Genomic DNA, 69,772 nt, shown 5'->3' with positions numbered 1-69,772 from the left:
ACGGGGACGTCAGGGACCCGCTCTGGCGGCCTCAGGAAAGGCCAGTCCCCATGCGAGTTCCTCGGGGGCCTCTCGGGATTCCTCTCCCGTCGATGCCGGGGCCTAAGACCTTGTGTGGAGTCGGGGCCGGAACCTGAGGATTCCTCTCCAGTGCTGACATGGATCTTGGGGTACTTCTGGAGTCTCCCCAGGGGAGTCAGTCCTCGTCTCGAATGCGGGCATGCACTTGCGCTTTCCTCCAGAGCGGTAGCAGCAGTGTCACGCAGTCCGCCGCGTGGATCAAAGGATCTATGGTTTTCCCTCGAGTCTTTCCCACGAGGCTTTCCCACGAGGCTTTCCCACAGGGCTGTCCCACGTGCACACGTGGTGGGAGTGGATCCTCGGCTTGAACGTCAAGGCAGTGCAGGAAAAACAGGTTCCTCTGGAATGGACTGGCACATCTGGGGGACTCTTGGAATGGTGGCACGACCCTGGAGTTCCTCTCGCCTTTCCTGTGGAGAGCGCCTCCTCTTGAGATGCGACGGGAACGCCGGGAATTCTTTCCCTACGAAACAGGGAAAGGATCCCTCATCTCGAGCTAGGAGGCGGAAACGGGGCTCCCCTGGATGTGTGCGGGACCCCACGTGCTTCCTCTCGAGTGGAGACGGGTATGTCGGGGAACTTCTTGAGTTGCAGCAAGGGTGTGAAGGACCCTTTGGAAGTTCCAGTGGTTAGACGTGATTAGCCTCGAGAAGCCTCAGCGGAAATGGGCCTCATCTCGCCTGGAGGGCAAAACCTCCTGGATTTTCTCGAGTTGCGGCAGGTGCTCTCGACTTACGACGGGGACGTCAGGGACCCGCTCTGGCGGCCTCAGGAAAGGCCAGTCCCCATGCGAGTTCCTCGGGGGTCTCTCGGGATTCCTCTCCCATCGATGCCGGGGCCTAAGACCTTGTGTGGAGTCGGGGCCGGAACCTGAGGATTCCTCTCCAGTGCTGACATGGATCTTGGGGTACTTCTGGAGTCTCCCCAGGGGAGTCAGTCCTCGTCTCGAATGCGGGCATGCACTTGCGCTTTCCTCCAGAGCGGTAGCAGCAGTGTCACGCAGTCCGCCGCGTGGATCAAAGGATCTATGGTTTTCCCTCGAGTCTTTCCCACGAGGATTTCTCACTAGGCTTTCCACAGGGCTGTCCCACGTGCACAGGTGGTGGGAGTCGATCCTCGGGTTGAACGTCAAGGCAGTGCAGGGAAAACAGTTTCCTCTGTAATGGACTGACACATCTGGGCGTCTCTTGGAATGGTGGCACGACCCTGGAGTTCCTCTCGCCTTTCCTGTGGAGAGCGCCTCCTCTTGAGATGCGACGGGAACGCCGGGAATTCTTTCCCTACGAAACAGGGAAAGGATCCCTCATCTCGAGCTAGGAGGCGGAAACGGGGCTCCCCTGGATGTGTGCGGGACCCCACGTGCTTCCTCTCGAGTGGAGACGGGTATGTCGGGGAACTTCTTGAGTTGCAGCAAGGGTGTGAAGGACCCTTTGGAAGTTCCAGTGGTTAGACGTGATTAGCCTCGAGAAGCCTCAGCGGAAATGGGCCTCATCTCGCCTGGAGGGCAAAACCTCCTGGATTTTCTCGAGTTGTGGCAGGTGCTCTCGACTTACGACGGGGACCTCAGGGACCCGCTCTGGTGGCCTCAGGAAAGGCCAGTCCCCATGCGAGTTCCTCGGGGGCCTCTCGGGATTCCTCTCCCGTCGATGCCGGGGCCTAAGACCTTGTGTGGAGTCGGGGCAGGAACCTGAGGTTTCCTCTCCAGTGCTGACATGGATCTTGGGGTACTTCTGGAGTCTCCCCAGGGGAGTCAGTCCTCGTCTCGAATGCGGGCATGCACTTGCGCTTTCCTCCGGAGCGGTAGCAGCAGTGTCACGCAGTCCCCCGCGTGGATCAAAGGATCTATGGTTTTCCCTCGAGTCTTTCCCACGAGGCTTTCCCACGAGGCTTTCCCACAGGGCTGTCCCACGTGCACACGTGGTGGGAGTGGATCCTCGGCTTGAACGTCTAGGCAGTGCAGGGAAAACAGGTTCCTCTGGAATGGACTGACACATCTGGGGGACTCTTGGAATGGTGGCACGACCCTGGAGTTCCTCTCGCCTTTCCTGTGGAGAGCGCCTCCTCTTGAGATGCGACGGGAACGCCGGGAATTCTTTCCCTACGAAACAGGGAAAGGATCCCTCATCTCGAGCTAGGAGGCGGAAACGGGGCTCCCCTGGATGTGTGCGGGACCCCACGTGCTTCCTCTCGAGTGGAGACGGGTATGTCGGGGAACTTCTTGAGTTGCAGCAAGGGTGTGAAGGACCCTTTGGAAGTTCCAGTGGTTAGACGTGATTAGCCTCGAGAAGCCTCAGCGGAAATGGGCCTCATCTCGCCTGGAGGCCAAAACCTCCTGGATTTTCTCGAGTTGCGGCAGGTGCTCTCGTCTTACGACGGGGACCTCAGGGACCAACTCTGGTGGCCTCAGGAAAGGCCACTCCCCATGCGAGTTCCTCGGGGGCCTCTCGGCATTCCTCTCCCGTCGATGCCGGGGCCTAAGACCTTGTGTGGAGTCGGGGCCGGAACCTGAGGATTCCTCTCCAGTGCTGACATGGATCTTGGGGTACGTCTGGAGTCTCCCCAGGGGAGTCAGTCCTCGTCTCGAATGCGGGCATGCACTTGCGCTTTCCTCCAGAGCGGTAGCAGCAGTGTCACGCAGTCCACCACGTGGATCAAAGGATCTATGGTTTTCCCTCGAGTCTTTCCCACGAGGCTTTCCCACGAGGCTTTCCCACAGGGCTGTCCCACATGCACACGTGTTGGGAGTCGATCCTCGGCTTGAATGTCAAGGCAGTGCAGGGAAAACAGGTTCCTCTGGAATGGACTGACACATCTGGGGGTCTCTTGGAATGGTGGCAGGACCCTGGAGTTCCTCTCGCCTTTCCTGTGGAGAGCGCCTCCTCTTGAGATGCGACGGGAATGCCGGGAATTCTTTCCCTACGAAACAGGGAAAGGATCCCTCATCTCGAGCTAGGAGGCGGAAACCGGGCTCCCCTCGATTTGTGCGGGACCCCACTTGCTTCCTCTCGAGTGGAGACGGGTATGTCGCGGAACTGCTTGAGTAGCAGCAAGGGTGTGAAGGACCCTTTGGAAGTTCCAGTTGTTAGACGTGATTAGCCTCGAGAAGCCTCATCGGAAATGGGCCTCATCTCGCCTGGAGGGCAAAACCTCCTGGATTTTCTCGAGTTGCGGCAGGTGCTCTCGACTTACGACGGGGACCTCAGGGACCCGCTCTGTTGGCCTCAGGAAAGACCAGTCCCCATGCGAGTTCCACGGGGGCCTCTGGGGATTACTCTCCCGTCGATGCCGGGGCCTAAGACCTTGTGTGGAGTCGGGGCCGGAACCTGAGGATTCCTCTGCAGTGCTGACATGGATCTTGGGGTACTTCTGGAGTCTCCCCAGGGGAGTCAGTCCTCGTCTCGAATGCGGGCATGCACTTGCGCTTTCCTCCAGAGCGGTAGCAGCAGTGTCACGCTGACCGCCGTGTGGATCAAAGGATCTATGGTTTTCCCTCGAGTCTTTCCCACGAGGCTTTCCCACGAGGCTTTCCCACAGGGCTGTCCCACGAGCACACGTGGTGGGAGTCGATCCTCGGCTTGAACGTCAAGGCAGTGCAGGGAAAAAAGGTTCCTCTGTAATGGACTGACACATATGGGGTCTCTTGGAATGGTGGCACGACCCTGGAGTTCCTCTCGCCTTTCCTGTGGGAGTGCCTCCTCTTGAGATGCGACGGGAACGCCGGGAATTCTTTCCCTACGAAACAGGGAAAGGATCCCTCATCTCGAGCTAGGAGGTGGAAACGGGGCTCCCCTGGATGTGTGCGGGACCCTCGTGCTTCCTCTCGAGTGGAGACGGGTATGTCGGGGAACTTCTTTAGTTGCAGCAATGGTGTGAAGGACCCTTTGGAAGTTCCAGTGGTTAGACGTGATTAGCCTCGAGAAGCCTCAGCGGAAATGGGCCTCATCTCTCCTGGAGGGCAAAACCTCCTGGATTTTCTCGAGTTGCGGCAGGTGCTCTCGACTTACGACGGGGACCTCAGGGACCCGATCTGGTGGCCTCAGGAAAGGCCAGTACCCATGCGAGTTCCTCGGGGGCTTCTCGGGATTCCTCTCCCGTCGATGCCGGGGCCTAAGACCTTGTGTGGAGTCGGGGCCGGAACCTGAGGATTCCTCTCCAGTGCTGACATGGATCTTGGGGTACTTCTGGAGTCTCCCCAGGGGAGTCAGTCCTCGTCTCGAATGCGGGCATGCACTTGCGCTTTCCTCCAGAGCGGTAGCAGCAGTGTCACGCAGTCCGCCGCGTGGATCAAAGGATCTATGGTTTTCCCTCGAGTCTTTCCTACGAGGCTTTCCCACGAGGCTTTCCCACAGGGCTGTCCCACGTGCACACGTGGTGGGAGTCGATCCTCGGCTTGAACGTCAAGGCAGTGCAGGGAAAACAGGTTCCTCTGCAATGGACTGACACATCTGGGGGACTCTTGGAATGGTGGCACGACCCTGGAGTTCCCCTTGCCTTTCCTGTGGAGAGCGCCTCCTCTTGAGATGCGACGGGAACGCCGGGAATTCTTTCCCTACGAAACAGGGAAAGGATCCTTCATCTCGAGCTAGGAGGCGGAAACGGGGCTCCCCTGGATGTGTGCGGGACCCCACGTGCTTCCTCTCGAGTGGAGACGGGTATGTCGGGGAACTTCTTGAGTTGCAGCAAGGGTGTGAAGGACCCGTTGGAAGTTCCTGTGGTTAGACGTGATTAGCCTCGAGAAGCCTCAGCGGAAATGGGCCTCATCTCGCCTGGAGGGCAAAACCTCCTGGATTTTGTCGAGTTGCGGCAGGTGCTCTCGACTTACGACGGGGACCTCAGGGACCCGCTCTGGTGGCCTCAGGAAAGGCCAGTCCCCATGCGAGTTCCTCGGGGGCCTCTCGGGATTCCTCTCCCGTCGATGCCGGGGCCGAAGACCTTGTGTGGAGTCGGGGCCGGAACCTGAGGATTCCTCTCCAGTGCTGACATGGATCTTGGGGTACTTCTGGAGTCTCCCCAGGGGAGTCAGTCCTCGTCTCGAATGCGGGCATGCACTTGCGCTTTCCTCCAGAGCGGTAGCAGCAGTGTCACGCAGTCCGCCGCGTGGATCAAAGGATCTATGGTTTTCCCTCGAGTCTTTCCCACGAGGCTTTCCCACGAGGCTTTCCCACAGAGCTGTCCCACGTGCACACGTGGTGGGAGTGGATCCTCGGCTTGAACGTCAAGGCAGTGCAGGGAAAACAGGTTCCTCTGGAATGGACTGACACATCTGGGGGACTCTTGGAATGGTGGCACGACCCTGGAGTTCCTCTCGCCTTTCCTGTGGAGAGCGCCTCCTCTTGAGATGCGACGGGAACGCCGGGAATTCTTTCCCTACGAAACAGGGAAAGGATCTCTCATCTCGAGCTAGGAGGCGGAAACGGGGCTCCCCTGGATGTGTGCGGGACCCCACGTGCTTCCTCTCGAGTGGAGACGGGTATGTCGGGGAACTTCTTGAGTTGCAGCAAGGGTGTGAAGGACCCTTTGGAAGTTCCAGTGTTTAGACGTGATTAGCCTCGAGAAGCCTCAGCGGAAATGGGCCTCATCTCGCCTGGAGGGCAAAACCTCCTGGATTTTCTCGAGTTGCGGCAGGTGCTCTCGACTTACGACGGGGACCTCAGGGACCCGCTCTGGTGGCCTCAGGAAAGGCCAGTCCCCATGCGAGTTCCTCGGGGGCCTCTCGGGATTCCTCTCCCGTCGATGCCGGGTCCTAAGACCTTGTGTGGAGTCGGGGCCGGAACCTGAGGATTCCTCTGCAGTGCTGACATGGATCTTGGGGTACTTCTGGAGTCTCCCCAGGGGAGTCAGTCCTCGTCTCGAATGCGGGCATGCACTTGCGCTTTCCTCCAGAGCGGTAGCAGCAGTGTCACGCAGTCCGCCGCGTGGATCAAAGGATCTATGGTTTTCCCTCGAGTCTTTCCCACGAGGCTTTCTCACTAGGCTTTCCACAGGGCTGTCCCACGTGCACAGGTGGTGGGAGTCGATCCTCGGGTTGAACGTCAAGGCAGTGCAGGGAAAACAGTTTCCTCTGTAATGGACTGACACATCTGGGCGTCTCTTGGAATGGTGGCACGACCCTGGAGTTCCTCTCGCCTTTCCTGTGGAGAGCGCCTCCTCTTGAGATGCGACGGGAACGCCGGGAATTCTTTCCCTACGAAACAGGGAAAGGATCCCTCATCTCGAGCTAGGAGGCGGAAACGGGGCTCCCCTGGATGTGTGCGGGACCCCACGTGCTTCCTCTCGAGTGGAGACGGGTATGTCGGGGAACTTCTTGAGTTGCAGCAAGGGTGTGAAGGACCCTTTGGAAGTTCCAGTGGTTAGACGTGATTAGCCTCGAGAAGCCTCAGCGGAAATGGGCCTCATCTCGCCTGGAGGGCAAAACCTCCTGGATTTTCTCGAGTTGCGGCAGGTGCTCTCGACTTACGACGGGGACCTCAGGGACCCGCTCTGGTGGCCTCAGGAAAGGCCAGTCCCCATGCGAGTTCCTCGGGGGCCTCTCGGGATTCCTCTCCCGTCGATGCCGGGGCCTAAGACCTTGTGTGGAGTCGGGGCAGGAACCTGAGGTTTCCTCTCCAGTGCTGACATGGATCTTGGGGTACTTCTGGAGTCTCCCCAGGGGAGTCAGTCCTCGTCTCGAATGCGGGCATGCACTTGCGCTTTCCTCCGGAGCGGTAGCAGCAGTGTCACGCAGTCCCCCGCGTGGATCAAAGGATCTATGGTTTTCCCTCGAGTCTTTCCCACGAGGCTTTCCCACGAGGCTTTCCCACAGGGCTGTCCCACGTGCACACGTGGTGGGAGTGGATCCTCGGCTTGAACGTCTAGGCAGTGCAGGGAAAACAGGTTCCTCTGGAATGGACTGACACATCTGGGGGACTCTTGGAATGGTGGCACGACCCTGGAGTTCCTCTCGCCTTTCCTGTGGAGAGCGCCTCCTCTTGAGATGCGACGGGAACGCCGGGAATTCTTTCCCTACGAAACAGGGAAAGGATCCCTCATCTCGAGCTAGGAGGCGGAAACGGGGCTCCCCTGGATGTGTGCGGGACCCCACGTGCTTCCTCTCGAGTGGAGACGGGTATGTCGGGGAACTTCTTGAGTTGCAGCAAGGGTGTGAAGGACCCTTTGGAAGTTCCAGTGGTTAGACGTGATTAGCCTCGAGAAGCCTCAGCGGAAATGGGCCTCATCTCGCCTGGAGGCCAAAACCTCTTGGATTTTCTCGAGTTGCGGCAGGTGCTCTCGTCTTACGACGGGGACCTCAGGGACCAACTCTGGTGGCCTCAGGAAAGGCCACTCCCCATGCGAGTTCCTCGGGGGCCTCTCGGCATTCCTCTCCCGTCGATGCCGGGGCCTAAGACCTTGTGTGGAGTCGGGGCCGGAACCTGAGGATTCCTCTCCAGTGCTGACATGGATCTTGGGGTACGTCTGGAGTCTCCCCAGGGGAGTCAGTCCTCGTCTCGAATGCGGGCATGCACTTGCGCTTTCCTCCAGAGCGGTAGCAGCAGTGTCACGCAGTCCACCACGTGGATCAAAGGATCTATGGTTTTCCCTCGAGTCTTTCCCACGAGGCTTTCCCACGAGGCTTTCCCACAGGGCTGTCCCACATGCACACGTGTTGGGAGTCGATCCTCGGCTTGAATGTCAAGGCAGTGCAGGGAAAACAGGTTCCTCTGGAATGGACTGACACATCTGGGGGTCTCTTGGAATGGTGGCACGACCCTGGAGTTCCTCTCGCCTTTCCTGTGGAGAGCGCCTCCTCTTGAGATGCGACGGGAATGCCGGGAATTCTTTCCCTACGAAACAGGGAAAGGATCCCTCATCTCGAGCTAGGAGGCGGAAACCGGGCTCCCCTCGATTTGTGCGGGACCCCACTTGCTTCCTCTCGAGTGGAGACGGGTATGTCGCGGAACTGCTTGAGTAGCAGCAAGGGTGTGAAGGACCCTTTGGAAGTTCCAGTTGTTAGACGTGATTAGCCTCGAGAAGCCTCATCGGAAATGGGCCTCATCTCGCCTGGATGGCAAAACCTCCTGGATTTTCTCGAGTTGCGGCAGGTGCTCTCGACTTACGACGGGGACCTCAGGGACCCGCTCTGTTGGCCTCAGGAAAGACCAGTCCCCATGCGAGTTCCACGGGGGCCTCTGGGGATTACTCTCCCGTCGATGCCGGGGCCTAAGACCTTGTGTGGAGTCGGGGCCGGAACCTGAGGATTCCTCTGCAGTGCTGACATGGATCTTGGGGTACTTCTGGAGTCTCCCCAGGGGAGTCAGTCCTCGTCTCGAATGCGGGCATGCACTTGCGCTTTCCTCCAGAGCGGTAGCAGCAGTGTCACGCAGACCGCCGTGTGGATCAAAGGATCTATGGTTTTCCCTCGAGTCTTTCCCACGAGGCTTTCCCACGAGGCTTTCCCACAGGGCTGTCCCACGAGCACACGTGGTGGGAGTCGATCCTCGGCTTGAACGTCAAGGCAGTGCAGGGAAAAAAGGTTCCTCTGTAATGGACTGACACATATGGGGTCTCTTGGAATGGTGGCACGACCCTGGAGTTCCTCTCGCCTTTCCTGTGGGAGTGCCTCCTCTTGAGATGCGACGGGAACGCCGGGAATTCTTTCCCTACGAAACAGGGAAAGGATCCCTCATCTCGAGCTAGGAGGTGGAAACGGGGCTCCCCTGGATGTGTGCGGGACCCTCGTGCTTCCTCTCGAGTGGAGACGGGTATGTCGGGGAACTTCTTTAGTTGCAGCAAGGGTGTGAAGGACCCTTTGGAAGTTCCAGTGGTTAGACGTGATTAGCCTCGAGAAGCCTCAGCGGAAATGGGCCTCATCTCTCCTGGAGGGCAAAACCTCCTGGATTTTCTCGAGTTGCGGCAGGTGCTCTCGACTTACGACGGGGACCTCAGGGACCCGATCTGGTGGCCTCAGGAAAGGCCAGTACCCATGCGAGTTCCTCGGGGGCTTCTCGGGATTCCTCTCCCGTCGATGCCGGGGCCTAAGACCTTGTGTGGAGTCGGGGCCGGAACCTGAGGATTCCTCTCCAGTGCTGACATGGATCTTGGGGTACTTCTGGAGTCTCCCCAGGGGAGTCAGTCCTCGTCTCGAATGCGGGCATGCACTTGCGCTTTCCTCCAGAGCGGTAGCAGCAGTGTCACGCAGTCCGCCGCGTGGATCAAAGGATCTATGGTTTTCCCTCGAGTCTTTCCTACGAGGCTTTCCCACGAGGCTTTCCCACAGGGCTGTCCCACGTGCACACGTGGTGGGAGTCGATCCTCGGCTTGAACGTCAAGGCAGTGCAGGGAAAACAGGTTCCTCTGCAATGGACTGACACATCTGGGGGACTCTTGGAATGGTGGCACGACCCTGGAGTTCCCCTTGCCTTTCCTGTGGAGAGCGCCTCCTCTTGAGATGCGACGGGAACGCCGGGAATTCTTTCCCTACGAAACAGGGAAAGGATCCTTCATCTCGAGCTAGGAGGCGGAAACGGGGCTCCCCTGGATGTGTGCGGGACCCCACGTGCTTCCTCTCGAGTGGAGACGGGTATGTCGGGGAACTTCTTGAGTTGCAGCAAGGGTGTGAAGGACCCGTTGGAAGTTCCTGTGGTTAGACGTGATTAGCCTCGAGAAGCCTCAGCGGAAATGGGCCTCATCTCGCCTGGAGGGCAAAACCTCCTGGATTTTGTCGAGTTGCGGCAGGTGCTCTCGACTTACGACGGGGACCTCAGGGACCCGCTCTGGTGGCCTCAGGAAAGGCCAGTCCCCATGCGAGTTCCTCGGGGGCCTCTCGGGATTCCTCTCCCGTCGATGCCGGGGCCGAAGACCTTGTGTGGAGTCGGGGCCGGAACCTGAGGATTCCTCTCCAGTGCTGACATGGATCTTGGGGTACTTCTGGAGTCTCCCCAGGGGAGTCAGTCCTCGTCTCGAATGCGGGCATGCACTTGCGCTTTCCTCCAGAGCGGTAGCAGCAGTGTCACGCAGTCCGCCGCGTGGATCAAAGGATCTATGGTTTTCCCTCGAGTCTTTCCCACGAGGCTTTCCCACGAGGCTTTCCCACAGGGCTGTCCCACGTGCACACGTGGTGGGAGTGGATCCTCGGCTTGAACGTCAAGGCAGTGCAGGGAAAACAGGTTCCTCTGGAATGGACTGACACATCTGGGGGACTCTTGGAATGGTGGCACGACCCTGGAGTTCCTCTCGCCTTTCCTGTGGAGAGCGCCTCCTCTTGAGATGCGACGGGAACGCCGGGAATTCTTTCCCTACGAAACAGGGAAAGGATCCCTCATCTCGAGCTAGGAGGCGGAAACGGGGCTCCCCTGGATGTGTGCGGGACCCCACGTGCTTCCTCTCGAGTGGAGACGGGTATGTCGGGGAACTTCTTGAGTTGCAGCAAGGGTGTGAAGGACCCTTTGGAAGTTCCAGTGTTTAGACTTGATTAGCCTCGAGAAGCCTCAGCGGAAATGGGCCTCATCTCGCCTGGAGGGCAAAACCTCCTGGATTTTCTCGAGTTGCGGCAGGTGCTCTCGACTTACGACGGGGACCTCAGGGACCCGCTCTGGTGGCCTCAGGAAAGGCCAGTCCCCATGCGAGTTCCTCGGGGGCCTCTCGGGATTCCTCTCCCGTCGATGCCGGGTCCTAAGACCTTGTGTGGAGTCGGGGCCGGAACCTGAGGATTCCTCTGCAGTGCTGACATGGATCTTGGGGTACTTCTGGAGTCTCCCCAGGGGAGTCAGTCCTCGTCTCGAATGCGGGCATGCACTTGCGCTTTCCTCCAGAGCGGTAGCAGCAGTGTCACGCAGTCCGCCGCGTGGATCAAAGGATCTATGGTTTTCCCTCGAGTCTTTCCCACGAGGCTTTCCCACGAGGCTTTCCCACAGGGCTGTCCCACGTGCACACGTGGTGGGAGTGGATCCTCGGCTTGAACGTCTAGGCAGTGCAGGGAAAACAGGTTCCTCTGGAATGGACTGACACATCTGGGGGACTCTTGGAATGGTGGCACGACCCTGGAGTTCCTCTCGCTTTTCCTGTGGAGAGCGCCTCCTCTTGAGGTGCGACGGGAGCGCCGGGAATTCTTTCCCTACGAAACAGGGAAAGGATCCCTCATCTCGAGATAGGAGGCGGAAACGGGGCTCCCCTGGATGTGTGCGGGACCCCACGTGCTTCCTCTCGAGTGGACACGGGTATGTCGCGGAACTGCTTGAGTTGCAGCAAGGGTGTGAAGGACCCTTTGGAAGTTCCAGTGGTTAGATGTGATTAGCCTCGAGAAGCCTCAGCGGAAATGGGCCTCATCTCGCCTGGAGGGCAAAACCTCCTGGATTTTCTCGAGTTGCGGCATGTGCTCTCGACTTACGATGGGGACCTCAGGGACCCGCTCTGGTGGCCTCAGGAAAGGCCAGTCCCCATGCGAGTTCCTCGGGGGCCTCTCGGCATTCCTCTCCCGTCGATGCCGGGGCCTAAGACCTTGTGTGGAGTCGGGGCCGGAACCTGAGGATTCCTCTCCAGTGCTGACATGGATCTTGGGGTACTTCTGGAGTCTCCCCAGGGGAGTCAGTCCTCGTCTCGAATGCGGGCATGCACTTGCGCTTTCCTCCAGAGCGGTAGCAGCAGTGTCACGCAGTCCCCCGCGTGGATCAAAGGATCTATGGTTTTCCCTCGAGTCTTTCCCATGAGGCTTTCCCACGAGGCTTTCCCACAGGGCTGTCCCACGTGCACACGTGGTGGGAGTGGATCCTCGGCTTGAACGTCAAGGCAGTGCAGGGAAAACAGGTTCCTCTGGAATGGACTGACACATCTGGGGGACTCTTGGAATGGTGGCACGACCCTGGAGTTCCTCTCGCCTTTCCTGTGGAGAGCGCCTCCTCTTGAGATGCGACGGGAACGCCGGGAATTCTTTCCCTACGAAACAGGGAAAGGATCCCTCATCTCGAGCTAGGAGGCGGAAACGGGGCTCCCCTGGATGTGTGCGGGACCCCACGTGCTTCCTCTCGAGTGGAGACGGGTATGTCGGGGAACTTCTTGAGTTGCAGCAAGGGTGTGAAGGACCCTTTGGAAGTACCAGTGGTTAGATGTGATTAGCCTCGAGAAGCCTCAGCGGAAATGGGCCTCAACTCGCCTGGAGGGCAAAACCTCCTGGATTTTCTCGAGTTGCGGCAGGTGCTGTCGACTTACGACGGGGACCTCAGGGACCCGCTCTGGTGGCCTCAGGAAAGGCCAGTCCCCATGCAAATTCCTCGGCGGACTCTCGGGATTACTCTCCCGTCGATGCCGAGGCCAAGACCTTGTGTGGAGTCGGGGCCGGAACCTGAGGATTCCTCTTCAGTGCTGACATGTATCTTGGGGTACTTCTGGAGTCTCCCCAGGGGAGTCAGTCCTCGTCTCAAATGCGGGCATGCACTTGCGCTTTCCTCTAGAGCGGTAGCAGCAGTGTCACGCAGTCCGCCGCGTGGATCAAAGGATCTATGGTTTTCCCTCGAGTCTTTCCCACGAGGCTTTCCCACGAGGCTTTCCCAAAGGGCTGTCCCACGTGCACAGGTGGTGGGAGTCGATCCTCGGCTTGAACGTCAAGGCAGTGCAGGGAAAACAGGTTCCTCTGGAATGGACTGACACATCTGGGGGACTCTTGGAATGGTGGCACGACCCTGGAGTTCCTCTCGCCTTTCCTGTGGAGAGCGCCTCCTCTTGAGATGCGACGGGAACGCCGGGAATTCTTTACCTACGAAACAGGGAAAGGATCCCTCATCTCGAGCTAGGAGGCGGAAACGGGGCTCCCCTGGATGTGTGCGGGACCCCACGTGCTTCCTCTCGAGTGGAGACGGGTATGTCGGGGAACTTCTTGAGTAGCAGCAAGGGTGTGAAGGACCCTTTGGAAGTTCCAGTGGTTAGATGTGATTGGCCTCGAGAAGCCTCAGCGGAAATGGGCCTCATCTCGCCTGGAGGGCAAAACCTCCTGGATTTTCTCGAGTTACGGCAGGTGCTCTCGACTTACGACGGGGACCTCAGGGACCCGCTCTGGTGGCCTCAGGAAAGGCCAGTCCCCATGCGAGTTCCTCGGGGGCCTCTCGGGATTCCTCTCCCGTCGATGCCGGGGCCTAAGACCTTGTGTGGAGTCGGGGCCGGAACCTGAGGATTCCTCTCCAGTGCTGACATGGATCTTGGGGTACTTCTGGAGTCTCCCCAGGGGAGTCAGTCCTCGTCTCGAATGCGGACATGCACTTGCGCTTTCCTCCAGAGCGGTAGCAGCAGTGTCACGCAGTCCGCCGCGTGGATCAAAGGATCTATGGTTTTTCCCTCGAGTCTTTCCCACGAGGCCTTCCCACGAGGCTTTCCCACAGGGCTGTCCCACGTGCACACGTGGTGGGAGTCGATCCTCGGCTTGAACGTCAGGCAGTTCAGGGAAAACAGGTTCCTCTGGAATGGACTGACACATCTGGGGGTCTCTTGGAATGGTGCCACGACCCTGGAGTTCCTCTCGCCTTTCCTGTGGAGAGCGCCACCTCTTGAGATGCGACGGGAACGCCGGGAATTCTTTCCCTACGAAACAGGGAAAGGATCCCTCATCTCGAGCTAGGAGGAGGAAACGGGGCTCCCCTGGATGGGTGCGGGACCCCACGTGCTTCCTCTCGAGTGGAGACGGGTATGTCGCGGAACTTCTTGAGTTGCAGCAAGGGTGTGAAGGACCCTTTGGAAGTTCCAGTGATTAGACGTGATTAGCCTCGAGAAGCCTCAGCGGAAATGGGCCTCATCTCGCCTGGAGGGCAAAACCTCCTGGATTTTCTCGAGTTGCGGCAGGTGCTCTCGACTTACGGTGGGGACCTCAGGGACCGCTCTGGTGGCCTCAGGAAAGGCCAGTCCCCATGCGAGTTCCTCGGGGGCCTCTCGGGATTCCTCTCCCGTCGATGCCGGGGCCTAAGACCTTGTGTGGAGTCGGGGCCGGAACCTGAGGATTCCTCTCCAGTGCTGACATGGATCTTGGGGTACTTCTGGAGTCTCCCCAGGGGAGTCAGTCCTCTTCTCGAATGCGGGCTTGCACTTGCGGTTTCCTCCAGAGCGGTAGCAGCAGTGTCACGCTGTCCGCCGCGTGGATCAAAGGATCTATGGTTTTCCCTTGAGTCTTTCCCACGAGGCTTTCCCACGAGGCTTTCCCACAGGGCTGTCCCACGTGCACACGTGGTGGGAGTCGATCCTCGGCTTGGACGTCAAGGCAGTGCAGGGAAAACAGGTTCCTCTGAAATGGACTGACACATCTGGGGGACTCTTGGAATGGTGGCACGACCCTGGAGTTCCTCTCGCCTTTCCTGTGGAGAGCGCCTCCTCTTGAGATGCGACGGGAACGCCGGGAATTCTTTCCCTACGAAACAGGGAAAGGATCCCTCATCTCGAGCTAGGAGGCGGAAACGGGGCTCCCCTGGATGTGTGCGGGACCCCACGTGCTTCCTCTCGAGTGGAGACGGGTATATCGGGGAACTTCTTGAGTTGCAGCAAGGGTGTGAAGCACCCTTTGGAAGTTCCAGTGGTTAGACGTGATTAGCCTCGAGAAGCCTCAGCGGAAATGGGTCTCATCTCGCCTGGAGGGCAAAACCTCCTGGATTTTCTCGAGTTGCGGCAGGTGCTCTCGACTTACGACGGGGACCTCAGGGACCCGCTCTGGTGGCCTCAGGAAAGGCCAGTCCCCATGCGAGTTCCTCGGGGGCCTCTCGGGATTCCTCTCCCGTCGATGCCGGGGCCTAAGCCCTTGTGTGGAGTCGGGGCCGGAACCTGAGGATTCCTCTCCAGTGCTGACATGGATCTTGGGGTACTTCTGGAGTCTCTCCAGGGGAGTCAGTCCTCGTCTCGAATGCGGGCATGCACTTGCGCTTTCCTCCAGAGCGGTAGCAGCAGTGTCACGCAGTCCGCCGCGTGGATCAAAGGATCTATGGTTTTCCCTCGAGTCTTTCCCACGAGGCTTTCCCACGAGGCTTTCCCACAGGGCTGTCCCACGTGCACACGTGGTGGGAGTCGATCCTCGGCTTGAACGTCAAGGCAGTGCAGGGAAAATAGGTTCCTCTGGAATGGACTGACACATCTGGGGGACTCTTGGATTGGTGGCACGACCCTGGAGTTCCTCTCGCCTTTCCTGTGGAGAGCGCCTCCTCTTGAGATGCGACGGGAACGCCGGGAATTCTTTCCCTACGAAACAGGGAAAGGATCCCTCATCTCGAGGTAGGAGGCGGAAACGGGGCTCCCCTGGATGTGTGCGGGACCCCACGTGCTTCCTCTCGAGTGGAGACGGGTATGTCGGGGAACTTCTTGAGTTGCAGCAAGGGTGTGAAGGACCCTTTGGAAGTTCCAGTGGTTAGACGTGATTAGCCTCGAGAAGCCTCAGCGGAAATGGGCCTCATCTCGCCTGGAGGGCAAAACCTCCTGGATTTTCTCGAGTTGCGGCAGGTGCTCTCAACTTACGACGGGGACCTCAGGGACCCGCTCTGGTGGCCTCAGGAAAGGCCAGTCCCCATGCGAGTTCCTCGGGGGCCTCTCGGGATTCCTCTCCCGTCGATGCCGGGGCCTAAGACCTTGTGTGGAGTCGGGGCCGGAACCTGAGGATTCCTCTCCAGTGCTGACATGGATCTTGGGGTACTTCTGGAGTCTCCCCAGGGGAGTCAGTCCTCGTCTCGAATGCGGGCATGCACTTGCGCTTTCCTCCAGAGCGGTAGCAGCAGTGTCACGCAGTCCGCCGCGTGGATCAAAGGATCTATGGTTTTCCCTCGAGTCTTTCCCACGAGGCTTTCCCACGAGGCTTTCCCACAGGGCTGTCCCACGTGCACACGTGGTGGGAGTCGATCCTCGGCTTGAACGTCAAAGCAGTGCAGGGAAAACAGGTTCCTCTGAAATGGACTGACACATCTGGGGGACTCTTGGAATGGTGGCACGACCCTGGAGTTCCTCTCGCCTTTCCTGTGGAGGGCGCCTCCTCTTGAGATGCGACGGGAACGCCGGGAATTCTTTCCCTACGAAACAGGGAAAGGATCCCTCATCTCGAGCTAGGAGGAGGAAACGGGGCTCCCCTGGATGTGTGCGGGACCCCACGTGCTTCCTCTCGAGTGGAGTCGGGTATGTCGGGGAACTTCTTGAGTTGCAGCAAGGGTGTGAAGGACCCTTTGGAAGTTCCAGTGGTTAGGCGTGATTAGCCTCGAGAAGCCTCAGCGGAAATGGGCCTCATCTCGCCTGGAGGGCAAAACCTCCTGGATTTTCTCGAGTTGCGGCAGGTGCTCTCGACTTACGACGGGGACCTCAGGGACCCTCTCTGGTGGCCTCAGGAAAGGCCAGTCCCCATGCGAGTTCCTCGGGGGCCTCTCGGGATTCCTCTCCCGTCGATGCCGGGGCCTAAGACCTTGTGTGGAGTCGGGGCCGGAACCTGAGGATTCCTCTCCAGTGCTGACATGGATCTTGGGGTACTTCTGGAGTCTCCCCAGGGGAGTCAGTCCTCGTCTCGAATGCGGGCATGCACTTGCGCTTTCCTCCAGAGCGGTAGCAGCAGTGTCACGCAGTCCGCCGCGTGGATCAAAGGATCTATGGTTTTCCCTCGAGTCTTTCCCAGGAGGCTTTCCCACGAGGCTTTCCCACAGGGCTGTCCCACGTGCACACGTGGTGGGAGTGGATCCTCGGCTTGAACGTCAAGGCAGTGCAGGGAAAACAGGTTCCTCTGGAATGGACTGACACATCTGGGGGACTCTTGGAATGGTGGCACGACCCTGGAGTTCCTCTCGCCTTTCCTGTGGAGAGCGCCTCCTCTTGAGATGCGACGGGAACGCCGGGAATTCTTTCCCTACGAAATAGGGAAAGGATCCCTCATCTCGAGGTAGGAGGCGAAAACGGGGCTCCCCTGGATGTGTGCGGGACCCCACGTGCTTCCTCTCGAGTGGAGACGGGTATGTCGGGGAACTTCTTGAGTTGCAGCAAGGGTGTGAAGGACCCTTTGGAAGTTCCAGTGGTTAGACGTGATTAGCCTCGAGAAGCCTCAGCGGAAATGGGCCTCATCTCGCCTGGAAGGCAAAACCTCCTGGATTTTCTCGAGTTGCGGCAGGTGCTCTCGACTTACGACGGGGACCTCAGGGACCCGCTCTGGTGGCCTCAGGAAAGGCCAGTCCCCATGCGAGTTCCTCGGGGGCCTCTCGGGATTCCTCTCCCGTCGATGCCGGGGCCTAAGACCTTGTGTGGAGTCGGGGCCGGAACCTGAGGATTCCTCTCCAGTGCTGACATGGATCTTGGGGTACTTCTGGAGTCTCCCCAGGGGAGTCAGTCCTCGTCTCGAATGCGGGCATGCACTTGCGCTTTCCTCCAGAGCGGTAGCAGCAGTGTCACGCAGTCCGCCGCGTGGATCAAAGGATCTATGGTTTTCCCTCGAGTCTTTCCCACGAGGCTTTCCCACGAGGCTTTCCCACAGGGCTGTCCCACGTGCACACGTGGTGGGAGTCGATCCTCGGCTTGAACGTCAAGGCAGTGCAGGGAAAACAGGTTCCTCTGGAATGGACTGAAACACCTGGGGGACTCTTGGAATGGTGGCACGACCCTGGAGTTCCTCTCGCCTTTCCTGTGGAGAGCGCCTCCTCTTGAGATGCGACGGGAACGCCGGGAATTCATTCCCTACGAAACAGGGAAAGGATCCCTCATCTCGAGCTAGGAGGCGGAAACGGGGCTCCCCTGGATGTGTGCGGGACCCCACGTGCTTCCTCTCGAGTGGAGACGGGTATGTCGGGGAACTTCTTGAGTTGCAGCAAGGTTGTGAAGCTCCCTTTGGAAGTTCCAGTGGTTAGACGTGATTAGCCTCGAGAAGCCTCAGCGGAAATGGGCCTCATCTCGCCTGGAGGGCAAAACCTCCTGGATTTTCTCGAGTTGCGGCAGGTGCTCTCGACTTATGACGGGGACCTCAGGGACCCGCTCTGGAGGCCTCAGGAAAGGCCAGTCCCATGCGAGTTCCTCGGGGGCGTCTCGGGATTCCTCTCCCGTCGATGCCGGGGCCTAAGACCTTGTGTGGAGTCGGGGCCGGAACCTGAGGATTCCTCTCCAGTGCTGACATGGATCTTGGGGTACTTCTGGAGTCTCCCCAGGGGAGTCAGTCCTCGTCTCGAATGCGGGCATGCACTTGCGCTTTCCTCCAGAGTGGTAGCAGCAGTGTCACGCAGTCCGCCGCGTGGATCAAAGGATCTATGGTTTTCCCTCGAGTCTTTCCCACGAGGCTTTCCCACGAGGCTTTCCCACAGGGCTGTCCCACGTACACACGTGGTGGGAGTCGATCCTCGGCTTGAACGTCAAGGCAGTGCAGGGAAAACAGGTTCCTCTGGAATGGACTGACACATCTGGGGGACTCTTGGAATGGTGGCACGACCCTGGAGTTCCTCTCGCCTTTCCTGTGGAGAGCGCCTCCTCTTGAGATGCGACGGGAACGCCGGGAATTCTTTCCCTACGAAACAGGGAAAGGATCCCTCATCTCGAGCTAGGAGGCGGAAACGGGGCTACCCTGGATGTGTGCGGGACCCCACGTGCTTCCTCTCGAGTGGAGACGGGTATGTCGGGGAACTTCTTGAGTTGCAGCAAGGGTGTGAATGACCCTTTGGAAGTTCCAGTGGTTAGACGTGATTAGCCTCGAGAAGCCTCAGCGGAAATGGTCTCATCTCGCCTGGAGGGCAAAACCTCCTGGATTTTCTCGAGTTGCGGCAGGTGCTCTCGACTTACGACGGGGACCTCAGGGACCCGCTCTGGTGGCCTCAGGAAAGGCCAGTCCCCATGCGAGTTCCTCGGGGGCCTCTCGGGATTCCTCTCCCGTCGATGCCGGGGCCTAAGACCTTGTGTGGAGTCGGGGCCGGAACCTGAGGATTCCTCTCCAGTGCTGACATGGATCTTGGGGTAATTCTGGAGTCTCCCCAGGGGAGTCAGTCTTCGTCTCGAATGCAGGCATGCACTTGCGCTTTTCTCCAGAGCGGTAGCAGCAGTGTCACGCAGTCCGCCGCGTGGATCAAAGGATCTATGGTTTTCCCTCGAGTCTTTCCCACGAGGCTTTCCCACGAGGCTTTCCCACAGGGCTGTCCCACGTGCACACGTGGTGGGAGTCGATCCTCGGCTTGAACGTCAAGGCAGTGCAGGGAAAACAGGTTCCTCTGGAATGGACTGACACATCTGGGGGACTCTTGGAATGGTGGCACGACCCTGGAGTTCCTCTCGCCTTTCCTGTGGAGAGCGCCTCCTCTTGAGATGCGACGGGAACGACGGGAATTCTTTCCCTACGAAACAGGGAAAGGATCCCTCATCTCGAGTTAGGAGGCGGAAACGGGGCTCCCCTGGATGTGTGCGGGACCCCACGTGCTTCCTCTCGAGTGGAGACGGGTATGTCGGGGAACTTCTTGAGTTGCAGCAAGGTTGTGAAGCACCCTTTGGAAGTTCCAGTGGTTAGACGTGATTAGCCTCGAGAAGCCTCAGCGGAAATGGGCTTCATCTCGCCTGGAGGGCAAAACCTCCTGGATTTTCTCGAGTTGCGGCAGGTGCTCTCGACTTATGACGGGGACCTCAGGGACCCGCTCTGGAGGCCTCAGGAAAGGCCAGTCCCATGCGAGTTCCTCGGGGGCGTCTCGGGATTCCTCTCCCGTCGATGCCGGGGCCTAAGACCTTGTGTGGACTCGGGGCCGGAACCTGAGGATTCCTCTCCAGTGCTGACATGGATCTTGGGGTACTTCTGGAGTCTCCCCAGGGGAGTCAGTCCTCGTCTCGAATGCGGGCATGCACTTGCGCTTTCCTCCAGAGCGGTAGCAGCAGTGTCACGCAGTCCGCCGCGTGGATCAAAGGATCTATGGTTTTCCCTCGAGTCTTTCCCACGAGGCTTTCCCACGAGGCTTTCCCACAGGGCTGTCCCACGTGCACACGTGGTGGGAGTCGATCCTCGGCTTGAACGTCAAGGCAGTGCAGGGAAAACAGGTTCCTCTGGAATGGACTGACACATCTGGGGGACTCTTGGAATGGTGGCACGACCCTGGAGTTCCTCTCGCCTTTCCTGTGGAGAGCGCCTCCTCTTGAGATGCGACGGGAACGCCGGGAATTCTTTCCCTACGAAACAGGGAAAGGATCCCTCATCTCGAGCTAGGAGGCGGAAACGGGGCTCCCCTGGATGTGTGCGGGACCCCACGTGCTTCCTCTCGAGTGGACACGGGTATGTCGCGGAACTGCTTGAGTTGCAGCAAGGGTGTGAAGGACCCTTTGGAAGTTCCAGTGGTTAGACGTGATTAGCCTCGAGAAGCCTCAGCGGAAATGGGCCTCATCTCGCCTGGAGGGCAAAACCTCCTGGATTTTCTCGAGTTGCGGCAGGTGCTATCGCCTTACGACGGGGACCTCAGGGAGCCGCTCTGGTGGCCTCAGGAAAGGCCAGTCCCCATGCGAGTTCCTCGGGGGCCTCTCGGGATTCCTCTCCCGTCGATGCCGGGGCCTAAGACCTTGTGTGGAGTCGGGGCCGGAACCTGAGGATTCCTCTCCAGTGCTGACATGGATCTTGGGGTACTTCTGGAGTCTCCCCAGGGGAGTCAGTCCTCGTCTCGAATGCGGGCATGCACTTGCGCTTTCCTCCAGAGCGGTAGCAGCAGTGTCACGCAGTCCGCCGCGTGGATCAAAGGATCTATGGTTTTCCCTCGAGTCTTTCCCACGAGGCTTTCCCACGAGGCTTTCCCACAGGGCTGTCCCACGTGCACACGTGGTGGGAGTCGATCCTCGGCTTGAACGTCAAGGCAGTGCAGGGAAAACAGGTTCCTCTGGAATGGACTGACACATCTGGGGGACTCTTGGAATGTTGGCACGACCCTGGAGTTCCTCTCGCCTTTCCTGTGGAGAGCGCCTCCTCTTGAGATGCGACGGGAACGCCAGGAATTCTTTCCCTACGAAACAGGGAAAGGATCCCTCATCTCGAGCTAGGAGGCGGAAACGGGGCTCCCCTGGATGTGTGAGGGACCCCACGTGCTTCCTCTCGAGTGGAGACGGGTATGTCGGGGAACTTCTTGAGTTGCAGCAAGGGTGTGAAGGACCCTTTGGAAGTTCCAGTGGTTAGACGTGATTAGCCTAGAGAAGCCTCAGCGGAAATGGGCCTCATCTCGCCTGGAGGGCAAAACCTCCTGGATTTTCTCGAGTTGCGGCAGGTGCTCTCGACTTACGACGGGGACCTCAGGGACCCGCTCTGGTGGCCTCAGGAAAGGCCAGTCCCCATGCGAGTTCCTCGGGGGCCTCTCGGGATTCCTCTCCCGTCGATGCCGGGGCCTAAGACCTTGTGTGGAGTCGGGGCCGGAACCTGAGGATTCCTCTCCAGTGCTGACATGGATCTTGGGGTACTCCTGGAGTCTCCCCAGGGGAGTCAGTCCTCGTCTCGAATGCGGGCATGCACTTGCGCTTTCCTCCAGAGCGGTAGCAGCAGTGTCACGCAGTCCGCCGCGTGGATCAAAGGATCTATGGTTTTCCCTCGAGTCTTTCCCACGAGGCTTTCCCACGAGGCTTTCCCACAGGGCTGTCCCACGTGCACACGTGGTGGGAGTCGATCCTCGGCTTGAACGTCAAGGCAGTGCAGGGAAAACAGGTTCCTCTGGAATGGACTGACACATCTGGGGGACTCTTGGAATGGTGGCACGACCCTGGAGTTCTTCTCGCCTTTCCTGTGGAGAGCGCCTCCTCTTGAGATGCGACGGGAACGCCGGGAATTCTTTCCCTACGAAACAGGGAAAGGATCCCTCATCTCGAGCTAGGAGGCGGAAACGGGTCTCCCCTGGATGTGTGCGGGACCCCACGTGCTTCCTCTCGAGTGGAGACGGGTATGTCGGGGAACTTCTTGAGTTGCAGCAAGGGTGTGAAGGACCCTTTGGAAGTTCCAGTGGTTAGACGTGATTAGCCTCGAGAAGCCTCAGCGGAAATGGGCCTCATCTCGCCTGGAGGGCAAAACCTCCTGGATTTTCTCGAGTTGCGGCAGGTGCTCTCGACTTACGATGGGGACCTCAGGGACCCGCTCTGGTGGCCTCAGGAAAGGCCAGTCCCCATGCGAGTTCCTCGGGGGCCTCTCGGGATTCCTCTCCCGTCGATGCCGGGGCCTAAGACCTTGTGTGGAGTCGCGGCCGGAACCTGAGGATTCCTCTCCAGTGCTGACATGGATCTTGGGGTAATTCTGGAGTCTCCCCAGGGGAGTCAGTCCTCGTCTCGAATGCGGGCATGCACTTGCGCTTTCCTCCAGAGCGGTAGCAGTAGTGTCACGCAGTCCGCCGCGTGGATCAAAGGATCTATGGTTTTCCCTCGAGTCTTTCCCACGAGGCTTTCCCCCGAGGCTTTCCCACAGGGCTGTCCCACGTGCACACGTGGTGGGAGTCGATCCTCGGCTTGAACGTCAAGGCAGTGCAGGGAAAACAGGTTCCTCTAGAATGGACTGACACATCTGGGGGACTCTTGGAATGGTGGCACGACCCTGGAGTTCCTCTCGCCTTTCCTGTGGAGAGCGCCTCCTCTTGAGATTCGACGGGAACGCCGGGAATTCTTTCCCTACGAAACAGGGAAAGGATCCCTCATCTCGAGCTAGGAGGCGGAAACGGGGCTCCCCTGGATGTGTGCGGGACCCCACGTGCTTCCTCTCGAGTGGAGACGGGTATGTCGGGGAACTTCTTGAGTTGCAGGAAGGGTGTGAAGGACCCTTTGGAAGTTCCAGTGGTTAGACGTGATTAGCCTCGAGAAGCCTCAGCGGAAATGGGCCTTATCTCGCCTGGAGGGCAAATCCTCCTGGATTTTCTCGAGTTGCGGCAGGTGCTCTCGACTTACGACGGGGACCTCAGGGACCCGCTCTGGTGGCCTCAGGAAAGGCCAGTCCCCATGCGAGTTCCTCGGGGGCCTCTCGGGATTCCTCTCCCGTCGATGCCGGGGCCTAAGACCTTGTGTGGAGTCGGGGCCGGAACCTGAGGATTCCTCTCCAGTGCTGACATGGATCTTGGGGTACTTCTGGAGTCTCCCCAGGGGAGTCAGTCCTCGTCTCGAATGCGGGCATGCACTTGCGCTTTCCTCCAGAGCGGTAGCAGCAGTGTCACGCAGTCCGCCGCGTGGATCAAAGGATCTATGGTTTTCCCTCGAGTCTTTCCCACGAGGCTTTCCCACAGGGCTGTCCCACGTGCACACGTGGTGGGAGTCGATCCTCGGCTTGAACGTCAAGGCAGTGCAGGGAAAACAGGTTCCTCTGGAATGGACTGACACATCTGGGGGACTCTTGGAATGTTGGCACGACCCTGGAGTTCCTCTCGCCTTTCCTGTGGAGAGCGCCTCCTCTTGAGATGCGACGGGAACGCCGGGAATTCTTTCCCTACGAAACAGGGAAAGGATCCCTCATCTCGAGCTAGGAGGCGGAAACGGGGCTCCCCTGGATGTGTGCGGGACCCCACGTGCTTCCTCTCGAGTGGAGACGGGTATGTCGGGGAACTTCTTGAGTTGCAGGAAGGGTGTGAAGGACCCTTTGGAAGTTCCAGTGGTTAGACGTGATTAGCCTCGAGAAGCCTCAGCGGAAATGGGCCTCATCTCGCCTGGAGGGCAAAACCTCCTGGATTTTCTCGAGTTGCGGCAGGTGCTCTCGATTTACGACGGGGACCTCAGGGAGCCGCTCTGGTGGCCTCAGGAAAGGCCAGTCCCCATGCGAGTTCCTCGGGGGCCTCTCGGGATTCCTCTCCCGTCGATGCCGGGGCCTAAGACCTTGTGTGGAGTCGGGGCCGGAACCTGAGGATTCCTCTCCAGTGCTGACATGGATCTTGGGGTACTTCTGGAGTCTCCCCAGGGGAGTCAGTCCTCGTCTCGAATGCGGGCATGCACTTGCGCTTTCCTCCAGAGCGGTAGCAGCAGTGTCACGCAGTCCGCCGCGTGGATCAAAGGATCTATGGTTTTCCCTCGAGTCTTTCCCACGAGGCTTTCCCACGAGGCTTTCCCACAGGGCTGTCCCACGTGCACACGTGGTGGGAGTCGATCCTCGGCTTGAACGTCAAGGCAGTGCAGGGAAAACAGGTTCCTCTGGAATGGACTGACACATCTGGGGGACTCTTGGAATGTTGGCACGACCCTGGAGTTCCTCTCGCCTTTCCTGTGGAGAGCGCCTCCTCTTGAGATGCGACGGGAACGCCAGGAATTCTTTCCCTACGAAACAGGGAAAGGATCCCTCATCTCGAGCTAGGAGGCGGAAACGGGGCTCCCCTGGATGTGTGAGGGACCCCACGTGCTTCCTCTCGAGTGGAGACGGGTATGTCGGGGAACTTCTTGAGTTGCAGCAAGGGTGTGAAGGACCCTTTGGAAGTTCCAGTGGTTAGACGTGATTAGCCTAGAGAAGCCTCAGCGGAAATGGGCCTCATCTCGCCTGGAGGGCAAAACCTCCTGGATTTTCTCGAGTTGCGGCAGGTGCTCTCGACTTACGACGGGGACCTCAGGGACCCGCTCTGGTGGCCTCAGGAAAGGCCAGTCCCCATGCGAGTTCCTCGGGGGCCTCTCGGGATTCCTCTCCCGTCGATGCCGGGGCCTAAGACCTTGTGTGGAGTCGGGGCCGGAACCTGAGGATTCCTCTCCAGTGCTGACATGGATCTTGGGGTACTCCTGGAGTCTCCCCAGGGGAGTCAGTCCTCGTCTCGAATGCGGGCATGCACTTGCGCTTTCCTCCAGAGCGGTAGCAGCAGTGTCACGCAGTCCGCCGCGTGGATCAAAGGATCTATGGTTTTCCCTCGAGTCTTTCCCACGAGGCTTTCCCACGAGGCTTTCCCACAGGGCTGTCCCACGTGCACACGTGGTGGGAGTCGATCCTCGGCTTGAACGTCAAGGCAGTGTAGGGAAAACAGGTTCCTCTGGAATGGACTGACACATCTGGGGGACTCTTGGAATGGTGGCACGACCCTGGAGTTCCTCTCGCCTTTCCTGTGGAGAGCGCCTCCTCTTGAGATGCGACGGGAACGCCGGGAATTCTTTCCCTACGAAACAGGGAAAGGATCCCTCATCTCGAGCTAGGAGGCGGAAACGGGTCTCCCCTGGATGTGTGCGGGACCCCACGTGCTTCCTCTCGAGTGGAGACGGGTATGTCGGGGAACTTCTTGAGTTGCAGCAAGGGTGTGAAGGACCCTTTGGAAGTTCCTGTGGTTAGACGTGATTAGCCTCGAGAAGCCTCAGCGGAAATGGGCCTCATCTCGCCTGGAGGGCAAAACCTCCTGGATTTTCTCGAGTTGCGGCAGGTGCTCTCGACTTACGATGGGGACCTCAGGGACCCGCTCTGGTGGCCTCAGGAAAGGCCAGTCCCCATGCGAGTTCCTCGGGGGCCTCTCGGGATTCCTCTCCCGTCGATGCCGGGGCCTAAGACCTTGTGTGGAGTCGGGGCCGGAACCTGAGGATTCCTCTCCAGTGCTGACATGGATCTTGGGGTACTTCTGGAGTCTCCCCAGGGGAGTCAGTCCTCGTCTCGAATGCGGGCATGCACTTGCGCTTTCCTCCAGAGCGGTAGCAGCAGTGTCACGCAGTCCGCCGCGTGGATCAAAGGATCTATGGTTTTCCCTCGAGTCTTTCCCACGAGGCTTTCCCACGAGGCTTTCCCACAGGGCTGTCCCACGTGCACACGTGGTGGGAGTCGATCCTCGGCTTGAACGTCAAGGCAGTGCAGGGAAAACAGGTTCCTCTAGAATGGACTGACACATCTGGGGGACTCTTGGAATGGTGGCACGACCCTGGAGTTCCTCTCGCCTTTCCTGTGGAGAGCGCCTCCTCTTGAGATGCGACGGGAACGCCGGGAATTCTTTCCCTACGAAACAGGGAAAGGATCCCTCATCTCGAGCTAGGAGGCGGAAACGGGGCTCCCCTGGATGTGTGCGGGACCCCACGTGCTTCCTCTCGAGTGGAGACGGGTATGTCGGGGAACTTCTTGAGTTGCAGCAAGGGTGTGAAGGACCCTTTGGAAGTTCCAGTGGTTAGACGTGATTAGCCTCGAGAAGCCTCAGCGGAAATGGGCCTCATCTCGCCTGGAGGGCAAAACCTCCTGGATTTTCTCGAGTTGCGGCAGGTGCTATCGACTTACGACGGGGACCTCAGGGACCCGCTCTGGTGGCCTCAGGAAAGGCCAGTCCCCATGCGAGTTCCTCGGGGGCCTCTCGGGATTCCTCTCCCGTCGATGCCGGGGCCTAAGACCTTGTGTGGACTCGGGGCCGGAACCTGAGGATTCCTCTCCAGTGCTGACATGGATCTTGGGGTACTTCTGGAGTCTCCCCAGGGGAGTCAGTCCTCGTCTCGAATGCGGGCATGCACTTGCGCTTTCCTCCAGAGCGGTAGCAGCAGTGTCACGCAGTCCGCCGCGTGGATCAAAGGATCTATGGTTTTCCCTCGAGTCTTTCCCACGAGGCTTTCCCACGAGGCTTTCCCACAGGGCTGTCCCACGTGCACACGTGGTGGGAGTCGATCCTCGGCTTGAACGTCAAGGCAGTGCAGGTAAAACAGGTTCCTCTGGAATGGACTGACACATCTGGGGGACTCTTGGAATGTTGGCACGACCCTGGAGTTCCTCTCGCCTTTCCTGTGGAGAGCGCCTCCTCTTGAGATGCGACGGGAACGCCGGGAATTCTTTCCCTAAGAAACAGGGAAAGGATCCCTCATCTCGAGCTAGGAGGCGGAAACGGGGCTCCCCTGGATGTGTGCGGGACCCCACGTGCTTCCTCTCGAGTGGAGACGGGTATGTCGGGGAACTTCTTGAGTTGCAGCAAGGGTGTGAAGGACCCTTTGGAAGTTCCAGTGGTTAGACGTGATTAGCCTCGAGAAGCCTCAGCGGAAATGGGCCTCATCTCGCCTGGAGGGCAAAACCTCCTGGATTTTCTCGAGTTGCGGTAGGTGCTCTCGACTTACGACGGGGACCTCAGGGACCCGCTCTGGTGGCCTCAGGAAAGGCCAGTCCCCATGCGAGTTCCTCGGGGGCCTCTCGGGATTCCTCTCCCGTCGATGCCGGGGCCTAAGACCTTGTGTGGAGTCGCGGCCGGAACCTGAGGATTCCTCTCCAGTGCTGACATGGATCTTGGGGTAATTCTGGAGTCTCCCCAGGGGAGTCAGTCCTCGTCTCGAATGCGGGCATGCACTTGCGCTTTCCTCCAGAGCGGTAGCAGCAGTGTCACGCAGTCCGCCGCGTGGATCAAAGGATCTATGGTTTTCCCTCGAGTCTTTCCCACGAGGCTTTCCCCCGAGGCTTTCCCACAGGGCTGTCCCACGTGCACACGTGGTGGGAGTCGATCCTCGGCTTGAACGTCAAGGCAGTGCAGGGAAAACAGGTTCCTCTAGAATGGACTGACACATCTGGGGGACTCTTGGAATGGTGGCACGACCCTGGAGTTCCTCTCGCCTTTCCTGTGGAGAGCGCCTCCTCTTGAGATTCGACGGGAACGCCGGGAATTCTTTCCCTACGAAACAGGGAAAGGATCCCTCATCTCGAGCTAGGAGGCGGAAACGGGGCTCCCCTGGATGTGTGCGGGACCCCACGTGCTTCCTCTCGAGTGGAGACGGGTATGTCGGGGAACTTCTTGAGTTGCAGGAAGGGTGTGAAGGACCCTTTGGATGTTCCAGTGGTTAGACGTGATTAGCCTCGAGAAGCCTCAGTGGAAATGGGCCTTATCTCGCCTGGAGGGCAAAACCTCCTGGATTTTCTCGAGTTGCGGCAGGTGCTCTCGACTTACGACGGGGACCTCAGGGACCCGCTCTGGTGGCCTCAGGAAAGGCCAGTCCCCATGCGAGTTCCTCGGGGGCCTCTCGGGATTCCTCTCCCGTCGATGCCGGGGCCTAAGACCTTGTGTGGAGTCGGGGCCGGAACCTGAGGATTCCTCTCCAGTGCTGACATGGATCTTGGGGTACTTCTGGAGTCTCCCCAGGGGAGTCAGTCCTCGTCTCGAATGCGGGCATGCACTTGCGCTTTCCTCCAGAGCGGTAGCAGCAGTGTCACGCAGTCCGCCGCGTGGATCAAAGGATCTATGGTTTTCCCTCGAGTCTTTCCCACGAGGCTTTCCCACGAGGCTTTCCCACAGGGCTGTCCCACGTGCACACGTGGTGGGAGTCAATCCTCGGCTTGAACGTCACCGCAGTGCAGGGAAAACAGGTTCCTCTGGAATGGACTGACACATCTGGGGGACTCTTGGAATGGTGGCACGACCCTGGAGTTCCTCTCGCCTTTCCTGTGGAGAGCGCCTCCTCTTGAGATGCGACGGGAACGCCGGGAATTCTTTCCCTACGAAACAGGGAAAGGATCCCTCATCTCTAGCTAGGAGGCGGAAACGGGTCTCCCCTGGATGTGTGCGGGACCCCACGTGCTTCCTCTCGAGTGGAGACGGGTATGTCGGGGAACTTCTTGAGTTGCAGCAAGGGTGTGAAGGACCCTTTGGAAGTTCCAGTGGTTAGACGTGATTAGCCTCGAGAAGCCTCAGCGGAAATGGGCCTCATCTCGCCTGGAGGGCAAAACCTCCTGGATTTTCTCGAGTTGCGGCAGGTGCTCTCGACTTACGACGGGGACCTCAGGGACCCGCTCTGGTGGCCTCAGGAAAGGCCAGTCCCCATGCGAGTTCCTCGGGGGCCTCTCGGGATTCCTCTCCCGTCGATGCCGGGGCCTAAGACCTTGTGTGGAGTCGGGGCCGGAACCTGAGGATTCCTCTCCAGTGCTGACATGGATCTTGGGGTACTTCTGGAGTCTCCCCAGGGGAGTCAGTCCTCGTCTCGAATGCGGGCATGCACTTGCGCTTTCCTCCAGAGCGGTAGCAGCAGTGTCACGCAGTCCGCCGCGTGGATCAAAGGATCTATGGTTTTCCCTCGAGTCTTTCCCACGAGGCTTTCCCACGAGGCTTTCCCACAGGGCTGTCCCACGTGCACACGTGGTGGGAGTGGATCCTCGGCTTGAACGTCAAGGCAGTGCAGGGAAAACAGGTTCCTCTGGAATGGACTGACACATCTGGGGGACTCTTGGAATGGTGGCACGACCCTGGAGTTCCTCTCGCCTTTCCTGTGGAGAGCGCCTCCTCTTGAGATGCGACGGGAACGCCGGGAATTCTTTCCCTACGAAACAGGGAAAGGATCCCTCATCTCGAGCTAGGAGGCGGAAACGGGTCTCCCCTGGATGTGTGCGGGGCCCCACGTGCTTCCTCTCGAGTGGAGACGGGTATGTCGGGGAACTTCTTGAGTTGCAGCAAGGGTGTGAAGGACCCTTTGGAAGTTCCAGTGGTTAGACGTGATTAGCCTCGAGAAGCCTCAGCGGAAATGGGCCTCATCTCGCCTGGAGGGCAAAACCTCCTGGATTTTCTCGAGTTGCGGCAGGTGCTCTCGACTTACGACGGGGACCTCAGGGACCCGCTCTGGTGGCCTCAGGAAAGGCCAGTCCCCATGCGAGTTCCTCGGGGGCCTCTCGGGATTCCTCTCCCGTCGATGCCGGGGCCTAAGACCTTGTGTGGAGTCGGGGCCGGAACCTGAGGATTCCTCTCCAGTGCTGACATGGATCTTGGGGTACTTCTGGAGTCTCCCCAGGGGAGTCAGTCCTCGTCTCGAATGCGGGCATGCACTTGCGCTTTCCTCCAGAGCGGTAGCAGCAGTGTCACGCAGTCCGCCGCGTGGATCAAAGGATCTATGGTTTTCCCTCGAGTCTTTCCCACGAGGCTTTCCCACGAGGCTTTCCCACAGGGCTGTCCCACGTGCACACGTGGTGGGAGTCGATCCTCAGCTTGAACGTCAAGGCAGTGCAGGGAAAACAGGTTCCTCTAGAATGGACTGACACATCTGGGGGACTCTTGGAATGGTGGCACGACCCTGGAGTTCCTCTCGACTTTCCTGTGGAGAGCGCCTCCTCTTGAGATGCGACGGGAACGCCGGGAATTCTTTCCCTACCAAACAGGGAAAGGATCCCTCATCTCGAGCTAGGAGGCGGAAACGGGGCTCCCCTGGATGTGTGCGGGACCCCACGTGCTTCCTCTCGAGTGGAGACGGGTATGTCGGGGAACTTCTTGAGTTGCAGCAAGGGTGTGAAGGACCCTTTGGAAGTTCCAGTGGTTAGACGTGATTAGCCTCGAGAAGCCTCAGCGGAAATGGGCCTTATCTCGCCTGGAGGGCAAAACCTCCTGGATTTTCTCGAGTTGCGGCAGGTGCTATCGACTTACGACGGGGACCTCAGGGACCCGCTCTGGTGGCCTCAGGAAAGGCCAGTCCCCATGCGAGTTCCTCGGGGGCCTCTCGGGATTCCTCTCCCGTCGATGCCGGGGCCTAAGACCTTGTGTGGACTCGGGGCCGGAACCTGAGGATTCCTCTCCAGTGCTGACATGGATCTTGGGGTACTTCTGGAGTCTCCCCAGGGGAGTCAGTCCTCGTCTCGAATGCGGGCATGCACTTGCGCTTTCCTCCAGAGCGGTAGCAGCAGTGTCACGCAGTCCGCCGCGTGGATCAAAGGATCTATGGTTTTCCCTCGAGTCTTTCCCACGAGGCTTTCCCACGAGGCTTTCCCACAGGGCTGTCCCACGTGCACACGTGGTGGGAGTCGATCCTCGGCTTGAACGTCAAGGCAGTGCAGGGAAAACAGGTTCCTCTGGAATGGACTGACACATCTGGGGGACTCTTGGAATGTTGGCACGACCCTGGAGTTCCTCTCGCCTTTCCTGTGGAGAGCGCCTCCTCTTGAGATGCGACGGGAACGCCGGGAATTCTTTCCCTACGAAACAGGGAAAGGATCCCTCATCTCGAGCTAGGAGGCGGAAACGGGGCTCCCCTGGATGTGTGCGGGACCCCACGTGCTTCCTCTCCAGTGGAGACGGGTATGTCGGGGAACTTCTTGAGTTGCAGCAAGGGTGTGAAGGACCCTTTGGAAGTTCCAGTGGTTAGACGTGATTAGCCTCGAGAAGCCTCAGCGGAAATGGGCCTCATCTCGCCTGGAGGGCAAAACCTCCTGGATTTTCTCGAGTTGCGGTAGGTGCTCTCGACTTACGACGGGGACCTCAGGGACCCGCTTTGGTGGCCTCAGGAAAGGCCAGTCCCCATGCGAGTTCCTCGGGGGCCTCTCGGCATTCCTCTCCCGTCGATGCCGGGGCCTAAGACCTTGTGTGGAGTCGCGGCCGGAACCTGAGGATTCCTCTCCAGTGCTGACATGGATCTTGGGGTAATTCTGGAGTCTCCCCAGGGGAGTCAGTCCTCGTCTCGAATGCGGGCATGCACTTGCGCTTTCCTCCAGAGCGGTAGCAGCAGTGTCACGCAGTCCGCCGCGTGGATCAAAGGATCTATGGTTTTCCCTCGAGTCTTTCCCACGAGGCTTTCCCCCGAGGCTTTCCCACAGGGCTGTCCCACGTGCACACGTGGTGGGAGTCGATCCTCGGCTTGAACGTCAAGGCAGTGCAGGGAAAACAGGTTCCTCTAGAATGGACTGACACATCTGGGGGACTCTTGGAATGGTGGCACGACCCTGGAGTTCCTCTCGCCTTTCCTGTGGAGAGCGCCTCCTCTTGAGATTCGACGGGAACGCCGGGAATTCTTTCCCTACGAAACAGGGAAAGGATCCCTCATCTCGAGCTAGGAGGCGGAAACGGGGCTCCCCTGGATGTGTGCGGGACCCCACGTGCTTCCTCTCGAGTGGAGACGGGTATGTCGGGGAACTTCTTGAGTTGCAGGAAGGGTGTGAAGGACCCTTTGGAAGTTCCAGTGGTTAGACGTGATTAGCCTCGAGAAGCCTCAGCGGAAATGGGCCTTATCTCGCCTGGAGGGCAAAACCTCCTGGATTTTCTCGAGTTGCGGCAGGTGCTCTCGACTTACGACGGGGACCTCAGGGACCCGCTCTGGTGGCCTCAGGAAAGGCCAGTCCCCATGCGAGTTCCTCGGGGGCCTCTCGGGATTCCTCTCCCGTCGATGCCGGGGCCTAAGACCTTGTGTGGAGTCGGGGCCGGAACCTGAGGATTCCTCTCCAGTGCTGACATGGATCTTGGGGTACTTCTGGAGTCTCCCCAGGGGAGTCAGTCCTCGTCTCGAATGCGGGCATGCACTTGCGCTTTCCTCCAGAGCGGTAGCAGCAGTGTCACGCAGTCCGCCGCGTGGATCAAAGGATCTATGGTTTTCCCTCGAGTCTTTCCCACGAGGCTTTCCCACGAGGCTTTCCCACAGGGCTGTCCCACGTGCACACGTGGTGGGAGTCGATCCTCGGCTTGAACGTCAACGCAGTGCAGGGAAAACAGGTTCCTCTAGAATGGACTGACACATCTGGGGGACTCTTGGAATGGTGGCACGACCCTGGAGTTCCTCTCGCCTTTCCTGTGGAGAGCGCCTCCTCTTGAGATGCGACGGGAACGCCGGGAATTCTTTCCCTACCAAACAGGGAAAGGATCCCTCATCTCGAGCTAGGAGGCGGAAACGGGGCTCCCCTGGATGTGTGCGGGACCCCACGTGCTTCCTCTCGAGTGGAGACGGGTATGTCGGGGAACTTCTTGAGTTGCAGCAAGGGTGTGAAGGACCCTTTGGAAGTTCCAGTGGTTAGACGTGATTAGCCTCGAGAAGCCTCAGCGGAAATGGGCCTCATCTCGCCTGGAGGGCAAAACCTCCTGGATTTTCTCGAGTTGCGGCAGGTGCTATCGACTTACGACGGGGACCTCAGGGACCCGCTCTGGTGGCCTCAGGAAAGGCCAGTCCCCATGCGAGTTCCTCGGGGGCCTCTCGGCATTCCTCTCCCGTCGATGCCGGGGCCTAAGACCTTGTGTGGAGTCGCGGCCGGAACCTGAGGATTCCTCTCCAGTGCTGACATGGATCTTGGGGTACTTCTGGAGTCTCCCCAGGGGAGTCAGTCCTCGTCTCGAATGCGGGCATGCACTTGCGCTTTCCTCCAGAGCGGTAGCAGCAGTGTCACGCAGTCCGCCGCGTGGATCAAAGGATCTATGGTTTTCCCTCGAGTCTTTCCCACGAGGCTTTCCCACGAGGCTTTCCCACAGGGCTGTCCCACGTGCACACGTGGTGGGAGTCGATCCTCGGCTTGAACGTCAAGGCAGTGCAGGGAAAACAGGTTCCTCTGGAATGGACTGACACATCTGGGGGACTCTTGGAATGTTGGCACGACCCTGGAGTTCCTCTCGCCTTTCCTGTGTAGAGCGCCTCCTCTTGAGATGCGACGGGAACGCCGGGAATTCTTTCCCTACGAAACAGGGAAAGGATCCCTCATCTCGAGCTAGGAGGCGGAAACGGGGCTCCCCTGGATGTGTGCGGGACCCCACGTGATTCCTCTCGAGTGGAGACGGGTATGTCGGGGAACTTCTTGAGTTGCAGCAAGGGTGTGAAGGACCCTTTGGAAGTTCCAGTGGTTAGACGTGATTAGCCTCGAGAAGCCTCAGCGGAAATGGGCCTCATCTCGCCTGGAGGGCAAAACCTCCTGGATTTTCTCGAGTTGCGGTAGGTGCTCTCGACTTACGACGGGGACCTCAGGGACCCGCTCTGGTGGCCTCAGGAAAGGCCAGTCCCCATGCGAGTTCCTCGGGGGCCTCTCGGCATTCCTCTCCCGTCGATGCCGGGGCCTAAGACCTTGTGTGGAGTCGCGGCCGGAACCTGAGGATTCCTCTCCAGTGCTGACATGGATCTTGGGGTAATTCTGGAGTCTCCCCAGGGGAGTCAGTCCTCGTCTCGAATGCGGGCATGCACTTGCGCTTTCCTCCAGAGCGGTAGCAGCAGTGTCACGCAGTCCGCCGCGTGGATCAAAGGATCTATGGTTTTCCCTCGAGTCTTTCCCACGAGGCTTTCCCCCGAGGCTTTCCCACAGGGCTGTCCCACGTGCACACGTGGTGGGAGTCGATCCTCGGCTTGAACGTCAAGGCAGTGCAGGGAAAACAGGTTCCTCTAGAATGGACTGACACATCTGGGGGACTCTTGGAATGGTGGCACGACCCTGGAGTTCCTCTCGCCTTTCCTGTGGAGAGCGCCTCCTCTTGAGATTCGACGGGAACGCCGGGAATTCTTTCCCTACGAAACAGGGAAAGGATCCCTCATCTCGAGCTAGGAGGCGGAAACGGGGCTCCCCTGGATGTGTGCGGGACCCCACGTGCTTCCTCTCGAGTGGAGACGGGTATGTCGGGGAACTTCTTGAGTTGCAGGAAGGGTGTGAAGGACCCTTTGGAAGTTCCAGTGGTTAGACGTGATTAGCCTCGAGAAGCCTCAGCGGAAATGGGCCTTATCTCGCCTGGAGGGCAAAACCTCCTGGATTTTCTCGAGTTGCGGCAGGTGCTCTCGACTTACGACGGGGACCTCAGGGACCCGCTCTGGTGGCCTCAGGAAAGGCCAGTCCCCATGCGAGTTCCTCGGGGGCCTCTCGGGATTCCTCTCCCGTCGATGCCGGGGCCTAAGACCTTGTGTGGAGTCGGGGCCGGAACCTGAGGATTCCTCTCCAGTGCTGACATGGATCTTGGGGTACTTCTGGAGTCTGCCCAGGGGAGTCAGTCCTCGTCTCGAATGCGGGCATGCACTTGCGCTTTCCTCCAGAGCGGTAGCAGCAGTGTCACGCAGTCCGCCGCGTGGATCAAAGGATCTATGGTTTTCCCTCGAGTCTTTCCCACGAGGCTTTCCCACGAGGCTTTCCCACAGGGCTGTCCCACGTGCACACGTGGTGGGAGTGGATCCTCGGCTTGAACGTCAAGGCAGTGCAGGGAAAACAGGTTCCTCTGGAATGGACTGACACATCTGGGGGACTCTTGGAATGGTGGCACGACCCTGGAGTTCCTCTCGCCTTTCCTGTGGAGAGCGCCTCCTCTTGAGATGCGACGGGAACGCCGGGAATTCTTTCCCTACGAAACAGGGAAAGGATCCCTCATCTCGAGCTAGGAGGCGGAAACGGGTCTCCCCTGGATGTGTGCGGGGCCCCACGTGCTTCCTCTCGAGTGGAGACGGGTATGTCGGGGAACTTCTTGAGTTGCAGCAAGGATGTGAAGGACCCTTTGGAATTTCCAGTGGTTAGACGTGATTAGCCTCGAGAAGCCTCAGCGGAAATGGGCCTCATCTCGCCTGGAGGGCAAAACCTCCTGGATTTTCTCGAGTTGCGGCAGGTGCTCTCGACTTACGACGGGGACCTCAGGGACCCGCTCTGGTGGCCTCAGGAAAGGCCACTCCCCATGCGAGTTCCTCGGGGGCCTCTCGGGATTCCTCTCCCGTCGATGCCGGGGCCTAAGACCTTGTGTGGAGTCGGGGCCGGAACCTGAGGATTCCTCTCCAGTGCTGACATGGATCTTGGGGTACTTCTGGAGTCTCCCCAGGGGAGTCAGTCCTCGTCTCGAATGCGGGCATGCACTTGCGCTTTCCTCCAGAGCGGTAGCAGCAGTGTCATGCAGTCCGCCGCGTGGATCAAAGGGTCTATGGTTTTCCCTCGAGTCTTTCCCACGAGGCTTTCCCACGAGGCTTTCCCACAGGGCTGTCCCACGTGCACACGTGGTGGGAGTCGATCCTCGGCTTGAACGTCAAGGCAGTGCAGGGAAAACAGGTTCCTCTGGAATGGACTGACACATCTGGGGGACTCTTGGAATTGTGGCATGACCCTGGAGTTCCTCTCGCCTTTCCTGTGGAGAGTGCCTCCTCTGGAGATGCGACGGGAACGCCGGGAATTCTTTCCCTACGAAACAGGGAAAGGATCCCTCATCTCGAGCTAGGAGGCGGAAACGGGGCTCCCCTGGATGTGTGCGGGACCCCACGTGCTTCCTCTCGAGTGGAGACGGGTATGTCGGGGAACTTCTTGAGTTGCAGCAAGGGTGTGAAGGACCCTTTGGAAGTTCCAGTGGTTAGACGTGATTAGCCTCGAGAAGCCTCAGCGGAAATGGGCCTCATCTCGCCTGGAGGGCAAAACCTCCTGGATTTTCTCGAGTTGCGGCAGGTGCTCTCGACTTACGACGGGGACCTCAGGGACCCGCTCTGGTGGCCTCAGGAAAGGCCAGTCCCCATGCGAGTTCCTCGGGGGCCTCTCGGGATTCCTCTCCCGTCGATGCCGGGGCCTAAGACCTTGTGTGGAGTCAGGGCCGGAACCTGAGGATTCCTCTCCAGTGCTGACATGGATCTTGGGGTACTTCTGGAGTCTCCCCAGGGGAGTCAGTCCTCGTCTCGAATGCGGGCATGCACTTGCGCTTTCCTCCAGAGCGGTAGCAGCAGTGTCACGCAGTCCGCCGCGTGGATCAAAGGATCTATGGTTTTCCCTCGAGTCTTTCCCACGAGGCTTTCCCACGAGGCTTTCCCACAGGGCTGTCCCACGTGCACACGTGGTGGGAGTCGATCCTCGGCTTGAACGTCAACGCAGTGCAGGGAAAACAGGTTCCTCTAGAATGGACTGACACATCTGGGGGACTCTTGGAATGGTGGCACGACCCTGGAGTTCCTCTCGCCTTTCCTGTGGAGAGCGCCTCCTCTTGAGATGCGACGGGAACGCCGAGAATTCTTTCCCTACCAAACAGGGAAAGGATCCCTCATCTCGAGCTAGGAGGCGGAAACGGGGCTCCCCTGGATGTGTGCGGGACCCCACGTGCTTCCTCTCGAGTGGAGACGGGTATGTCGGGGAACTTCTTGAGTTGCAGCAAGGGTGTGAAGGACCCTTTGGAAGTTCCAGTGGTTAGACGTGATTAGCCTCGAGAAGCCTCAGCGGAAATGGGCCTCATCTCGCCTGGAGGGCAAAACCTCCTGGATTTTCTCGAGTTGCGGCAGGTGCTATCGACTTACGACGGGGACCTCAGGGACCCGCTCTGGTGGCCTCAGGAAAGGCCAGTCCCCATGCGAGTTCCTCGGGGGCCTCTCGGGATTCCTCTCCCGTCGATGCCGGGGCCTAAGACCTTGTGTGGACTCGGGGCCGGAACCTGAGGATTCCTCTCCAGTGCTGACATGGATCTTGGGGTACTCCTGGAGTCTCCCCAGGGGAGTCAGTCCTTGTCTAGAATGCGGGCATGCACTTGCGCTTTCCTCCAGAGCGGTAGCAGCAGTGTCACGCAGTCCGCCGCGTGGATCAAAGGATCTATGGTTTTCCCTCGAGTCTTTCCCACGAGGCTTTCCCACGAGGCTTTCCCACAGGGCTGTCCCACGTGCACACGTGGTGGGAGTCGATCCTCGGCTTGAACGTCAAGGCAGTGCAGGGAAAACAGGTTCCTCTGGAATGGACTGACACATCTGGGGGACTCTTGGAATGTTGGCACGACCCTGGAGTTCCTCTCGCCTTTCCTGTGGAGAGCGCCTCCTCTTGAGATGCGACGGGAACGCCGGGAATTCTTTCCCTACGAAACAGGGAAAGGATCCCTCATCTCGAGCTAGGAGGCGGAAACGGGGCTCCCCTGGATGTGTGCGGGACCCCACGTGCTTCCTCTCGAGTGGAGACGGGTATGTCGGGGAACTTCTAGAGTTGCAGCAAGGGTGTGAAGGACCCTTTGGAAGTTCCTGTGGTTAGACGTGATTAGCCTCGAGAAGCCTCAGCGGAAATGGGCCTCATCTCGCCTGGAGGGCAAAACCTCCTGGATTTTCTCGAGTTGCGGTAGGTGCTCTCGACTTACGACGGGGACCTCAGGGAGCCGCTCTGGTGGCCTCAGGAAAGGCCAGTCCCCATGCGAGTTCCTCGGGGGCCTCTCGGGATTCCTCTCCCGTCGATGCCGGGGCCTAAGACCTTGTGTGGAGTCGGGGCCGGAACCTGAGGATTCCTCTCCAGTGCTGACATGGATCTTGGGGTACTTCTGGAGTCTCCCCAGGGGAGTCAGTCCTCGTCTCGAATCCGGGCATGCACTTGCGCTTTCCTCCAGAGCGGTAGCAGCAGTGTCACGCAGTCCGCCGCGTGGATCAAAGGATCTATGGTTTTCCCTCGAGTCTTTCCCACGAGGCTTTCCCCCGAGGCTTTCCCACAGGGCTGTCCCACGTGCACACGTGGTGGGAGTCGATCCTCGGCTTGAACGTCAAGGCAGTGCAGGGAAAACAGGTTCCTCTAGAATGGACTGACACATCTGGGGGACTCTTGGAATGGTGGCACGACCCTGGAGTTCCTCTCGCCTTTCCTGTGGAGAGCGCCTCCTCTTGAGATTCGACGGGAACGCCGGGAATTCTTTCCCTACGAAACAGGGAAAGGATCCCTCATCTCGAGCTAGGAGGCGGAAAGGGGGCTCCCCTGGATGTGTGCGGGACCCCACGTGCTTCCTCTCGAGTGGAGACGGGTATGTCGGGGAACTTCTTGAGTTGCAGGAAGGGTGTGAAGGACCCTTTGGAAGTTCCAGTGGTTAGACGTGATTAGCCTCGAGAAGCCTCAGTGGAAATGGGCCTTATCTCGCCTGGAGGGCAAAACCTCCTGGATTTTCTCGAGTTGCGGCAGGTGCTCTCGACTTACGACGGGGACCTCAGGGACCCGCTCTGGTGGCCTCAGGAAAGGCCAGTCCCCATGCGAGTTCCTCGGGGGCCTCTCGGGATTCCTCTCCCGTCGATGCCGGGGCCTAAGACCTTGTGTGGAGTCGGGGCCGGAACCTGAGGATTCCTCTCCAGTGCTGACATGGATCTTGGGGTACTTCTGGAGTCTCCCCAGGGGAGTCAGTCCTCGTCTCGAATGCGGGCATGCACTTGCGCTTTCCTCCAGAGCGGTAGCAGCAGTGTCACGCAGTCCGCCGCGTGGATCAAAGGATCTATGGTTTTCCCTCGAGTCTTTCCCACGAGGCTTTCCCACGAGGCTTTCCCACAGGGCTGTCCCACGTGCACACGTGGTGGGAGTCGATCCTCGGCTTGAACGTCAAGGCAGTGCAGGGAAAACAGGTTCCTCTGGAATGGACTGACACATCTGGGGGACTCTTGGAATGGTGGCACGACCCTGGAGTTCCTCTCGCCTTTCCTGTGGAGAGCGCCTCCTCTTGAGATGCGACGGGAACGCCGGGAATTCTTTCCCTACGAAACAGGGAAAGGATCCCTCATCTCTAGCTAGGAGGCGGAAACGGGTCTCCCCTGGATGTGTGCGGGACCCCACGTGCTTCCTCTCGAGTGGAGACGGGTATGTCGGGGAACTTCTTGAGTTGCAGCAAGGGTGTGAAGGACCCTTTGGAAGTTCCAGTGGTTAGACGTGATTAGCCTCGAGAAGCCTCAGCGGAAAAGGGCCTCATCTCGCCTGGAGGGCAAAACCTCCTGGATTTTCTCGAGTTGCGGCAGGTGCTCTCGACTTACGACGGGGACCTCAGGGACCCGCTCTGGTGGCCTCAGGAAAGGCCAGTCCCCATGCGAGTTCCTCGGGGGCCTCTCGGGATTCCTCTCCCGTCGATGCCGGGGCCTAAGACCTTGTGTGGAGTCGGGGCCGGAACCTGAGGATTCCTCTCCAGTGCGGACATGGATCTTGGGGTACTTCTGGAGTCTCCCCAGGGGAGTCAGTCCTCGTCTCGAATGCGTGCATGCACTTGCGCTTTCCTCCAGAGCGGTAGCAGCAGTGTCACGCAGTCCGCCGCGTGGATCAAAGGATCTATGGTTTTCCCTCGAGTCTTTCCCACGAGGCTTTCCCACGAGGCTTTCCCACAGGGCTGTCCCACGTGCACACGTGGTGGGAGTGGATCCTCGGCTTGAACGTCAAGGCAGTGTAGGGAAAACAGGTTCCTCTGGAATGGACTGACACATCTGGGGGACTCTTGGAATGGTGGCACGACCCTGGAGTTCCTCTCGCCTTTCCTGTGGAGAGCGCCTCCTCTTGAGATGCGACGGGAACGCCGGGAATTCTTTCCCTACGAAACAGGGAAAGGATCCCTCATCTCGAGCTAGGAGGCGGAAACGGGTCTCCCCTGGATGTGTGCGGGGCCCCACGTGCTTCCTCTCGAGTGGAGACGGGTATGTCGGGGAACTTCTTGAGTTGCAGCAAGGATGTGAAGGACCCTTTGGAAGTTCCAGTGGTTAGACGTGATTAGCCTCGAGAAGCCTCAGCGGAAATGGGCCTCATCTCGCCTGGAGGGCAAAACCTCCTGGATTTTCTCGAGTTGCGGCAGGTGCTCTCGACTTACGACGGGGACCTCAGGGACCCGCTCTGGTGGCCTCAGGAAAGGCCACTCCCCATGCGAGTTCCTCGGGGGCCTCTCGGGATTCCTCTCCCGTCGATGCCAGGGCCTAAGACCTTGTGTGGAGTCGGGGCCGGAACCTGAGGATTCCTCTCCAGTGCTGACATGGATCTTGGGGTAATTCTGGAGTCTCCCCAGGGGAGTCAGTCCTCGTCTCGAATGCGGGCATGCACTTGCGCTTTCCTCCAGAGCGGTAGCAGCAGTGTCACGCAGTCCGCCGCGTGGATCAAAGGGTCTATGGTTTTCCCTCGAGTCTTTCCCACGAGGCTTTCCCACGAGGCTTTCCCACAGGGCTGTCCCACGTGCACACGTGGTGGGAGTCGATCCTCGGCTTGAACGTCAAGGCAGTGCAGGGAAAACAGGTTCCTCTGGAATGGACTGACACATCTGGGGGACTCTTGGAATGGTGGCACGACCCTGGAGTTCCTCTCGCCTTTCCTGTGGAGAGTGCCTCCTCTGGAGATGCGACGGGAACGCCGGGAATTCTTTCCCTACGAAACAGGGAAAGGATCCCTCATCTCGAGCTAGGAGGCGGAAACGGGGCTCCCCTGGATGTGTGCGGGACCCCACGTGCTTCCTCTCGAGTGGAGACGGGTATGTCGGGGAACTTCTTGAGTTGCAGCTAGGGTGTGAAGGACCCTTTGGAAGTTCCAGTGGTTAGACGTGATTAGCCTCAAGAAGCCTCAGCGGAAATGGGCCTCATCTCGCCTGGAGGGCAAAACCTCCTGGATTTTCTCGAGTTGCGGCAGGTGCTCTCGACTTACGACGGGGACCTCAGGGACCCGCTCTGGTGGCCTCAGGAAAGGCCAGTCCCCATGCGAGTTCCTCGGGGGCCTCTCCGGATTCCTCTCCCGTCGATGCCGGGGCCTAAGACCTTGTGTGGAGTCGGGGCCGGAACCTGAGGATTCCTCTCCAGTGCTGACATGGATCTTGGGGTACTTCTGGAGTCTCCCCAGGGGAGTCAGTCCTCGTCTCGAATGCGGGCATGCACTTGCGCTTTCCTCCAGAGCGGTAGCAGCAGTGTCACGCAGTCCGCCGCGTGGATCAAAGGATCTATGGTTTTCCCTCGAGTCTTTCCCACGAGGCTTTCCCACGAGGCTTTCCCACAGGGCTGTCCCACGTGCACACGTGGTGGGAGTCGATCCTCGGCTTGAACGTCAAGGCAGTGCAGGGAAAACAGGTTCCTCTGGAATGGACTGACACATCTGGGGGACTCTTGGAATGGTGGCACGACCCTGGAGTTCCTCTCGCCTTTCCTGTGGAGAGCGCCTCCTCTTGAGATGCGACGGGAACGCCGGGAATTCTTTCCCTACGAAACAGGGAAAGGATCCCTCATCTCGAGCTAGGAGGCGGAAACGGGGCTCCCCTGGATGTGTGCGGGACCCCACGTGCTTCCTCTCGAGTGGAGACGGGTATGTCGGGGAACTTCTTGAGTTGCAGCAAGGGTGTGAAGGACCCTTTGGAAGTTCCAGTGGTTAGACGTGATTGGCCTCGAGAAGCCTCAGCGGAAATGGGCCTCATCTCGCCTGGAGGGCAAAACCTCCTGGATTTTCTCGAGTTGCGTCAGGTGCTCTCGACTTACGACGGGGACCTCAGGGACCCGCTCTGGTGGCCTCAGGAAAGGCCAGTCCCCATGCGAGTTCCTCGGGGGCCTCTCGGGATTCCTCTCCCGTCGATGCCGGGGCCTAAGACCTTGTGTGGAGTCGGGGCCGGAACCTGAGGATTCCTCTCCAGTGCTGACATGGATCTTGGGGTACTTCTGGAGTCTCCCCAGGGGAGTCAGTCCTCGTCTCGAATCCGGGCATGCACTTGCGCTGTCCTCCAGAGCGGTAGCAGCAGTGTCACGCAGTCCACCGCGTGGATCAAAGGATCTATGGTTTTCCCTCGAGTCTTTCCCACGAGGCTTTCCCACGAGGCTTTCCCACAGGGCTGTCCCACGTGCACACGTGGTGGGAGTCGATCCTCGGCTTGAACGTCAAGGCAGTGCAGGGAAAACAGGTTCCTCTGGAATGGACTGACACATCTGGGGGACTCTTGGAATGGTGGCACGACCCTGGAGTTCCTCTCGCCTTTCCTGTGGAGAGCGCCTCCTCTTGAGATGCGACGGGAACGCCGGGAATTCTTTCCCTACCAAACAGGGAAAGGATCCCTCATCTCGAGCTAGGAGGCGGAAACGGGGCTCCCCTGGATGTGTGCGGGACCCCACGTACTTCCTCTCGAGTGGAGACGGGTATGTCGGGGAACTTCTTGAGTTGCAGCAAGGGTGTGAAGGACCCTTTGGAAGTTCCAGTGGTTAGACGTGATTAGCCTCGAGAAGCCTCAGCGGAAATGGGCCTCATCTCGCCTGGAGGGCAAAACCTCCTGGATTTTCTCGAGTTGCGGCAGGTGCTATCGCCTTACGACGGGGACCTCAGGGACCCGCTCTGGTGGCCTCAGGAAAGGCCAGTCCCCATGCGAGTTCCTCGGGGGCCTCTCGGGATTCCTCTCCCGTCGATGCCGGGGCCTAAGACATTGTGTGGACTCGGGGCCGGAACCTGAGGATTCCTCTCCAGTGCTGACATGGATCTTGGGGTACTTCTGGAGTCTCCCCAGGGGAGTCAGTCCTCGTCTCGAATGCGGGCATGCACTTGCGCTTTCCTCCAGAGCGGTAGCAGCAGTGTCACGCAGTCCGCCGCGTGGATCAAAGGATCTATGGTTTTCCCTCGAGTCTTTCCCACGAGGCTTTCCCACGAGGCTTTCCCACAGGGCTGTCCCACGTGCACACGTGGTGGGAGTCGATCCTCGGCTTGAACGTCAAGGCAGTGCAGGGAAAACAGGTTCCTCTGGAATGGACTGACACATCTGGGGGACTCTTGGAATTGTGGCACGACCCTGGAGTTCCTCTCGCCTTTCCTGTGGAGAGCGCCTCCTCTTGAGATGCGACGGGAACGCCGGGAAATCTTTCCCTACGATACAGGGAAAGGATCCCTCATCTCGAGCTAGGAGGCGGAAACGGGGCTCCCCTGGATGTGTGCGGGACCCCACGTGCTTCCTCTCGAGTGGAGACGGGTATGTCGGGGAACTTCTTGAGTTGCAGCAAGGGTGTGAAGGACCCTTTGGAAGTTCCAGTGGTTAGACGTGATTGGCCTCGAGAAGCCTCAGCGGAAATGGGCCTCATCTCGCCTGGAGGGCAAAACCTCCTGGATTTTCTCGAGTTGCGGCAGGTGCTCTCGACTTACGACGGGGACCTCAGGGACCCGCTCTGGTGGCCTCAGGAAAGGCCAGTCCCCATGCGAGTTCCTCGGGGGCCTCTCGGGATTCCTCTCCCGTCGATGCCGGGGCCTAAGACCTTGTGTGGAGTCGGGGCCGGAACCTGAGGATTCCTCTCCAGTGCTGACATGGATCTTGGGGTACTTCTGGAGTCTCCCCAGGGGAGTCAGTCCTCGTCTCGAATGCGGGCATGCACTTGCGCTTTCCTCCAGAGCGGTAGCAGCAGTGTCACGCAGTCCGCCGCGTGGATCAAAGGATCTATGGTTTTCCCTCGAGTCTTTCCCACGAGGCTTTCCCACGAGGCTTTCCCACAGGGCTGTCCCACGTGCACACGTGGTGGGAGTCGATCCTCGGCTTGAACGTCAAGGCAGTGCAGGGAAAACTGGTTCCTCTAGAATGGACTGACACATCTGGGGGACTCTTGGAATGGTGGCACGACCCTGGAGTTCCTCTCGCCTTTCCTGTGGAGAGCGCCTCCTCTTGAGATGCGACGGGAACGCCGGGAATTCTTTCCCTACGAAACAGGGAAAGGATCCCTCATCTCGAGCTAGGAGGCGGAAACGGGGCTCCCCTGTATGTGTGCGGGACCCCACGTGCTTCCTCTCGAGTGGAGACGGGTATGTCGGGGAACTTCTTGAGTTGCAACAAAGGTGTGAAGGACCCTTTGGAAGTTCCAGTGGTTAGACGTGATTAGCCTCGAGAATCCTCAGCGGAAATGGGCCTCATCTCGCCTGGAGGGCAAAACCTCCTGGATTTTCTCGAGTTGCGGCAGGTGCTCTCGACTTACGACGGGGACCTCAGGGACCCGCTCTGGTGGCCTCAGGAAAGGCCAGTCCCCATGCGAGTTCCTCGGGGGCCTCTCGGGATTCCTCTCCCGTCGATGCCGGGGCCTAAGACATTGTGTGGAGTCGGGGCCGGAACCTGAGGATTCCTCTCCAGTGCTGACATGGATCTTGGGGTACTTCTGGAGTCTCCCCAGGGGAGTCAGTCCTCGTCTCGAATGCGGGCATGCGCTTGCGCTTTCCTCCAGAGCGGTAGCAGCAGTGTCACGCAGTCCGCCGCGTGGATCAAAGGATCTATGGTTTTCCCTCGAGTCTTTCCCACGAGGTTTTCCCACGAGGCTTTCCCACAGGGCTGTCCCACGTGCACACGTGGTGGGAGTCGATCCTCGGCTTGAACGTCAAGGCAGTGCAGGGAAAACAGGTTCCTCTGGAATGGACTGACACATCTGGGGGACTCTTGGAATGGTGGCACGACCCTGGAGTTCCTCTCGCCTTTCCTGTGGAGAGCGCCTCCTCTTGAGATGCGATGGGAACGCCGGGAATTCTTTCCCTACGAAACAGGGAAAGGATCCCTCATCTCGAGCTAGGAGGCGGAAACGGGGCTCCCCTGGATGTGTGCGGGACCCCACGTGCTTCCTCTCGAGTGGAGACGGGTATGTCGGGGAACTTCTTGAGTTGCAGCAAGGGTGTGAAGGACCCTTTGGAAGTTCCAGTGGTTAGACGTGATTAGCCTCGAGAATCCTCAGCGGAAATGGGCCTCATCTCGCCTGGAGGGCAAAACCTCCTGGATTTTCTCGAGTTGCGGCAGGTGCTCTCGACTTACGACGGGGACCTCAGGGAGCCGCTCTGGTGGCCTCAGGAAAGGCCAGTCCCCATGCGAGTTCCTCGGGGGCCTCTCGGGATTCCTCTCCCGTCGATGCCGGGGCCTAAGACATTGTGTGGAGTCGGGGCCGGAACCTGAGGATTCCTCTCCAGTGCTGACATGGATCTTGGGGTACTTCTGGAGTCTCCCCAGGGGAGTCAGTCCTCGTCTCGAATGCGGGCATGCTCTTGCGCTTTCCTCCAGAGCGGTAGCAGCAGTGTCACGCATTCCGCCGCGTGGATCAAAGGATCTATGGTTTTCCCTCGAGTCTTTCCCACTAGGCTTTCCCACGAGGCTTTCCCACAGGGCTGTCCCACGTGCACACGTGGTGGGAGTCGATCCTCGGCTTGAACGTCAAGGCAGTGCAGGGAAAACAGGTTCCTCTGGAATGGACTGACACATCTGGGGGACTCTTGGAATGGTGGCACGACCCTGGAGTTCCTCTCGCCTTTCCTGTGGAGAGCGCCTCCTCTTGAGATGCGACGGGAACGCCGGGAATTCTTTCCCTACCAAACAGGGAAAGGATCCCTCATCTCGAGCTAGGAGGCGGAAACGGGGCTCCCCTGGATGTGTGAGGGACCCCACGTGCTTCCTCTCGAGTGGAGACGGGTATGTCGGGGAACTTCTTGAGTTGCAGCAAGGGTGTGAAGGACCCTTTGGAAGTTCCAGTGGTTAGACGTGATTAGCCTAGAGAAGCCTCTGCGGAAATGGGCCTCATCTCACCTGGAGGGCAAAACCTCCTGGATTTTCTCGAGTTGCGGCAGGTGCTCTCGACTTACGACGGGGACCTCAGGGACCCGCTCTGGTGGCCTCAGGAAAGGCCAGTCCCCATGCGAGTTCCTCGGGGGCCTCTCGGGATTTCTCTCCCGTCGATGCCGGGGCCTAAGACCTTGTGTGGATTCGGGGCCGGAACCTGAGGATTCCTCTCCAGTGCTGACATGGATCTTGGGGTACTCCTGGAGTCTCCCCAGGGGAGTCAGTCCTCGTCTCGAATGCGGGCATGCACTTGCGCTTTCCTCTAGAGCGGTAGCAGCAGTGTCACGCAGTCCGCCGCGTGGATCAAAGGATCTATGGTTTTCCCTCGAGTCTTTCCCACGAGGCTTTCCCACGAGGCTTTCCCACAGGGCTGTCCCACGTGCACACGTGGTGGGAGTCGATCCTCGGCTTGAACGTCAAGGCAGTGCAGGGAAAACAGGTTCCTCTGGAATGGACTGACACATCTGGGGGACTCTTGGAATGGTGGCACGACCCTGGAGTTCCTCTCGCCTTTCCTGTGGAGAGCGCCTCCTCTTGAGATGCGACGGGAACGCCGGGAATTCTTTCCCTACGAAACAGGGAAAGGATCCCTCATCTCGAGCTAGGAGGCGGAAACGGGGCTCCCCTGGATGTGTGCGGGACCCCACGTGCTTCCTCTCGAGTGGAGACGGGTATGTCGGGGAACTTCTTGAGTTGCAGCAAGGGTGTGAAGGACCCTTTGGAAGTTCCAGTGGTTAGACGTGATTAGCCTCGAGAAGCCTCAGCGGAAATGGTCTCATCTCGCCTGGAGGGCAAAACCTCCTGGATTTTCTCGAGTTGCGTCAGGTGCTCTCGACTTACGTCGGGGACCTCAGGGACCCGCTCTGGTGGCCTCAGGAAAGGCCAGTCCCCATGCGAGTTCCTCGGGGGCCTCTCGGGATTCCTCTCCCGTCGATGCCGGGGCCTAAGACCTGGTGTGGAGTCGGGGCCGGAACCTGAGGATTCCTCTCCAGTGCAGACATGGATCTTGGGGTACTTCTGGAGTCTCCCCAGGGGAGTCAGTCCTCGTCTCGAATGCGGGCATGCACTTGCGCTTTCCTCCAGAGCGGTAGCAGCAGTGTCACGCAGTCCGCCGCGTGGATCAAAGGATCTATGGTTTTCCCTCGAGTCTTTCCCACGAGGCTTTCCCACGAGGCTTTCCCACAGGGCTGTCCCACGTGCACACGTGGTGGGAGTCGATCCTCGGCTTGAACGTCAAGGCAGTGCAGGGAAAACAGGTTCCTCTAGAATGGACTGACACATCTGGGGGACTCTTGGAATGGTGGCACGACCCTGGAGTTCCTCTCGCCTTTCCTGTGGAGAGCGCCTCCTCTTGAGATGCGACGGGAACGCCGGGAATTGTTTCCCTACCAAACAGGGAAAGGATCCCTCATCTCGAGCTAGGAGGCGGAAACGGGGCTCCCCTGGATGTGTGCGGGACCCCACGTGCTTCCTCTCGAGTGGAGACGGGTATGTCGGGGAACTTCTTGAGTTGCAGCAAGGGTGTGAAGGACCCTTTGGAAGTTCCAGTGGTTAGACGTGATTAGCCTCGAGAAGCCTCAGCGGAAATGGGCCTCATCTCGCCTGGAGGGCAAAACCTCCTGGATTTTCTCGAGTTGCGGCAGGTGCTCTCGACTTACGACGGGGACCTCAGGGACCCGCTCTGGTGGCCTCAGGAAAGGCCAGTCCCCATGCGAGGTCCTCGGGGGCCTCTCGGGATTCCTCTCCCGTCGATGCCGGGGCCTAAGACATTGTGTGGAGTCGGGGCCGGAACCTGAGGATTCCTCTCCAGTGCTGACATGGATCTTGGGGTACTCCTGGAGTCTCCCCAGGGGAGTCAGTCCTCGTCTCGAATGCGGGCATGCACTTGCGCTTTCCTCTAGAGCGGTAGCAGCAGTGTCACGCAGTCCGCCGCGTGGATCAAAGGATCTATGGTTTTCCCTCGAGTCTTTCCCACGAGGCTTTCCCACGAGGCTTTCCCACAGGGCTGTCCCACGTGCACACGTGGTGGGAGTGGGTCCTCGGCTTGAACGTCAAGGCAGTGCAGGGAAAAAAGGTTCCTCTGGAATGGACTGACACATCTGGGGGACTCTTGGAATGGTGGCACGACCCTGGAGTTCCTCTCGCCTTTCCTGTGGAGAGCGCCTCCTCTTGAGATGCGACGGGAACGCCGGGAATTCTTTCCCTACGAAACAGGGAAAGGATCCCTCATCTCGAGCTAGGAGGCGGAAACGGGGCTCCCCTGGATGTGTGCTGGACCCCACATGCTTCCTCTCGAGTGTAGACGGGTATGTCGGGGAACTTCTTGAGTTGCAGCAAGGGTGTGAAGGACCCTTTGGAAGTTCCAGTGGTTAGACGTGATTGGCCTCGAGAAGCCTCAGCGGAAATGGGCCTCATCTCGCCTGGAGGGCAAAAGTCCTGGATTTTCTCGAGTTGCGGCAGGTGCTCTCGACTTACGACGGGGACCTCAGGGACCCGCTATGGTGGCCTCAGGAAAGGCCAGTCCCCATGCGACTTCCTCGGGGGCCTCTCGGGATTCCTCTCCCGTCGATGCCGGGGCCTAAGACCTTGTGTGGAGTCGGGGCCGGAACCTGAGGATTCCTCTCCAGTGCTGACATGGATCTTGGGGTACTTCTGGAGTCTCCCCAGGGGAGTCAGTCCTCGTCTCGAATGCGGGCATGCACTTGCGCTTTCCTCCAGAGCGGTAGCAGCAGTGTCACGCAGTCCGCCGCGTGGATCAAAGGATCTATGGTTTTCCCTCGAGTCTTTCCCACGAGGCTTTCCCACGAGGCTTTCCCACAGGGCTGTCCCACGTGCACACGTGGTGGGAGTCGATCCTCGGCTTGAACGTCAAGGCAGTGCAGGGAAAACAGGTTCCTCTGGAATGGACTGACACATCTGGGGGACTCTTGGAATGGTGGCACGACCCTGGAGTTCCTCTCGCCTTTCCTGTGGAGAGCGCCTCCTCTTGAGATGCGACGGGAACGCCGGGAATTCTTTCCCTACGAAACAGGGAAAGGATCCCTCATCTCGAGCTAGGAGGCGGAAACGGGGCTCCCCTGTATGTGTGCGGGACCCCACGTGCTTCCTCTCGAGTGGAGACGGGTATGTCGGGGAACTTCTTGAGTTGCAACAAGGGTGTGAAGGACCCTTTGGAAGTTCCAGTGGTTAGACGTGATTAGCCTCGAGAATCCTCAGCGGAAATGGGCCTCATCTCGCCTGGAGGGCAAAACCTCCTGGATTTTCTCGAGTTGCGGCAGGTGCTCTCGACTTACGACGGGGACCTCAGGGACCCGCTCTGGTGGCCTCAGGAAAGGCCAGTCCCCATGCGAGTTCCTCGGGGGCCTCTCGGGATTCCTCTCCCGTCGATGCCGGGGCCTAAGACATTGTGTGGAGTCGGGGCCGGAACCTGAGGATTCCTCTCCAGTGCTGACATGGATCTTGGGGTACTTCTGGAGTCTCCCCAGGGGAGTCAGTCCTCGTCTCGAATGCGGGCATGCGCTTGCGCTTTCCTCCAGAGCGGTAGCAGCAGTGTCACGCAGTCCGCCGCGTGGATCAAAGGATCTATGGTTTTCCCTCGAGTCTTTCCCACGAGGTTTTCCCACGAGGCTTTCCCACAGGGCTGTCCCACGTGCACACGTGGTGGGAGTCGATCCTCGGCTTGAACGTCAAGGCAGTGCAGGGAAAACAGGTTCCTCTGGAATGGACTGACACATCTGGGGGACTCTTGGAATGGTGGCACGACCCTGGAGTTCCTCTCGCCTTTCCTGTGGAGAGCGCCTCCTCTTGAGATGCGACGGGAACGCCGGGAATTCTTTCCCTACGAAACAGGGAAAGGATCCCTCATCTCGAGCTAGGAGGCGGAAACGGGGCTCCCCTGGATGTGTGCGGGACCCCACGTGCTTCCTCTCGAGTGGAGACGGGTATGTCGGGGAACTTCTTGAGTTGCAGCAAGGGTGTGAAGGACCCTTTGGAAGTTCCAGTGGTTAGACGTGATTAGCCTCGAGAATCCTCAGCGGAAATGGTCTCATCTCGCCTGGAGGGCAAAACCTCCTGGATTTTCTCGAGTTGCGTCAGGTGCTCTCGACTTACGACGGGGACCTCAGGGACCCGCTCTGGTGGCCTCAGGAAAGGCCAGTCCCCATGCGAGTTCCTCGGGGGCCTCTCGGGATTCCTCTCCCGTCGATGCCGGGGCCTAAGACCTGGTGTGGAGTCGGGGCCGGAACCTGAGGATTCCTCTCCAGTGCAGACATGGATCTTGGGGTACTTCTGGAGTCTCCCCAGGGGAGTCAGTCCTCGTCTCGAATGCGGGCATGCACTTGCGCTTTCCTCCAGAGCGGTAGCAGCAGTGTCACGCAGTCCGCCGCGTGGATCAAAGGATCTATGGTTTTCCCTCGAGTCTTTCCCACGAGGCTTTCCCACGAGGCTTTCCCACAGGGCTGTCCCACGTGCACACGTGGTGGGAGTCGATCCTCGGCTTGAACGTCAAGGCAGTGCAGGGAAAACAGGTTCCTCTAGAATGGACTGACACATCTGGGGGACTCTTGGAATGGTGGCACGACCCTGGAGTTCCTCTCGCCTTTCCTGTGGAGAGCGCCTCCTCTTGAGATGCGACGGGAACGCCGGGAATTGTTTCCCTACCAAACAGGGAAAGGATCCCTCATCTCGAGCTAGGAGGCGGAAACGGGGCTCCCCTGGATGTGTGCGGGACCCCACGTGCTTCCTCTCGAGTGGAGACGGGTATGTCGGGGAACTTCTTGAGTTGCAGCAAGGGTGTGAAGGACCCTTTGGAAGTTCCAGTGGTTAGACGTGATTAGCCTCGAGAAGCCTCAGCGGAAATGGGCCTCATCTCGCCTGGAGGGCAAAACCTCCTGGATTTTCTCGAGTTGCGGCAGGTGCTCTCGACTTACGACGGGGACCTCAGGGACCCGCTCTGGGGGCCTCAGGAAAGGCCAGTCCCCATGCGAGTTCCTCGGGGGCCTCTCGGGATTCCTCTCCCGTCGATGCCGGGGCCTAAGACCTTGTGTGGAGTCGGGGCCGGAACCTGAGGATTCCTCTCCAGTGCTGACATGGATCTTGGGGTACTCCTGGAGTCTCCCCAGGGGAGTCAGTCCTCGTCTCGAATGCGAGCATGCACTTGCGCTTTCCTCTAGAGCGGTAGCAGCAGTGTCACGCAGTCCGCCGCGTGGATCAAAGCATCTATGGTTTTCCCTCGAGTCTTTCCCACGAGGCTTTCCCACGAGGCTTTCCCACAGGGCTGTCCCACGTGCACACGTGGTGGGAGTGGGTCCTCGGCTTGAACGTCAAGGCAGTGCAGGGAAAACAGGTTCCTCTGGAATGGACTGACACATCTGGGGGACTCTTGGAATGGTGGCACGACCCTGGAGTTCCTCTCGCCTTTCCTGTGGAGAGCGCCTCCTCTTGAGATGCGACGGGAACGCCGGGAATTCTTTCCCTACGAAACAGGGAAAGGATCCCTCATCTCGAGCTAGGAGGCGGAAACGGGGCTCCCCTGGATGTGTGCTGGACCCCACATGCTTCCTCTCGAGTGGAGACGAGTATGTCGGGGAACTTCTTGAGTTGCAGCAAGGGTGTGAAGGACCCTTTGGAAGTTCCAGTGGTTAGACGTGATTGGCCTCGAGAAGCCTCAGCGGAAATGGGCCTCATCTCGCCTGGAGGGCAAAAGTCCTGGATTTTCTCGAGTTGCGGCAGGTGCTCTCGACTTACGACGGGGACCTCAGGGACCCGCTATGGTGGCCTCAGGAAAGGCCAGTCCCCATGCGAGTTCCTCGGGGGCCTCTCCGGATTCCTCTCCCGTCGATGCCGGGGCCTAAGACCTTGTGTAGAGTCGGGGCCGGAACCTGAGGATTCCTCTCCAGTGCTGACATGGATCTTGGGGTACTTCTGGAGTCTCCCCAGGGGAGTCAGTCCTCGTCTCGAATGCGGGCATGCACTTGCGCTTTCCTCCAGAGCGGTAGCAGCAGTGTCACGCAGTCCGCCGCGTGGATCAAAGGATCTATGGTTTTCCCTCGAGTCTTTCCCACGAGGCTTTCCAACGAGGCTTTCCCACAGGGCTGTCCACGTGCACACGTGGTGGGAGTCGATCCTCGGCTTGAACGTCAAGGCAGTGCAGGGAAAACCGGTTCCTCTGGAATGGACTGACACATCTGGGGGACTCTTGGAATGGTGGCACGACCCTGGAGTTCCTCTCGCCTTTCCTGTGGAGAGCGCCTCCTCTTGAGATGCGACGGGAACGCCGGGAATTCTTTCCCTACGAAACAGGGAAATGATCCCTCATCTCGAGCTAGGAGGCGGAAACGGGGCTCCCCTGTATGTGTGCGGGACCCCACGTGCTTCCTCTCGAGTGGAGACGGGTATGTCGGAGAACTTCTTGAGTTGCAACAAGGGTGTGAAGGACCCTTTGGAAGTTCCAGTGGTTAGACGTGATTAGCCTCGAGAAGCCTCAGCGGAAATGGGCCTCATCTCGCCTGGAGGGCAAAACCTCCTGGATTTTCTCGAGTTGCGGCAGGTGCTCTCGACTTACGACGGGGACCTCAGGGACCCGCTCTGGTGGCCTCAGGAAAGGCCAGTCCCCATGCGAGTTCCTCGGGGGCCTCTCGGGATTCCTCTCCCGTCGATGCCGGGGCCTAAGACATTGTGTGGAGTCGGGGCCGGAACCTGAGGATTCCTCTCCAGTGCTGACATGGATCTTGGGGTACTTCTGGAGTCTCCCCAGGGGAGTCAGTCCTCGTCTCGAATGCGGGCATGCACTTGCGCTTTCCTCCAGAGCGGTAGCAGCAGTGTCACGCAGTCCGCCGCGTGGATCAAAGGATCTATGGTTTTCCCTCGAGTCTTTCCCACGAGGTTTTCCCACGAGGCTTTCCCACAGGGCTGTCCCACGTGCACACGTGGTGGGAGTCGATCCTCGGCTTGAACGTCAAGGCAGTGCAGGGAAAACAGGTTCCTCTGGAATGGACTGACACATCTGGGGGACTCTTGGAATGGTGGCACGACCCTGGAGTTCCTCTCGCCTTTCCTGTGGAGAGCGCCTCCTCTTGAGATGCGACGGGAACGCCGGGAATTCTTTCCCTACGAAACAGGGAAAGGATCCCTCATCTCGATCTAGGAGGCGGAAACGGGGCTCCCCTGGATGTGTGCGGGACCCCACGTGCTTCCTCTCGAGTGGAGACGGGTATGTCGGGGAACTTCTTGAGTTGCAGCAAGGGTGTGAAGGACCCTTTGGAAGTTCCAGTGGTTAGACGTGATTAGCCTCGAGAAGCCTCAGCGGAAATGGGCCTCATTTCGCCTGGAGGGCAAAACCTCCTGGATTTTCTCGAGTTGCGGCAGGTGCTCTCGACTTACGACGGGGACCTCAGGGACCCGCTCTGGTGGCCTCAGGAAAGGCCAGTCCCCATGCGAGTTCCTCGGGGGCCTCTCGGGATTCCTCTCCCGTCGATGCCGGGGCCTAAGACCTTGTGTGGAGTCGGGGCCGGAACCTGAGGATTCCTCTCCAGTGCTGACATGGATCTTGGGGTACTTCTGGAGTCTCCCCAGGGGAGTCAGTCCTCGTCTCGAATGCGGGCATGCACTTGCGCTTTCCTCCAGAGCGGTAGCAGCAGTGTCACGCAGTCCGCCGCGTGGATCAAAGGATCTATGGTTTTCCCTCGAGTCTTTCCCACGAGGCTTTCCCACGAGGCTTTCCCACAGGGCTGTCCCACGTGCACACGTGGTGGGAGTCGATCCTCGGCTTGAACGTCAATGCAGTGCAGGGAAAACAGGTTCCTCTGGAATGGACTGACACATCTGGGGGACTCTTGGAATGGTGGCACGACCCTGGAGTTCCTCTCGCCTTTCCTGTGGAGAGCGCCTCCTCTTGAGATGCGACGGGAACGCCGGGAATTCTTTCCCTACGAAACAGGGAAAGGATCCCTCATCTCGAGCTAGGAGGCGGAAACGGGTCTCCCCTGGATGTGTGCGGGACCCCACGTGCTTCCTCTCGAGTGGAGACGGGTATGTCGGGGAACTTCTTGAGTTGCAGCAAGGGTGTGAAGGACCCTTTGGAAGTTCCAGTGGTTAGACGTGATTAGCCTCGAGAAGCCTCAGCGGAAATGGGCCTCATCTCGCCTGGAGGGCAAAACCTCCTGGATTTTCTCGAGTTGCGGCAGGTGCTCTCGACTTACGACGGGGACCTCAGGGACCCGCTCTGGTGGCCTCAGGAAAGGCCAGTCCCCATGCGAGTTCCTCGGGGGCCTCTCGGGATTCCTCTCCCGTCGATGCCGGGGCCTAAGACCTTGTGTGGAGTCGGGGCCGGAACCTGAGGATTCCTCTCCAGTGCTGACATGGATCTTGGGGTATTTCTGGAGTCTCCCCAGGGGAGTCAGTCCTCGTCTCGAATGCGGGCATGCACTTGCGCTTTCCTCCAGAGCGGTAGCAGCAGTGTCACGCAGTCCGCCGCGTGGATCAAAGGATCTATGGTTTTCCCTCGAGTCTTTCCCACGAGGCTTTCCCACAGGGCTGTCCCACGTGCACACGTGGTGGGAGTCGATACTCGGCTTGAACGTCAAGGCAGTGCAGGGAAAACCGGTTCCTCTGGAATGGACTGACACATCTGGGGACTCTTGGAATGGTGGCACGACCCTGGAGTTCCTCTCGCCTTTCCTGTGGAGAGCGCCTCCTCTTGAGATGCGACGGGAACGCCGGGAATTCTTTCCCTAAGAAACAGGGAAAGGATCCCTCATCTCGAGCTAGGAGGCAGAAAAGGGGCTCCCCTGGATGTGTGCGGGACCCCACGTGCTTCCTCTCGAGTGGAGACGGGTATTTCGGGGAACTTCTTGAGTTGCAGCAAGGGTGTGAAGGACCGTTTGGAAGTTCCAGTGGTTAGACGTGATTAGCCTCGAGAAGCCTCAGCGGAAATGGGCCTCATCTCGCCTGGAGGGCAAAACCTCCTGGATTTTCTCGAGTTGCGGCAGGTGCTCTCGACTTACGACGGGGACGTCAGGGACCCGCTCTGGTGGCCTCAGGAAAGGCCAGTCCCCATGCGAGTTCCTCTGGGGCCTCTCGGGATTCCTCTCCCGTCGATGCCGGGGCCTAAGACCTTGTGTGGAGTCGGGGCCGGAACCTGAGGATTCCTCTCCAGTGCTGACATGGATCTTGGGGTACTTCTGGAGTCTCCCCAGGGGAGTCAGTCCTCGTCTCGAATACGGGCATGCACTTGCGCTTTCCTCTAGAGCGGTAGCAGCAGTGTCACGCAGTCCGCCGCGTGGATCAAAGGATCTATGGTTTTCCCTCGAGTCTTTCCCACGAGGCTTTCCCACGAGGCTTTCCCACAGGGCTATCCCACGTGCACACGTGGTGGGAGTCGATCCTCGGCTTGAACGTCAAGGCAGTGCAGGGAAAACACGTTCCTCTGGAATGGACTGACACATCTGGGGGACTCTTGGAATGGTGGCACGACCCTGGAGTTCCTCTCGCCTTTCCTGTGGAGAGCGCCTCCTCTTGAGATGCGACGGGAACGCCGGGAATTCTTTCCCTACGAAACAGGGAAAGGATCCCTCATCTCGAGCTAGGAGGCGGAAACGGGGCTCCCCTGGATGTGTGCGGGACCCCACGTGCTTCCTCTCGAGTGGAGACGGGTATGTCGGGGAACTTCTTGAGTTGCAGGAAGGGTGTGAAGGACCCTTTGGAAGTTCCAGTGGTTAGACGTGATTAGCCTCGAGAAGCCTCAGCGGAAATGGGCCTCATCTCGCCTGGAGGGCAAAACCTCCTGGATTTTCTCGAGTTGCGGCAGGTGCTCTCGACTTACTACGGGGACCTCAGGGACCCGCTCTGGTGGCCTCAGGAAAGGCCAGTCCCCATGCGAGTTCCTCGGGGGCCTCTCGGGATTCCTCTCCCGTCGATGCCGGGGCCTAAGACCTTGTGTGGAGTCGGGGCCGGAACCTGAGGATTCCTCTCCAGTGCTGACATGGATCTTGGGGTACTTCTGGAGTCTCCCCAGGGGAGTCAGTCCTCGTCTAGAATGCGGGCATGCACTTGCGCTTTCCTCCAGAGCGGTAGCAGCAGTGTCACGCATTCCGCCGCGTGGATCAAAGGATCTATGGTTTTCCCTCGAGTCTTTCCCAAGAAGCTTTCCCACGAGGCTTTCCCACAGGGCTGTCCCACGTGCACACGTGGTGGGAGTGGATCCTCGGCTTGAACGTCAAGGCAGTGCAGGGAAAAAAGGTTCCTCTGGAATGGACTGACACATCTGGGGACTCTTGGAATGGTGGCACGACCCTGGAGTTCCTCTCGCCTTTCCTGTGGAGAGCGCCTCCTCTTGAGATGCGACGGGAACGCCGGGAATTCTTTCCCTACGAAACAGGGAAAGGATCCCTCATCTCGAGCTAAGAGGCGGAAACGGGGCTCCCCTGGATGTGTGCGGGACCCCACGTGCTTCCTCTCCAGTGGAGACGGGTATGTCGGGGAACTTCTTGAGTTGCAGCAAGGGTGTGAAGGACCCTTTGGAAGTTCCAGTGGTTAGACGTGATTAGCCTCGAGAAGCCTCAGCAGAAATGGGCCTCATCTCGCCTGGAGGGCAAAACCTCCTGGATTTTCTCGAGTTGCGGCAGGTGCTCTCGACTTACGACGGGGACCTCAGGGACCCGCTCTGGTGGCCTCAGGAAAGGTCAGTCCCCATGCGAGTTCCTCGGGGGCCACTCGGGATTCCTCTCCCGTCGATGCCGGGGCCTAAGACCTTGTGTGGAGTCTGGGCCGGTACCTGAGGATTCCTCTCCAGTGCTGACATGGATCTTGGGGTACTTCTGGAGTCTCCCCAGGGGAGTCAGTCCTCGTCTCGAATTCGGGCATGCACTTGCGCTTTCCTCCAGAGCGGTAGCAGCAGTGTCACGCAGTCCGCCGCGTGGATCAAAGGATCTATGGTTTTCCCTCGAGTCTTTCCCACGAGGCTTTCCCACGAGGCTTTCCCACAGGGCTGTCCCACGTGCACACGTGGTGGGAGTGAATCCTCGGCTTCAACGTCAAGGCAGTGCAGGGAAAACAGGTTCCTCTGGAATGGACTGACACATCTGGGGGACTCTTGGAATGGTGGCACGACCCTGGAGTTCCTCTCGCCTTTCCTGTGGAGAGCGCCTCCTCTTGAGATGCGACGGGAACGCCGGGAATTCTTTCCCTACGAAACAGGGAAAGGATCCCTCATCTCGAGCTAGGAGGCGGAAACGGGGCTCCCCTGGATGTGTGCGGGACCCGACGTGCTTCCTCTCGAGTGGAGACGGGTATGTCGGGGAACTTCTTGAGTTGCAGCAAGGGTGTGAAGGACCCTTTGGAAGTTCCAGTGGTTAGACGTGATTAGCCTCGAGAAGCCTCAGCGGAAATGGGCCTCATCTCGCCTGGAGGGCAAAACCTCCTGGATTTTCTCGAGTTGCGGCAGGTGCTCTCGACTTACGACGGGGACCTCAGGGACCCGCTCTGGTGGCCTAGGAAAGGCCAGTCCCCATGCGAGTTCCTCGGGGGCCTCTCGGGATTCCTCTCCCGTCCATGCCGGGGCCTAAGACCTTGTGTGGAGTCGGGGCCGGAACCTGAGGATTCCTCTCCAGTGCTGACATGGATCTTGGGGTACTTCTGGAGTCTCCCCAGGGGAGTCAGTCCTCGTCTCGAATGCGGGCATGCACTTGCGCTTTCCTCCAGAGCGGTAGCAGCAGTGTCACGCAGTCCGCCGCGTGGATCAAAGGATCTATGGTTTTCCCTCGAGTCTTTCCCACGAGGCTTTCCCACGAGGCTTTCCCACAGGGCTGTCCCACGTGCACACGTGGTGGGAGTCGATCCTCGGCTTGAACGTCAAGGCAGTGCAGGGAAAACAGGTTCCTCTAGAATGGACTGACACATCTGGGGGACTCTTGGAATGGTGGCACGACCCTGGAGTTCCTCTCGCCTTTCCTGTGGAGATCGCCTCCTCTTGAGATGCGACGGGAACGCCGGGAATTCTTTCCCTACCAAACAGGGAAAGGATCCCTCATCTCGAGCTAGGAGGCGGAAACGGGGCTCCCCTGGATGTGTGCGGGACCCCACGTACTTCCTCTCGAGTGGAGACGGGTATGTCGGGGAACTTCTTGAGTTGCAGGAAGGGTGTGAAGGACCCTTTGGAAGTTCCAGTGGTTAGACGTGATTAGCCTCGAGAAGCCTCAGCGGAAATGGGCCTCATCTCGCCTGGAGGGCAAAACCTCCTGGATTTTCTCGAGTTGCGGCAGGTGCTCTCGACGTACGACGGGGACCTCAGGGACCCGCTCTGGTGGCCTCAGGAAAGGCCAGTCCCCATGCGAGTTCCTCGGGGGCCTCTCGGGATTCCTCTCCCGTCGATGCCGGGGCCTAAGACCTTGTGTGGAGTCGGGGCCGGAACCTGAGGATTCCTCTCCAGTGCTGACATGGATCTTGGGGTACTTCTGGAGTGTCCCCAGGGGAGTCAGTCCTCGTCTCGAATGCGGGCATGCACTTGCGCTTTCCTCCAGAGCGGTAGCAGCAGTGTCACGCAGTCCGCCGCGTGGATCAAAGGATCTATGGTTTTCCCTCGAGTCTTTCCCACGAGGCTTTCCCACGAGGCTTTCCCACAGGGCTGTCCCACGTGCACACGTGGTGGGAGTCGATCCTCGGCTTGAACGTCAAGGCCGTGCAGGGAAAACAGGTTCCTCTGGAATGGACTGACACATCTGGGGGACTCTTGGAATGGTGGCACGACCCTGGAGTTCCTCTCGCCTTTCCTGTGGAGAGCGCCTCCTCTTGAGATGCGACGGGAACGCCGGGAATTCTTTCCCTACGAAACAGGGAAAGGATCCCTCATCTCGAGCTAGGAGGCGGAAACGGGGCTCCCCTGGATGTGTGCGGGACCCCACGTGCTTCCTCTCGAGTGGAGACGGGTATGTCGGGGAACTTCTTGAGTTGCAGCAAGGGTGTGAAGGACCCTTTGGAAGTTCCAGTGGTTAGACGTGATTAGCCTCGAGAAGCCTCAGCGGAAATGGGCCTCATCTCGCCTGGAGGGCAAAACCTCCTGGATTTTCTCGAGTTGCGGCAGGTGCTCTCGACTTACGACGGGGACGTCAGGGACCCGCTCTGCTGGCCTCAGGAAAGGCCAGTCCCCATGCGAGTTCCTCGGGGGCCTCTCGGGATTCCTCTCCCGTCGATGCCGGGGCCTAAGACCTTGTGTGGAGTCGGGGCCGGAACCTGAGGATTCCTCTCCAGTGCTGACATGGATCTTGGGGTACTTCTGGAGTCTCCCCAGGGGAGTCAGTCCTCGTCTCGAATGCGGGCATGCACTTGCGTTTTCCTCCAGAGCGGTAGCAGCAGTGTCACGCAGTCCGCCGCGTGGATCAAAGGATCTATGGTTTTCCCTCGAGTCTTTCCCATGAGGCTTTCCCACGAGGCTTTCCCACAGGGCTGTCCCACGTGCACACGTGGTGGGAGTCGATCCTCGGCTTGAACGTCAAGGCAGTGCAGGGAAAACAGGTTCCTCTGGAATGGACTGACACATCTGGGGGACTCTTGGAATGGTGGCACGACCCTGGAGTTCCTCTCGCCTTTCCTGTGGAGAGCGCCTCCTCTTGAGATGCGACGGGAACGCCGGGAATTCTTTCCCTACGAAACAGGGAAAGGATCCCTCATCTCGAGCTAGGAGGCGGAAACGGGGCTCCCCTGGGTGTGTGCGGGACCCCACGTGCTTCCTCTCGAGTGGAGACGGGTATGTCGGGGAACTTCTTGAGTTGCAGCAAGGGTGTGAAGGACCCTTTGGAAGTTCCAGTGGTTAGACGTGATAAGCCTCGAGAAGCCTCAGCGGAAATGGGCCTCATCTCGCCTGGAGGGCAAAACCTCCTGGATTTTCTCGAGTTGCGGCAGGTGCTCTCCACTTACGACGGGGACCTCAGGGACCCGCTCTGGTGGCCTCAGGAAAGGCCAGTCCCCATGCGAGTTCCTCGGGGGCCTCTCGGGATTCCTCTCCCGTCGATGCCGGGGCCTAAGACCTTGTGTGGAGTCGGGGCCGGAACCTGAGGATTCCTCTCCAGTGCTGACATGGATCTTGGGGTACTTCTGGAGTCTCCCCAGGGGAGTCAGTCCTCGTCTCGAATGCGGGCATGCACTTGCGCTTTCCTCCAGAGCGGTAGCAGCAGTGTCACGCAGTCCGCCGCGTGGATCAAAGGATCTATGGTTTTCCCTCGAGTCTTTCCCACGAGGCTTTCCCACGAGGCTTTCCCACAGGGCTGTCCCACGTGCACACGTGGTGGGAGTGGATCCTCGGCTTGAACGTCAAGGCAGTGCAGGGAAAACAGGTTCCTCTGGAATGGACTGACACATCTGGGGGACTCTTGGAATTGTGGCACAACCCTGGAGTTCCTCTCGCCTTTCCTGTGGAGAGCGCCTCCTCTGGAGATGCGACGGGAACGCCGGGAATTCTTTCCCTACGAAACAGGGAAAGGATCCCTCATCTCGAGCTAGGAGGCGGAAACGGGTCTCCCCTGGATGCGTGCGGGACCCCACGTGCTTCCTCTCGAGTGGAGACGGGTATGTCGGGGGACTTCTTGAGTTGCAGCAAGGGTGTGAAGGACCCTTTGGAAGTTCCAGTGGTTAGACGTGATTACCCTCGAGAAGCCTCAGCGGAAATGGGCCTCATCTCGCCTGGAGGGCAAAACCTCCTGGATTTTCTCGAGTTGCGGCAGGTGCTCTCGACTTACGACGGGGACCTCAGGGACCCGCTCTGGTGGCCTCAGGAAAGGCCAGTCCCCATGCGAGTTCCTCGGGGGCCTCTCGGGATTCCTCTCCCGTCGATGCCGGGGCCTAAGACATTGTGTGGAGTCGGGGCCGGAACCTGAGGATTCCTCTCCAGTGCTGACATGGATCTTGGGGTACTCCTGGAGTCTCCCCAGGGGAGTCAGTCCTCGTCTCGAATGCGGGCATGCACTTGCGCTTTCCTCCAGAGCGGTAGCAGCAGTGTCACGCAGTCCGCCGCGTGGATCAAAGGATCTATGGTTTTCCCTCGAGTCTTTCCCACGAAGCTTTCCCACAGGGCTGTCCCACGTGCACACGTTGTGGGAGTCGATCCTCGGCTTGAACGTCAAGGCAGTGCAGGGAAAACAGGTTCCTCTGGAATGGACTGACACATCTGGGGGACTCTTGGAATGGTGGCACGACCCTGGAGTTCCTCTCGCCTTTCCTGTGGAGAGCGACTCCTCTTGAGATGCGACGGGAACGCCGGGAATTCTTTCCCTACGAAACAGGGAAAGGATCCCTCATCTCGAGCTAGGATGCGGAAACGGGGCTCCCCTGGATGTGTGCGGGACCCCACGTGCTTCCTCTCGAGTGGAGACGGGTATGTCGGGGAACTTCTTGAGTTGCAGCAAGGGTGTGAAGGACCCTTTGGAAGTTCCAGTGGTTAGACGTGATTAGCCTCGAGAAGCCTCAGCGGAAATGGGCCTCATCTCGCCTGGAGGGCAAAACCTCCTGGATTTTCTCGAGTTGCGGCAGGTGCTCTCGACTTACGACGGGGACCTCAGGGACCCGCTCTGGTGGCCTCAGGAAAGGCCAGTCCCCAGGCGAGTTCCTCGGGGGCCTCTCGGGATTCCTCTCCCGTCCATGCCGGGGCCTAAGACCTTGTGTGGAGTCGGGGCCGGAACCTGAGGATTCCTCTCCAGTGCTGACATGGATCTTGGGGTATTTCTGGAGTCTCCCCAGGGGAGTCAGTCCTCGTCTCGAATGCGGGCATGCACTTGCACTTCCCTCCAGAGCGGTAGCAGCAGTGTCACTCAGTTCGCCGCGTGGATCAAAGGATCTATGGTTTTCCCTCGAGTCTTTCCCACGAGGCTTTCCCACGAGGCTTTCCCACAGGGCTGTCCCACGTGCACACGTGGTGGGAGTCGATCCTCGGCTTGAACGTCAAGGCAGTGCAGGGAAAACAGGTTCCTCTGGAATGGACTGACATATCTGGGGGTCTCTTGGAATGGTCCCACGACCCTGGAGTTCCTCTCGCCTTTCCTGTGGAGAGCGCCTCCTCTTGAGATGCGACGGGAACGCCGGGAATTCTTTCCCTACGAAACAGGGAAAGGATCACTCATCTCGAGCTAGGAGGCGGAAACGGGGCTCCCCTGGATGTGTGCGGGACCCCACGTGCTTCCTCTCGAGTGGATACGGGTATGTCGCGGAACTGCTTGAGTTGCAGCAAGGGTGTGAAGGACCCTTTGGAAGTTCCAGTGGTTAGACGTGATTAGCCTCGAGTTGCCTCAGCGGAAATGGGCCTCATCTCGCCTGGAGGGCAAAACCTCCTGGATTTTCTCGAGTTGCGGCAGGTGCTCTCGACTTACGACGGGGACCTCAGGGACCCGCTCTGGTGGCCTCAGGAAAGGCCACTCCCCATGCGAGTTCCTCGGGGGCCTCTCGGGATTCCTCTCCCGTCGATGCCAGGGCCTAAGACCTTGTGTGGAGTCGGGGCCGGAACCTGAGGATTCCTCTCCAGTGCTGACATGGATCTTGGGGTAATTCTGGAGTCTCCCCAGGGGAGTCAGTCCTCGTCTCGAATGCGGGCATGCACTTGCGCTTTCCTCCAGAGCGGTAGCAGCAGTGTCACGCAGTCCGCCGCGTGGATCAAAGGGTCTATGGTTTTCCCTCGAGTCTTTCCCACGAGGCTTTCCCACGAGGCTTTCCCACAGGGCTGTCCCACGTGCACACGTGGTGGGAGTCGATCCTCGGCTTGAACGTCAAGGCAGTGCAGGGAAAACAGGTTCCTCTGGAATGGACTGACACATCTGGGGGACTCTTGGAATGGTGGCACGACCCTGGAGTTCCTCTCGCCTTTCCTGTGGAGAGTGCCTCCTCTGGAGATGCGACGGGAACGCCGGGAATTCTTTCCCTACGAAACAGGGAAAGGATCCCTCATCTCGAGCTAGGAGGCGGAAACGGGGCTCCCCTGGATGTGTGCGGGACCCCACGTGCTTCCTCTCGAGTGGAGACGGGTATGTCGGGGAACTTCTTGAGTTGCAGCTAGGGTGTGAAGGACCCTTTGGAAGTTCCAGTGGTTAGACGTGATTCGCATCGAGAAGCCTCAGCGGAAATGGGCCTCATCTCGCCTGGAGGGCAAAACCTCCTGGATTTTCTCGAGTTGCGGCAGGTGCTCTCGACTTACGACGGGGACCTCAGGGACCCGCTCTGGTGGCCTCAGGAAAGGCCAGTCCCCATGCGAGTTCCTCGGGGGCCTCTCGGGATTCCTCTCCCGTCGATGCCGGGGCCTAAGACATTGTGTGGAGTCGGGGCCGGAACCTGAGGATTCCTCTCCAGTGCTGACATGGATCTTGGGGTACTCCTGGAGTCTCCCCAGGGGAGTCAGTCCTCGTCTCGAATGCGGGCATGCACTTGCGCTTTCCTCCAGAGCGGTAGCAGCAGTGTCACGCAGTCCGCCGCGTGGATCAAAGGATCTATGGTTTTCCCTCGAGTCTTTCCCACGAGGCTTTCCCACGAGGCTTTCCCACAGGGCTGTCCCACGTGCACACGTGGTGGGAGTGGGTCCTCGGCTTGAACGTCAAGGCAGTGGAGGGAAAACAGGTTCCTCTGGAATGGACTGACACATCTGGGGGACTCTTGGAATGGTGGCACGACCCTGGAGTTCCTCTCGCCTTTCCTGTGGAGAGCGCCTCCTCTTGAGATGCGACGGGAACGCCGGGAATTCTTTCCCTACGAAACAGGGAAAGGATCCCTCATCTCGAGCTAGGAGGCGGAAACGGGGCTCCCCTGGATGTGTGCTGGACCCCACATGCTTCCTCTCGAGTGGAGACGGGTATGTCGGGGAACTTCTTGAGTTGCAGCAAGGGTGTGAAGGACCCTTTGGAAGTTCCAGTGGTTAGACGTGATTAGCCTCAAGAAGCCTCAGCGGAAATGGGCCTCATCTCGCCTGGAGGGCAAAAGTCCTGGATTTTCTCGAGTTGCGGCAGGTGCTCTCGACTTACGACGGGGACCTCAGGGACCCGCTCTGGTGGCCTCAGGAAAGGCCAGTCCCCATGCGAGTTCCTCGGGGGCCTCTCCGGATTCCTCTCCCGTCGATGCCGGGGCCTAAGACCTTGTGTGGAGTCGGGGCCGGAACCTGAGGATTCCTCTCCAGTGCTGACATGGATCTTGGGGTACTTCTGGAGTCTCCCCAGGGGAGTCAGTCCTCGTCTCGAATGCGGGCATGCACTTGCGCTTTCCTCCAGAGCGGTAGCAGCAGTGTCACACAGTCCGCCGCGTGGATCAAAGGATCTATGGTTTTCCCTCGAGTCTTTCCCACGAGGCTTTCCCACGAGGCTTTCCCACAGGGCTGTCCCACGTGCACACGTGGTGGGAGTCGATCCTCGGCTTGAACGTCAAGGCAGTGCAGGGAAAACAGGTTCCTCTGGAATGGACTGACACATCTGGGGGACTCTTGGAATGGTGGCACGACCCTGGAGTTCCTCTCGCCTTTCCTGTGGAGAGCGCCTCCTCTTGAGATGCGACAGGAACGCCGGGAATTCTTTCCCTACGAAACAGGGAAAGGATCCCTCATCTCGAGCTAGGAGGCGGAAACGGGGCTCCCCTGGATGTGTGCGGGACCCCACGTGCTTCCTCTCGAGTGGAGACGGGTATGTCGGGGAACTTCTTGAGTTGCAGCAAGGGTGTGAAGGACTCTTTGGAAGTTCCAGTGGTTAGACGTGATTGGCCTCGAGAAGCCTCAGCGGAAATGGGCCTCATCTCGCCTGGAGGGCAAAACCTCCTGGATTTTCTCGAGTTGCGGCAGGTGCTCTCGACTTACGACGGGGACGTCAGGGAGCCGCTCTGGTGGCCTCAGGAAAGGCCAGTCCCCATGCGAGTTCCTCGGGGGCCTCTCGGGATTCCTCTCCCGTCGATGCCGGGGCCTAAGACCTTGTGTGGAGTCGGGGCCGGAACCTGAGGATTCCTCTCCAGTGCTGACATGGATCTTGGGGTACTTCTGGAGTCTCCCCAGGGGAGTCAGTCCTCGTCTCGAATGCGGGCATGCACTTGCGCTTTCCTCCAGAGCGGTAGCAGCAGTGTCACGCATTCCGCCGCGTGGATCAAAGGATCTATGGTTTTCCCTCGAGTCTTTCCCACGAGGCTTTCCCACGAGGCTTTCCCACAGGGCTGTCCCACGTGCACACGTGGTGGGAGTCGATCCTCGGCTTGAACGTCAAGGCAGTGCAGGGAAAACAGGTTCCTCTGGAATGGACTGACACATCTGGGGGACTCTTGGAATGGTGGCACGACCCTGGAGTTCCTCTCGCCTTTCCTGTGGAGAGCGCCTCCTCTTGAGATGCGACGGGAACGCCGGGAATTCTTTCCCTACGAAACAGGGAAAGGATCCCTCATCTCGAGCTAGGAGGCGGAAACGGGGCTCCCCTGGATGTGTGAGGGACCCCACGTGCTTCCTCTCGAGTGGAGACGGGTATGTCGGGGAACTTCTTGAGTTGCAGCAAGGGTGTGAAGGACCCTTTGGAAGTTCCAGTGGTTAGACGTGATTAGCCTAGAGAAGCCTCAGCGGAAATGGGCCTCATCTCGCCTGGAGGGCAAAACCTCCTGGATTTTCTCGAGTTGCGGCAGGTGCTCTCGACTTACGACGGGGACCTCAGGGACCCGCTCTGGTGGCCTCAGGAAAGGCCAGTCCCCATGCGAGTTCCTCGGGGGCCTCTCGGGATTTCTCTCCCGTCGATGCCGGGGCCTAAGACCTTGTGTGGAGTCGGGGCCGGAACCTGAGGATTCCTCTGTAGTGCTGACATGGATCTTGGGGTACTCCTGGAGTCTCCCCAGGGGAGTCAGTCCTCGTCTCGAATGCGGGCATGCACTTGCGCTTTCCATCAGAGCGGTAGCAGCAGTGTCACGCAGTCCGCCGCGTGGATCAAAGGATCTATGGTTTTCCCTCGAGTCTTTCCCACGAGGCTTTCCCACGAGGCTTTCCCACAGGGCTGTCCCACGTGCACACGTGGTGGGAGTCGATCCTCGGCTTGAACGTCAAGGCAGTGCAGGGAAAACAGGTTCCTCTGGAATGGACTGACACATCTGGGGGACTCTTGGAATGGTGGCACGACCCTGGAGTTCCTCTCGCCTTTCCTGTGGAGAGCGCCTCCTCTTGAGATGCGACGGGAACGCCGGGAATTCTTTCCCTACGAAACAGGGAAAGGATCCCTCATCTCGAGCTAGGAGGCGGAAACGGGGCTCCCCTGGATGTGTGCTGGACCCCACATGCTTCCTCTCGAGTGGAGACGGGTATGTCGGGGAACTTCTTGAGTTGCAGCAAGGGTGTGAAGGACCCTTTGGAAGTTCCAGTGGTTAGACGTGATTAGCCTCAAGAAGCCTCAGCGGAAATGGGCCTCATCTCGCCTGGAGGGCAAAAGTCCTGGATTTTCTCGAGTTGCGGCAGGTGCTCTCGACTTACGACGGGGACCTCAGGGACCCGCTCTGGTGGCCTCAGGAAAGGCCAGTCCCCATGCGAGTTCCTCGGGGGCCTCTCCGGATTCCTCTCCCGTCGATGCCGGGGCCTAAGACCTTGTGTGGAGTCGGGGCCGGAACCTGAGGATTCCTCTCCAGTGCTGACATGGATCTTGGGGTACTTCTGGAGTCTCCCCAGGGGAGTCAGTCCTCGTCTCGAATGCGGGCATGCACTTGCGCTTTCCTCCAGAGCGGTAGCAGCAGTGTCACACAGTCCGCCGCGTGGATCAAAGGATCTATGGTTTTCCCTCGAGTCTTTCCCACGAGGCTTTCCCACGAGGCTTTCCCACAGGGCTGTCCCACGTGCACACGTGGTGGGAGTCGATCCTCGGCTTGAACGTCAAGGCAGTGCAGGGAAAACAGGTTCCTCTGGAATGGACTGACACATCTGGGGGACTCTTGGAATGGTGGCACGACCCTGGAGTTCCTCTCGCCTTTCCTGTGGAGAGCGCCTCCTCTTGAGATGCGACAGGAACGCCGGGAATTCTTTCCCTACGAAACAGGGAAAGGATCCCTCATCTCGAGCTAGGAGGCGGAAACGGGGCTCCCCTGGATGTGTGCGGGACCCCACGTGCTTCCTCTCGAGTGGAGACGGGTATGTCGGGGAACTTCTTGAGTTGCAGCAAGGGTGTGAAGGACTCTTTGGAAGTTCCAGTGGTTAGACGTGATTGGCCTCGAGAAGCCTCAGCGGAAATGGGCCTCATCTCGCCTGGAGGGCAAAACCTCCTGGATTTTCTCGAGTTGCGGCAGGTGCTCTCGACTTACGACGGGGACGTCAGGGAGCCGCTCTGGTGGCCTCAGGAAAGGCCAGTCCCCATGCGAGTTCCTCGGGGGCCTCTCGGGATTCCTCTCCCGTCGATGCCGGGGCCTAAGACCTTGTGTGGAGTCGGGGCCGGAACCTGAGGATTCCTCTCCAGTGCTGACATGGATCTTGGGGTACTTCTGGAGTCTCCCCAGGGGAGTCAGTCCTCGTCTCGAATGCGGGCATGCACTTGCGCTTTCCTCCAGAGCGGTAGCAGCAGTGTCACGCATTCCGCCGCGTGGATCAAAGGATCTATGGTTTTCCCTCGAGTCTTTCCCACGAGGCTTTCCCACGAGGCTTTCCCACAGGGCTGTCCCACGTGCACACGTGGTGGGAGTCGATCCTCGGCTTGAACGTCAAGGCAGTGCAGGGAAAACAGGTTCCTCTGGAATGGACTGACACATCTGGGGGACTCTTGGAATGGTGGCACGACCCTGGAGTTCCTCTCGCCTTTCCTGTGGAGAGCGCCTCCTCTTGAGATGCGACGGGAACGCCGGGAATTCTTTCCCTACGAAACAGGGAAAGGATCCCTCATCTCGAGCTAGGAGGTGGAAACGGGGCTCCCCTGGATGTGTGAGGGACCCCACGTGCTTCCTCTCGAGTGGAGACGGGTATGTCGGGGAACTTCTTGAGTTGCAGCAAGGGTGTGAAGGACCCTTTGGAAGTTCCAGTGGTTAGACGTGATTAGCCTAGAGAAGCCTCAGCGGAAATGGGCCTCATCTCGCCTGGAGGGCAAAACCTCCTGGATTTTCTCGAGTTGCGGCAGGTGCTCTCGACTTACGACGGGGACCTCAGGGACCCGCTCTGGTGGCCTCAGGAAAGGCCAGTCCCCATGCGAGTTCCTCGGGGGCCTCTCGGGATTTCTCTCCCGTCGATGCCGGGGCCTAAGACCTTGTGTGGAGTCGGGGCCGGAACCTGAGGATTCCTCTGTAGTGCTGACATGGATCTTGGGGTACTCCTGGAGTCTCCCCAGGGGAGTCAGTCCTCGTCTCGAATGCGGGCATGCACTTGCGCTTTCCATCAGAGCGGTAGCAGCAGTGTCACGCAGTCCGCCGCGTGGATCAAAGGATCTATGGTTTTCCGTCGAGTCTTTCCCACGAGGCTTTCCCACGAGGCTTTCCCACAGGGCTGTCCCACGTGCACACGTGGTGGGAGTCGATCCTCGGCTTGAACGTCAAGGCAGTGCAGGGAAAACAGGTTCCTCTGGAATGGACTGACACATCTGGGGGACTCTTGGAATGGTGGCACGACCCTGGAGTTCCTCTCGCCTTTCCTGTGGAGAGCGCCTCCTCTTGAGATGCGACGGGAACGCCGGGAATTCTTTCCCTACGAAACAGGGAAAGGATCCCTCATCTCGAGCTAGGAGGCGGAAACGGGGCTCCCCTGGATGTGTGCGGGACCCCACGTGCTTCCTCTCGAGTGGAGACGGGTATGTCGGGGAACTTCTTGAGTTGCAGCAAGGGTGTGAAGGACCCTTTGGAAGTTCCAGTGGTTAGACGTGATTAGCCTCGAGAAGCCTCAGCGGAAATGGTCTCATCTCGCCTGGAGGGCAAAACCTCCTGGATTTTCTCGAGTTGCGTCAGGTGCTCTCGACTTACGACGGGGACCTCAGGGACCCGCTCTGGTGGCCTCAGGAAAGGCCAGTCCCCATGCGAGTTCCACGGGGGCCTCTCGGGATTCCTCTCCCGTCGATGCCGGGGCCTAAGACCTGGTGTGGAGTCGGGGCCGGAACCTGAGGATTCCTCTCCAGTGCAGACATGGATCTTGGGGTACTTCTGGAGTCTCCCCAGGGGAGTCAGTCCTCGTCTCGAATGCGGGCATGCACTTGCGCTTTCCTCCAGAGCGGTAGCAGCAGTGTCACGCAGTCCGCCCCGTGGATCAAAGGATCTATGGTTTTCCCTCGAGTCTTTCCCACGAGGCTTTCCCACGAGGCTTTCCCACAGGGCTGTCCCACGTGCACACGTGGTGGGAGTCGATCCTCGGCTTGAACGTCAAGGCAGTGCAGGGAAAACAGGTTCCTCTAGAATGGACTGACACATCTGGGGGACTCTTGGAATGGTGGCACGACCCTGGAGTTCCTCTCGCCTTTCCTGTGGAGAGCGCCTCCTCTTGAGATGCGACGGGAACGCCGGGAATTGTTTCCCTCCCAAACAGGGAAAGGATCCCTCATCTCGAGCTAGGAGGCGGAAACGGGGCTCCCCTGGATGTGTGCGGGACCCCACGTGCTTCCTCTCGAGTGGAGACGGGTATGTCGGGGAACTTCTTGAGTTGCAGGAAGGGTGTGAAGGACCCTTTGGAAGTTCCAGTGGTTAGACGTGATTAGCCTCGAGAAGCCTCAGCGGAAATGGGCCTCATTTCGCCTGGAGGGCAAAACCTCCTGGATTTTCTCGAGTTGCGTCAGGTGCTCTCGACTTACGACGGGGACCTCAGGGACCCGCTCTGGTGGCCTCAGGAAAGGCCAGTCCCCATGCGAGTTCCTCGGGGGCCTCTCGGGATTCCTCTCCCGTCGATGCCGGGGCCTAAGACCTTGTGTGGAGTCGGGGCCGGAACCTGAGGATTCCTCTCCAGTGCTGACATGGATCTTGGGGTACTTCTGGAGTCTCCCCAGGGGAGTCAGTCCTCGTCTCGAATGCGGGCATGCACTTGCGCTGTCCTCCAGAGCGGTAGCAGCAGTGTCACGCAGTCCGCCGCGTGCATCAAAGGATCTATGGTTTTCCCTCGA

This window comes from Ovis canadensis, chromosome 25 (genome assembly GCF_042477335.2).
Source record: "Ovis canadensis isolate MfBH-ARS-UI-01 breed Bighorn chromosome 25, ARS-UI_OviCan_v2, whole genome shotgun sequence".
NCBI lineage: Eukaryota > Metazoa > Chordata > Mammalia > Artiodactyla > Bovidae > Ovis > Ovis canadensis.
The sequence above is the reverse complement of the archived record's forward strand: the minus strand, read 5'-3'. Positions refer to the sequence as shown.